This window comes from Poecilia reticulata, chromosome 13 (genome assembly GCF_904066995.2).
Source record: "Poecilia reticulata chromosome 13, P_reticulata-male-v2, whole genome shotgun sequence".
Taxonomy (NCBI): domain Eukaryota; kingdom Metazoa; phylum Chordata; class Actinopteri; order Cyprinodontiformes; family Poeciliidae; genus Poecilia; species Poecilia reticulata.
Genome location: NC_088842.1, coordinates 18,232,754 through 18,293,435, shown reverse-complemented (window position 1 = coordinate 18,293,435; position 60,682 = coordinate 18,232,754). Strand labels below are relative to the sequence as shown.

Here is a 60,682-nt window from a genome sequence, read left to right as displayed (position 1 = left end):
TTAGACGCAGAAAAATGCAGGCTCACCTCACTATTTTTTCTCTTTTTTTTTTTTATTGTAGCAGTGTGGCACTGTCTAAATTTACACAAAAAAAGCGCAATATGATAAAAACCAACTCAGGTGAAGTTAGCATTCTTGTGTTCACTCTGTGAATTCCAGTACAGGACGGACCAAACTGCGTCATCAACCCAGCATGCATTGCACAGGTAAAAAAAAATGGCGACCTCCATGGGTAAAACATTTATGAAGTAATTATGGATTTTTATGTATCACAAACAGCATTTCTTTTATTGATTAAAAAAATCGCAACATATTTCGGTCAACACGGTCAGCTAATTCTGAATACCTTAATGGACGCCCTGATTTTCGGGATGACTCTTAAGGTAACTTTCAGTGATATTCCTGCCATATGTAGCGTGTTCAGAGTCCTCTCAGAATGACGTTGGAACTACTCTGATCTAAAATCAGGGATATTAAACACTTTGGATTGTCTTGCATTGCAATGCATGTGGTGTTTTCTTGAGGACAGGAAAAAAAAGGAATGTGAGGTAACCACTCAGAAAACTTGGTGACATAAGGGGAATCCCAAACGAAGAACATCGGACTTTTGGCGCAACCAAAAGTCTGGTGGCAATCAGAGATGGAGGAGCGACACAGTGAGACTTAAATGACTCAGTACTGTGCTGAGTGAAAGGCACCACAACAAGATGACACACAGGAGGAGGAGATAGTGAATATGTGTCTACTACATACACAAAAAATGCAACATTTTAAACCAACTGGAGAGAAACTGAAATTGATGCATCAATCCGGAGGAAATATCGATCCAATACCAGTACCAATGACAGTATTGACATGATAAATATTTGGATCAATCCAGCCAGTCCTACTTTAGGGTGATAAATAAAGCAGTGTGAGCTCAGCATTAGCTATGTGCCATGTCAGGCTTTACTGATGTCCACTTCAATCCACTGGAGTGTTTCAATCAGGTCCCACAAGAGCATCTAATCTCAGACACTCAATGTCAACAAAAACACACAGAGAGGAAGAAAGAGAGAGAGAGTTTAAATGTATGCTTCTTTCTATTTTTTTTTTACTAACAGTAATGAACCAGAGATTGTCATTAATATATTTAAATCCTAATAACAGATGGCAATGACATTTGGACTTCCACATGAGTTTGTTATTGAATAGTACCTAAGTAGTCAAAATGGACATCCACTTAAATTTTAAATATCCTATCAGAACATTCCTTCCTGCAGTCTTTCATCTCCAACTAAACATATTTGTCCCAGAACATTTTCTTGATTAAATTAACAAATAGCCATATTACCAAACTAGATCCTGTTGTTGCAGCTAACCAGACATGCCCCATGACTTTCCTTTTTAAATTCTCAGCCAGTCAATGGTGCCTTCACCATTATTTTTTTAATTAACTTTTTTTTTTATTGTCTCTTTCCTCTGTTCTGATGACCAAATTGTTCCACTCATCTGTCCAAAGAATATTATTTGAGAAGTCCTGGTTTGTATTTATTTTAGTAAACTTTAGATTGGCCGTTTTTTGTTTTTTTTTCCTCAGAAAGCAAAGATTTCCTTCTTACAAACTATCCAATGAAAAAACTACAGTTATGTAGTCTCTTTATATTTATACACGTATGCACATTTATATCAACAGCAGTAAAAGGTTTTTTTAAAGCAGCTGTGATGATATTTCAAATGTTTTTGAGGACTTTTCTTTAACTTGAGGGCAGGCCTCAAGTTCAAATGATTAGAGATCAAATTGGAGACTCATTAGCTGGTTTGGCCTTTCTAGGCCTCAGATGCTTCTGGTTATAACATAATATTCAATATGACACCAAAAATGACAACCAAACGTTTGTGTTTCAAACTGTGCGAACCTTTGTGTCAAAAAATGTTACGGAAAACAAAAGCAGCCTTCTTTTAAAATGCATCAGTGCACATGAACAAAGTCGCAAAGCTTGTGGAGAGTCATAAATGTAGCGCCAACGTGAATATAATAAAGACGTCGACTGTCAACCTCTAAAGGTTGATAGTCAACAAATTGATAGATGAGCTGGGTGCAAACACCCTCAGCACTGCTGAGAGAATAAATAAATAACATTAAGTGGCCTACAGATCTCTGATGACCTCACCTGGTGGAAGAACACCGCTGGTGTTTTGATATATGCCCAGTAGAGACGGCCCACTGAACATGCTGGTTCACGGCCAACCAGCATGTTCACAACACTTTATGGAGTTGGAGTTTGTTGACCTACTGAACCTCAAGGCCATGCTCCATCTGTGGTGGTATGGCAGACAAAAGGCCCTGCAGAGGACAGTGAGGGGATCTGAGAAGATCATCAGGTTGCCCCTGCCTTTTGCCTCGGATATGACACCAGAGGCACAAGGCACAAGGCTCGGTCAGAAACTCCTCCCATCCTCTCTTTGGGCCTTTAGAAGTTCTAACTTGAAATCAAATGAAAGCATAACAACCCACCTGACTACTACGTATACAGGTTTCGTATACAGGTTTCTCACAAGCTGTTGGAATGCAGTTTTAAAAAAATCTATTATTTTTTTTCATCAAAAATTGCAGGTGAATGAGACGTTCAATCACAAAATAAAAACAACTGTCTACTTTGCAAAACATCTGTCAGCAAAATGGATCTTAGACTTTTTTCATTCTAGTGTAAGTAGTTTATAAATCAAAAGCTAAAGACAGTTTTGGAGGTAATTTTTGATTTAGGTTTAGGTTTTTGGATGCACAACAACAGCGGTGATCAGTACTCCCTGTTCTCGGTTTTGTTTCAGTAAAGGACACGGCTGAATGTGCAGCAAAATTATCCCTTTGCATTGCAGCCAGGCTTCCAGGATTAAAATAGTCAAAGAGTTAATAGTGTCAAGCAAGTACTCTAGCTGAAGGATTAAACCCAAATTTAACATATTTTAAGGTAATAAAGGCAATATAAAATGATTAGCTAAACTACACTTAAATGAAAGTTGATAAGTATCAAATGGCAAGTCTTGGGAGAAAGCCATGATCCTTATGTCTTTTGGGGATTTATGGTGATAATACAATAGCTTCCAGCTAGCTACACAATAAAGAGGAATAGGATTTGTTCTGCCCCAGATGGTGGGCACTTGTTGTAGATATAGTATTTTATTAAAGATTACAGCACTCCTCTTTTTTAATTGCCAAGCCACTGGTGTATCTCTAATTTAAATTCTAAACCTATTTTCTTTTTTTTTTTAGCCACCAAGCCTTTTCATTTTATCAGGGCTGATTGCGTCACCATTCTTCTCCTTAAACTGCTGTCATACTTTTTCTTATCTTGCCATTTGTGTTGGCATATCTAAAAACACTTTATTTGCAAGAGTCTGACGGAAAATAAATTAAAAACATTTAGCGAAATCTCAAGTCCTGCCAAGTGTTTTTCTGAGCTGCTGTTGGAGCCGCTTGAGCATTTCAGGTGATTAAACATCCATCGGTGCAGACAGGACGCCAGCATCATGGAGCATGACACTCAGTGATCTCGTAACACATAGATCTTTTTCACCACTGGTGCATATGTTCAGTGAATATGTTACGTGTCTCAGTCGAGGGCCTCATGAAGATCACTACAGTCCAGCAGTGGGAGAAAAATTGCGACCTGTTTTATTTGATCCACACAGGTTTCTGACCATGAAGTCCCTGTGTGTGGTGAACCACCACCAGACTTGGCTGTCAGTAAGATCATTTTCTGAAATACTGCACTTCTAAAGGCGCACCTTCTAAAAAGTTCCACTTTTTGTCTGTCCTCAAAATATTTTCTTAAAGGTTTTGTGGATCAACAATAGTTTTTTTTTTTTGAAGAAAAGTGAGCAGGACCACTTAAGTTATTTTTCTCAGGAGCTTTGATTTTCACCCTGCAAGTCCCGTCAATGCCAGTTTTGGCCAATACTCTTCTAATGTTGAACACTGTGTTTCTTTTTGAGATCCTATTCCATGTTGGCCCACAACATGTTGCCAGAAAGGCTGTGGTTTCTTTTGTAATTGTCATTCTATAGATTTGGTACTAATCAGGCTTGGATGGGGTTAGTGAACTGAACTCAGCTTTCCAAAACCATAGTTAAACACAGGAGACTGGGTTAGTTAACGTAGAGTTTTTCTGCCAGTAAGTAAAAACCTTCTTTTAAATATTTCATTTTTTATTTAAATGTGAAAGTGTGATAAGAGCCAAAATACATTTGTAAAGAACTGTAATTTTGTGTAGCAATGTGAAAAAACTATGATGGATTCCCCTACCACTGTCAAAAGCATCATCACAAGCTGCATCGGAGGGGGCTATAGCAATACATTTTACACTTTCCCCTTCCTCACATGTCTGTCCATCTCCTCCTCCTAGCTTCTTGCCACTGCTCAGTCATTCCTCAAATCAAATTACTCATGAAGCCTCTAAGATTTTTCATCCAAAGTAGTAAAGCAGGTTCAAACATCAGTCATTTAAAAATAGTCTTTGCCCTTTAGAGCACCTCTTTGTCTTCTCTCCTTTCCATCTGCCCCTTCACTCTTTAGTCAAGTGTCCATAATTTCACTTGTCTGCAGCATCTGCACTGTTTATCTCCCATCCTCTCTTCTCCATGCCTGTCCATCTTATCACCCACCCCACTTTTCCCTCTGGCTTCTTATCACACTCTGCCCCTCTCCTTTTCAGACAAGATGGAGGGAATGTACAAAAAAAAGAAACTGACCATGGTGGAAGAGGAGATAGTGGGAGGAAGAGTGACAGCAGCTTACGGCGAATTTATTGGAGGCTTTTCTTCTAACAACTTGCTGTCTCTATGTACTAATTTACATATTTGCACACATCATACCAACAGTGTCTGCACTCACTCGTATACCGAAGCAACTGCACAGTTGCGTTGCATCGTCACGACTTGATGCGCATTGATCTTGGGCTTAGGTCATTTTCTACTGTGTTCCAAACATTGCAGTACAGTTAAGAAATTTTCTCTCAAATCAAAAGGTAATCATTGTTTCCTAAACAGCCATCCTTGGACTTTGAGTTAAACTGAGAACTCAAAGTGTTTGTTTCATGGATAAATCTAAGATGTTGTGAGTCTTTTGTAAGGCAGCTCTAAGACAGCATGTTCTGCTGAATCACTGAGTAATTTATATTCAAAGGATCATGTGTATTTGTCCTTGTGTTATGTTAGTGAAGTTCTTACACCACAGAGAGTTAACTTATTGGCCCTGGCACTCCTTGGCTACGGTTTTCTGTCTTTCAGGGAATCTTTTTATTATTCATCACCTTTGCTAGAAGCAAAAAGAAAAAAAGAAAGAGAGAGAAACGTGCTACTTATACAGCCTTGCTGGTCACTTTTCCATTTGTTTTAAAACCTGAAAATAATTTTCTGCCTCTGAGATTGTAGCCATTCTATGAAGCCATTAAGTTTCACATTTACTCAAACAGGAAGTCTCCCTTCCACCCTTCCATCCTTCTATCCTTCCTTCTTTCCTTTCTTACTTACTCAATTACTTATTTAGCGGTCAATGGCTTGGATGCTGGTTACATATATTTATATCTATCCATCTATCAATTCAAATAATTCAAACCAAATGCCAGCAACAAGTAATCCACACAGACGACATAATCAAGCAACTAACTGATCCACAAATAGGTAAAAAAAAATTGGGATGACAGAGGAAATAAGCGTTGAACATACTGACAGATACGCACAAATTACTTCTGGAAAATGTTCCTTTGGGAGTGAAGATTTCAAGGTATGTCCTCCACTGAGAAACTTCATAACATTTGCTTAAACATAACTGCCTTAAAACCTGAAGGTTTTATGCACCCTTTCTATGCATGCCGTTCTTCAGTTCTTCCAGGGAATTTTTCAATTTATTACAAGTCAGCTGATTGACTGGACCATTCTAGCACCCTTCATTTCTTTGAAGGAATTTAAAAGTTTCTATCTGACTTTTGTGGAAATCCTGACTTGTTTCATCTTCAAATTCTTCTAGACAATTTCCCAGTACATCCTTCTGTTCATCTTTTGTTTTACTAGATGAAGTTTGCTGTTAACACATGCTGTGAGATTGCCAACACGACGATGTTCCCACATGGTCTTATTTTGACCAGACAATTTTCTCCTATGGGAAAAACTGCACCTGCCAATTCTACGTCTATCTTAAGCTCTCTGCATCGCTCAATACTTTGACTATTCCTTTCACTCCTTTGTTAGAAATCAGATGGTCACGACTGGTTTATAGTGAAACTATGTCTTTTCTCCTCTGGCTAGAACATTTAGAAATGTAGGAAAGCAACTGTGACCATTGTAATTAATATGTGTTGGAAAAGTAGAAAATTTTATATAAATATTAATTTTGCTTTTCCGTTACTTTAATAACAAACCTTTTTACAGGCCAGGCCAGTTTATAAAATATGTGATTATGCCAGTATATATCCATTTTACGCATGCTGTACCTTGTCGTACATATTTATTTTTATTACTCATAATTTATTTTATGGATTGACTTTTGTTGATTTGTTTTTACACATAGATTATGTGGGGTGTTATTGACATCTGGAGGGTATTTAATTTTATTAATTATATATTGAACTTTTAGATTTCTGCTTAATGAAAAAAAAACAAATGTTGCCATATTCGGTACAGTATTTTATCTGCTGTATGCATTGATGAATGTCTCCACTGTTTGCTAATATGAACATACCAAACCAGACATAAAACGCAATGATTTCACGTCCACGATTTAGCCTGCTGTTTGACAAATATGGCTGCATTATGACTGTTCTCCTAAACATGGATGCTGTCCAGGCAAACACCAAACACACACTGATGTAAGTAGCAACACAAAACATCAGCAAAACCTTTCTGCTGACTTTAATTGTCATCCTATTGATGTGACTGATTTCCAGGAAGATTATGGAATGGCTTTGGCGCCTCTAAAAGCAACACATGCTCCTCCTACGTTTACACTTCACAACAAAACAATTCTAAACATAACTACTTCAGCTTAATTATCATATATGTAAGTTTAGCTTCCTCTTGTACTGTATGCAAAAGGAGTGATATCATGAATTACCCGCCCACCATCAGGGTCATTCCTGTTAATACAGACATTAGGAACTCAAGCTTTCATTTGGATATTCCATATATGGGGGCTTAAAGTATGTGCTGAACGATTTCATGTATTTTTTATCACAGCATTTTAACATTTTGCATTTTTTCTTACTTTGGATATTTACAGTATGAATTCAAAGAACACAAGCAGCCTCCTCCTCAAAAATTATCTGATTATGTCAAACAATATATTATAGACATAATAAATCTTTAGGACTCATTTTAATAAGTCAACTATTGGACCTGCATGCATATCTTCACATGTTTGGGGTTCTTGTCTTCCAAAAAGGCAACCGAAATTACATCATCATGTAAGCCCAAAAACTGTGTTGCTGCAGGAACAATGAATCTCTGTATTGGGACATTTATGACCCCCAGAAATCTTCAGGCGTGTGTGGGTGCATGGAAGTGTGGGGAATTGCTGATCCCTCTAAAATCTCACTTGCCTTAATTAAGCTAACTCCTGTAATGCTGAGCTAATGCGAGCAATGCAAGTAATCCTTCCTCAATTAGGCAGAATGCTCCACAAATCGCTTCTTCTCCACTGAAGTAGTTTTCACAGAGCACAACATCCGATGCACATCATTACACGCGCACAGAATCACAGTCAAGGCCACACTCTTGCAAAAATATGAGCGTCATTATGTTGTCTAACCAGAAAAATATGTTTGGTTAACATAGGATGAGTTGGTGTGGAGATGGTATTGGTCTCTGTCCACAAGCTGAAACTTCGGCAAACACAAAGACCTGCATCTTTAAAGCCTAAACTGATACCAGCTGTAACCAGAAACTCTTGTTTTTACATTTAATGGAGCAAAAATGGCTGCATATTGCTTGTGAGTGCACAATAGTTTGCAGTGTTTCTTATACGTTTCTAATAGTTAGTAATGTTTGTTTCTATCAGCCCAATTTTTAAATCAAACAAGGGCACAAATTAACATTTTTTAACACATTTAAAACTTCTGTGTCTCTGTAATTAATAAAAGACTTAATACGTAAGAAAGAAAAAAATAACCTTGTTAAATTCTAAAGCATACACTCTTTGAAATGCTGCTTTACAAACAAGTAAAATGTTAAATCAAAGGAGCAGAAGCCCTTGATCGACCAACGACAATTAAATGAAATGGATATAATACCACCACAAAAAAGCCACACACTCTAATATTATGCAGTCACTATCCAATAGGAGACACGTACCTATTTGCTCAATTAAATTCAGGTGGTGTCTTTTTTATTGGCCAGGCAATGTGTTAAAAAAACAACATATAAGTTTTAACATGTTAGTGATGTTCTACTGTAATCAAATGCACCTAAGTTAAAGAAAATTGTCATTAAATAAGGAGAATGAATAAAACAAGTATGGTTGCTGTTTTGCTCTCTGAGACATTAATGTGAGTCCATGGGATTTAGTTTGATATCGTGGAAACATCACAAAATGTTTTTCCGCGTAAAAAAAACAGATGGTTCAGTCACGGGCCTTACAGAATGTCAAATCCCTATTAATAAAACCCTACTGTGTGACACAATATGACATTATCTTTCACTTGACCTCAAACAGTCAATTTTGCATAATGGTGACCCACATGAAAACATGAATAATTCATGCAAATTCACTAAAACTCACTCAGTGGTGCATTCTTGGAGCATTAGCCTTGCATGTTGCTTCCACATCCATGGAAACTTCAACAATCAAATTCTACAAACAACAAGACAATTTGACAAATTTTAAGGCCTAATTCTAGACTTTAGTTTTCATCTCTTCTTCTCTCTTACTACTTGTCATGTTGATCATCAGTTCTAGTGATACTAAGAACAGAGAGTGCTGGCAGTGTCCTCTGCATTACATTATTCCTGTCTTGTTTGATCGAAATAAATTTCACGCATGTTTGGTTGTTTTTGTGTTTGAACAGGAAGCAAGACTTTTGCTTTCACCAAATCTCTGACATTTTCAAAATTTGTAACAGCTGTGAAACCCCCTGATACTTTAAAACGAGAAAGATTATGGTGTCTGAACAAACAAGCACATCGGTCACAAAAGCGATCAGCACGAGGGCTTGGCCAACTAAGCCATTTGTATTTGAGAGGAGCAGCTGTATTTTTAAACAGGAAAAATAAAAAAAGACAGCAGTCTCTCTCGTCTGTCATTTAATTTCAAGTCCAAGCGGTGCTTGAAAAATTGATTTCCACACATTCACACATTTTTAGTTTGTTTTAATTAGAAATCCAACATAACAAAAAGAAACAAAAATGATGCTAAAGAATATATATGAAGCAAAACTGTTTTCTATGTTCCTTGACAGGAAAAAAATTAGCAGAAAGTGAACCCTAATTTGTACACAAATCGCATGGATTATATTTCCCTGACTTGTATGAATGATGTACTTGGATCTGAGTGGATATGTGTGTGGAAAAAACACGCATATAGTCCCTTCTATATGTGTAAAGCAGCATAATGTCAGCTAAAGCAGAGCAGAGACTGAAAGGTGCCACAGAAAAATGACCTTTGCGGTTCCTACACAGACGCAGGGAGGCCTGATGGTCACCACCATCTTGTTTGCCAATATATACAGGAAACAAATGGATAGCTACGCATGGTTTCATATAAAATTACAATTTTATTCAATAAGGTAAAATTGTTCTGTAAATCTAAAAGGCATTGTGTGAAAAAGTAATTGTGTCTTCTTATTAAACTATGAATTAAGTGTGATTGGAAAGCTGAATTCATTTTCATAACCTCACCTGATAACAGCCAGAATGATGATACTAGAAAACATAATATTGCCGTGTAATAACAGCCTCTCTGACAACATGAAAATGGCTAACGCATCTCAAATAGGGAAACAGACCACGCCCAAATTTAGACATCTATCAGTCTGGAAGGATTATGAAGCCATTTCTACTTTGCAAGCCCGCAAACATGATCCAGGAGCAAAGCACCGTCTCGCTCAAGAAGACACACAATACCTCATGTGCCTCAGTTAAGGTCAGGGTTCATGATTCAGTTTGTTGAGAAAGAGACCAGGTTAAAATGATAAAGCTAAAGCCAGACTCTACTGCTGACCAAAAATAGCAAAAAAGGCCCTTCTTGCATTTCCCGAAAACAATCTTAAAGATCCACAAGATGTTTGTGAAAATATTCGGAAGACTAGCATGATAAAAATTTAACACTTTTTGGATTAGAAATGAGACAGCATTTCAGAAAAGTAATAGCATACCAACAGCCAAGCATAGAGGTGATAAATGATGATCTCAGTCTGCTTTGCTGCTTGAGGATCTGGACAACTGGCTGTAATTGATGGAGTTATGATGAAACTGTTCATCATAACTATATGAGACTGTCTAACCATTAATTCATGAAGAAAAAAAGGTTTTTTAGTAGATTTGCCAAAGTCCATTCTGATTGAGATGCAGTAAGATGACCTTAAACAGGCTCTTCATCCACACAAACATGCAATATGGCTAAATTAAAACAGATGACAAAAAATATTTTTGCTGCCACGTTTGACCAGCCGTTAGGTTTAGAGAAAATTACATTTCTACATAGAAAGGCTTCGGGTAAATTTACAGAGCTTAATAAACTCAATTGTAATTTGAAACCTGCATTTTGTATTTAGTCAAGTCATTTGATGTTCGACATTAAAGTTTGTTAGTTGACTTGAAACAATTAGGTGTAACAAAATGCAGAAATAGAGGAATTTGATGAAGGTGTAAAAACTGTAAATGGGTGTGGAAAACCGCAAAATGTTTTAATGGGGTTTAACTCAAGTGAAAATTTTTGCATCACATGACATCTTAGGCCATTAAGATGAGTGAGTGTGCAAATGTCACTTCATTAGAAAGAGGAAGGATAGGAGAAGAGGTCTCCTGCAGTAGTTCATAGAATTTCATTACAAGCCATTTAAAAGCACAAAGTAGGCCCCACACTGCGGAACAAAGAGAGAAATGGACTGTTCCTAACACTAGCTAGGGACACCATGCTCCATATTCTTTTTTTATAAATTTATGCTTCCTGTTCTCTTCTCCCTCTCTCCCTGGAAAGAGTGATAAGGACATAGATTTCTTAATCTGTTTTATGCACATGAGCTGCGGCTGTAGTACACTGCTGAGCAGCACAAACGACTCCTACTTTTCCCAAACTTGCAGTATTTTTTTTTTCCAGACAGGGGAGAGAACCAGAATCTCAAGGGAGCCAAAACTCACAAGGCAAACAATACGGCTGCAGAGCTTTATTGCACACATGGTAGCAGAGGTAGCACGGGGCTGTGAGAATCACCCCGTTTCCCTCTTTTTCACTCTACTGCTTTCTGCGCCCATTTCTTTTCTCTCCTCCATCTCTCTCTCTCTCTCTTTTTCTCTTTCTCTCTCTTTCAGCATACTGGGTCAGTTCAGCTCCCGCACTGCAGTGTGAAAGATTTTTTTTCATAATTTCAGGACATAGGAAACTGCATGCATAGGGGTGGTCCCATGCCTTTAACTTCTCCTTCTGTGTAACACACAATAAAGCTTTCACATGGTAAAAAAAAATAAAATAAAAAGAAAGTATAATTTTGCCAAAATCTTCTATTTTTTCTTGCCAAAATATTCGCAGCCTCTGTGCAAAACAATGGTTGCATTGTTTTAACATGCTCTGTTCTTCATTAAATAAACTGAAATAACCCTTTTTGAACTTTGAACTTGAACTGAACCTTTTGACACTTTGTCACATTACTTCTAGAAAACACCTGTGTATATCGATGGAATTTATGTAATCATAAATGTAAAAAATTCAGCACAAGTAGCACATTACTGTGAAATGGAAAAATGTTACATATTTTTTATTATTATTTATGGTTTTTACAAATAAAAATCTGAAAAGTTTTAGTGGATGTTGTCTTCAGGCCTCTTTGCTACGATGCCCTGAAATACATTCCATCGTAACCACTTGTCTTTAGAAGTCACCTAATTAGTGAATCCAATTAATTTGTGTTTGATTTGCTTTAAGATAAAGCTTTTCTGTGAAGGTTCAGAGGTTTGTTAGAGAGTAAAAGAAACAGCGTCTTGAAGACAAAGGAAGACAGCAGGCAGGTCAAGAAGGAAGCTAGTAAGAAGTTTATAGGAGTTTCAGGTTGTGTTTTCCCATGCGCTGCACATCTCGACAGTTCAGTCATGAATCAAGTAGAAGTAAAGGACAGCTCTCATCCACTCAATCTAACAGTCCTGGTAACAAGAACATTATGAACAAAGGCAACACAGAGCCCTAAAGTAACTCAGAAGGAGTTGCAGAGACCCATAACTTTGGAAAACTACCATGCAAAAAAAAAAAAAAAAATCTGATCTTCATGCAAAAGGAAAACTATTGTTCAATGAAAGCCATAAAAAGCTCCATTTGTAGAGGGCACAGTAAATTTGTGGAAGCAGATGCGCTCATCAGGTTAGACCAGAATGTAACTTTAAAACATATGTAACACACAATGTGAGAGATAACTAACATTGCACATCATTCTGGAAACAATATGTCCTGTAAAAGATGGCAGTGGCCGCATCGTACAGTAATGATACTGTTTTCTCTACCGGGGATAGGATAACTGATCAGAGCTGATGGAGCTGACGGAGCTACATAACAAGCAACAGAACTACATAACCCATCAGCATCAGCATATTAGCTGCTAGATAAAAATATAAGCAAAGAAAGATTCTCTGGATCACCCAAATGCCACACAACTTTATATTTCTGTGTGTAGCATTTGCATCACACTGTAACTCAGCACAGTGGTCAGAGGCAGATTGGCTTTTTTTTAAGCATACTAAAGATAATGTTGCATTTTACTACAATAAAGTAGATGTATACCACACACAAAAATGGAGTACTGCTAAGTAGCTCTTTGTCTCCTCCTACTCTTTTGTCTTTTCATTGCACTCGGAGTTTTAGATGATTAAACATATGTTAATTTTCTGTATAAGGCACTGTTTTCAGAACCTCCTTCTGTTGATTCAATGTTCTGTCACACCTTCCTAAGCTGTTGGTCTTGGCTTGCCCCAGTTATCAATGCTGCTCTTCAAAAACAGAATTCCTCTTGTCTTTCCTCTCCATTTATAATGGGCTGCAATTCCACATCAAAGTCTAAGCCAATTTTCACTCAAATCACCACAAAACAAATCAGCAAACAATTCATGCAGCAGATGATAACGTCACACAATCAGTGACACGCACACACAAGTGCACATAAATGCATACAGATCCACACTGACAGCACGTTTCCTCCAATGTGCAGTGCAGACAAATACCACCCAAACAACCAGAGGCCAAAACATAACATAAGGTAAGTAAAAAAAGAAAAAAAAGGTAAGTAGAGAGAAGGAGAAAACATCACACCACACCAAGTTTGAAAAAAGATCCCAATTTTAGATTGCCCCATTATCAATTTTACTCCAAATGTTACCCAGCGCAGTTGCAGACAATTAACGGCTGTCCTGAATTCAGAGTTGCCACAGGAGCCTGCTGACGCTCTTCTAATAGGATTATGGTATCTCATATCTCCTGAAGAATTAACAGCAGCAGTATCATGGCAATGTCATGTCAGACGGCAGATATAGAAATAAACATCAAGACAGCTGTGGTAATAAGCGTGCGTTGATGACAAAAAAAATCCACTGGAAAATAATCAAATTTTAAAAAGTGACGGCAAGTAGAGAAAGCAGGCACGGTTAAAAAAACTGGCAAAACTGAATGCTATTTCAGCTTGAGTAGGCATTGTAGTTATAAAGCTAAGATATCCTCATATAATATCGAGAATGTAATATGTATTCCATAAATGCTTTCACTTGAGCAACATCCACATAGGAAATTGCATATATTCTTTTGTTTAAGAAACTGCTATTGAAAAATGTGGGGTCAAATAGAATCTCAAGAAATAAACCACATATTTATTAAGTGAAAGTAAAATAACTTGAATTGCACCACATCTGTACACTTTGGACTCATGGTCCAGTGGAAAACTACCAGTTTCACAATGAGCTTATTTTCAGGACACAGCGGGAAGTGGTTTTACTCATGGATTTATATCACAGCATATTCTTATTCTCGAAGAAATATGAGCAACCTTCACAGCCAAGTGGCCAACAGATGTTCAAGCAGAATAACAAGAACACGTGAAAAAGTCCTGGAGGAAAGCTCAATGCTCATCTGTGTAATCATTTATTGATTGAACAATGGGGAGGGTAAAAAGGTAATAAAATCATTGACGATTGCAATGTTTTATTTATCTGTTAATTTCAGGGTGGGTTGGAGGTGGTAAGGGTTTTGGTTAACAGAGTAATACATCATGCTTTTTAATCAAACTGAGTGCACACTAAAACTGTTTACGGCCTAATCTGACCTTGTATTCATGGAAACTAAGGCTTCGTGTGTTTTCTGTGTGCGAATGTGTGGAAGAGCAGAAAAAGAAGAAGATAAATTAGGTGGAGCAGATTATCGCATTTCAGCACCGTAACATCCTCTGAAAGCAATAAAAACAAAAGAGGCTTGACATTATTCGGCCACACTTTTGAAGAATTGATATGAATGTGTCATTTGCTGGTCTGATCAGCAACACTTGCCAAAAATAAATGAACAATGAAGGCGACGTGAGATAAAATGCTCAATTTAATGCAAGCTTGCAGACTGAATCACTGATAACCGATACCGGAGATGACTCATCAACAATACCTCAACATGTTTTTAGAAAATAAAATTTGGTTTGCTACATTTTAGTTTGTGTATGTTGACATATATTAGGCAATATAACACTATATTTCCAAATAAGCATCACTTACTTAATTCATTGAAATCAAAGCAAAGGGATTAAACAAAATCTGAATCCATCTCCCAATTTACACACAGTGAAGGTGTCTGTATACCTTAGTGTAAAATACCTATGATTTGTTTTTGGCATCCAAAACAACTGAGACCCAGATCAATCATTTGAGAGCATTTTAAAGCTTGCATATTGTAACCTATTTCACATGCAACTCAAATGAAAGTGTGGGCAGCTTCTCATATGCGAATCTGGCTGACCACCCCTTACAACCTCATCTTAAAAGGCATTATGTAGACTACACATCGGGTGTAGAAAATATCTAAAACATTGTCATTAACAAGAACTAGATTTTCCTCCAAAGGTGATAATATTACAATGAAAACTGGCCAGGGAGGCTGTCAAGAGGAGTGCAGGGATGTCTGACAAGTACTGATAGCGATCTATCTAGGCCTGGGTACAATGGTAAGATAGAAAAAAACATAAGCATTTTCATGTATGAAAAGCCTTCAAGCCTAATCATGAGAAAATGTGTTATGGTCTTATCAAACCAGTGTTGAGCTTTAGAACCATAATCCCAAAATGTTTTCTTGGGGCTAAAACAACATTACACATCACCAGAAGAACTTGATACATAAACTGAAGCACAGTGGTGTCAACATCATACTGTGGGACTGATGTTCTGAAGCCGGATATGGGGGACTTAATCAATGTGGAGGATACCATGAAGATTCCCAACTACCAATGTTTTCACATCTGAATTCAGTTTTCTGCTTTTGTAATTTAACTAAATTCAGCTTTTAGCACACCAACTCATGGTGCGTTACAAAATCCACAAAATAACGACTTATCTAGAATGGTCTACCAACAACTAAGACCTGATTTTAATTGGAAACCTGTGGGGTGGCTAATGGGCTGAAAAGAAGAGATGCCTTCACAGTCGAACAAGTCTAGAGTATTGCAAAGATGAGCGACCAAATATTTCCAAATAAAAGTCACATTAAGGGTGGAAAAAAATTCTCAAAGAATTTATATTGGTCTCAGTGGTTTCATCACCAAACACCGGCATTTTAACATGCATGTGTAAACGGTTTAGATTCACTGTACTTACAAGTTTTAGGATGACAGGACTACTTTACATCTCTCCCCAAAAAATGTTACTATAAGAAACAAAAAAGAGTCTATTGGTTGAAAATATTGACTTCTATAGCAAATCAAGCCATAGTTGACACAACCCTCAGCCTTTGTTTAAAATTCCCTTTTCATTGTTTGTAGAATGGATGAGGAAAGAAAGGAGCCTGTGGTATACAATTAAAAAGCACATAAAATTATGATTACTGAAAGTAAATTACATATTCAATTCATAGTGTAGATTTAATAAGTTAATAAGATAATATCTTCATGATGTAGTCACATGGGTACGTGTGTGTGTGTGTGATTGTGTGTATCTGTCAACTAAACCCAATCTAGCATATATGACAACATTTCTGCAATGGCAGAACACTTTTATCGCCCTCCAGTGGAGTGAAAGCATATAGCCAACTTGATGAGAGAGCCAAATAATGAAATGTATAAATTACAAAAGTATTTTCCAATCATGATATCGCTCACCCTTTTACTTGCACACATCAGTGATACATGTTGCGATAGCGACAGCTGTGGCATTCCTCACTGATTTGCCTTTTACTTTTTGAGATATCTTCTACAAGAGGCAGCAGGATTTACTCTACCTTTTCTGGGTTGTGTTTCACTTTGGTTTTAGATTAAATGTGGCTAAACCCTGCAATGTACTGGACAAAATAAAGTCAAACTGCGCATTAAAATATGAAAATGAGTCCCTCTGTTAAAAAAGAAGAAAAAAAAATCAGCACCCTGCATTTATGCTTTCTATGTAGTTAAGATACATTGGATGCAAATCCCATTATGTGAATACTAACACGTTTGTATTGTCATACCTTGCCCTGCTTCTTGGCCTCGCATGCTTTTTGAATCTAGTAACAGCTAATGGCTGACCACATCCTATACCAGATACACACCCTGTTATTCCACTCCACACATGTTCCACTGGAATTGGTATTGACACCTTCATCAATTAGATTAAAGAGTTTGTTTTTATTAAGAAGGCTATACCAGACGCATAATCACTATACATTGATTTAACATTATCTTTACAATAAAATTCTTCACTGAAATTACAGAATAAATATATGCACATTTTTTCTTCAAATCTTTGTGAAAGAGAAAACATTAAAAGTGCTCACTACAAAGCTGTTAGTGGATTGCAATGGGAAATCCAGAAGCAATGAGAAGGGAAGAGGGGGTGGGGCCATAACAAAGAGTGTGGAAATATTCAGAAAACCCTTCAGTATGGTCTCGTAATAATATTCACAAATGTTTTACCATCCCTGTATTGGCGCTTCCTTTTTCTTTACAAGAAGCACCCTGATATAGACATAAGTCTTCATTTATAGTAATAACCATATTAATAAGATATAAAAAATTAAATAGAACACTGAACCATAAATGTGTTGCGGTATCTCTGTTCATAGAGTGACGTGATAGTTCTGAGTAAATCCTCTCACTTCCTGCACTGAAGCGAGTGCATGCAGCAAACTGCAGTTCAGTTTGAATATAAGTTTGTTTTTTTTTAACTCTTTTGATAATGTCCTACAAAGAAAAAAATGTGCACAGATTCCAGGTGTTTGTACATCCTAGTTGAGTAATAAGAGAGAGGAAAAAAAAAAGAAAAACAAAAAAGTAAGGGAGACGTCCAGCTCCCGTTTGTCCTCATGGTAACTAGTAGCACATCATGTTAGCTCCATACAAATGGATTTTAGTGACAGATGTAACATGGTTCACGTGTTTTATTTCCCAGAGCCCCATTTTTTTCTCCTTTGCTTTCTTCAGGGCATATAGAGATATTTATATATTATAAAAATAACGGTTGACGTTGCTGGCTACTCTGAAAAAAAGGCACTTAATTGAAACATCTGAGAATGACCTCTCCTCGAAGGTGATTTTAAGTGGGAGTGGGGGCTTTGTGACTGTATAATTATACATATTCATTTTAATTCATGCTGTTTTATCAAATTTTGCTTTAAGATTGGTCTAAGTAATTTTGTCTGTAAGGTGGCATAGTGAAAATGACAAAATCATGTTGGGTTTTTTTTGTTGTTCTTTTCTACCGGGCTACAAAGTTATTAAAAACGGTAGGATTTTTCCAAGACTTCGAGGTAATCTGGCTTGGTTTGAAGTTTGGCCCTTAACTCGAGGTAATCACTTTGGGAGGGATCAGGGTAGCAGCCTTTCCCGGCTGTGAAAAGCAACGTCTCCTTCAGCCGTGCGTCCTGCTGTAAATCTGGGTACTGCATGCCTGGTGGATGCGCATGTGCAACATGCATGTCCTTTAATTTGGGCACTGTCCCATACAGACAGTCTACAAAGCCCACTGTTGGCGTGGGCCTCTGACTGTCAATCACTGTGGGGCAGAGCCCTCCATTCTCATGAAATCCTGAAATGTCCGCTGTGGTGTGGTTGACCATAACAATAGTGTTGAGCTGAGAGTTGGAGACCGCCAAGGTCCACTCTCTCTCTTTCTCCAACAAGGTTCTATAGTTACTGTTGCTACTGCTGCCATTGTCTTTTTTTTCTGCAAACTGTGCCATTTCCTCCTCAGCAATCTCTCCTTCTCTTGGCTTATAGATAGGGTTGTTACACATTTGAGTCACAGGGTGCGGGATGTAATCATAAACGTGGCCATGACCATGTGTGTGAGTAGTGTGCGAATGTGTGTGTAAACTGGGTGTTGGTTTCTCCGGCGTGCCAGGGTTGCCGGCACAGCTTTGCCTCGGTGGATCCTCAAAAATCCTGCACTGCATCTGGATCCCAGTCAGGTCCACCTCAGAACGTTTCCGGAAAGGTAGCTTCTTTCTGCGACGGAGGACAAAGGCAAAGAGCCCAGCAGTAACAAACACCGCTGAAATGAAGAGGATGAGCAGACTGAGGATGAGAACCGACAGTGGAACAGCCCCTCTCCTACTTGAGTCCCCCATTTCAGAGCTCCCTGTGGTGAGGTCATTCCCACCAGGCAGAACAGGAGAGGGACCTGAAGAGTACTTCAGCTCAGGACAGATGACCTCAACCTCAAGCGAACGCAGGTCCTTTCCAAAAGCATACTCTGGTGTGTTGCAGGTGACTTCCCCCACCACAATGACAGAGGATAGCTTTTCCAGCCATTGTTTGAGAGGGATGATATCACATGAGCAATCCCAGGGGTTCTGATGGAGATCGATCTGGACAATGGAAGTCAGATGCTCCAGGACACCATGAACTGGCAGGGAAACAAAGTGATTTCTGCGAAGATTAAGACGTGCAAGGTTGGTGCCAGCAAAGGCATCATTGGGTAATGACCTCAACAGGTTATTATTGAGGAAAACCAATTGCAGATTGGGCATTAGGGAGAAAGAATGAGACTGGATCTCACGGATGACATTGTATTCAAAGTAAAGATAGCTCAACATCTGAAGTCCACGAAACATACCAGGCGAGAGCCGCTCAATGTCATTACCATTCAAATATAAACTTTTTAAATTTGGCAAGTTGATAAACGCACCCTCCTGGACATAGGATATCTGGTTGTTCCCTAAATGTAGTAAATCCAAACTTGAGAAGTTCCAGAAATCTGAACGGTAGATCTTCTGTATCAGGTTCCCACTGAGATACAATTTCTTGGCATTAAGGGGTCGTGGCAGAAGCTCTGAAATGTTGTGAAAGCCTTTGTCTTTACAGTTTACTGTTAACCCAAGGTCATTGATGTGAAGGTTGCAAATACAATTAGCTGGACAGATTATTGGAATGGGTGGTCTTGTTTGGTAGCCGGCAATGGGGGGCTGGTTGAGGCCTGGGTAAATGCTACGAGGAGTTGGTGGATTCTTTGTGGGCCGTCTGGTAGGCTTTTTGGTAGGCTTCGCAGGTCTGTCCTTGTACTCCACAGAAGAGGCTGTGTTGTGAAAAGGGGAGAGCATGGAGGAAGGTTTAGTAGGCCAAGTGTTCTCATTGCTGAATGGCACCCGAGGAATTCCCAGCTTGGCCTCAATCTCTGCATCGGTGAGAAGAGGACAGAGCTCGCTGCGTTTAATTTCCCGCAGGTCTTTTCCGTGTAGGTGGAACGGGGTCTCACATGTGATCTCTCCCACCAAAGCTGTGTAAGGAATTCTCTCTAGCCATGTTTTTAACTGGACAATCTCACACACACAGTTCCAAGGGTTTTCCTCCAGCTGGATTTCCATCAAGCTCCGGCCAACATACTCCAGTGTGCCTTTATACTGCAATGTCTTTAGTCTGTTACCTCTCAAGTCCAGATGTGTAAGGGACACAGACCGAAAAAGGTAATTCGGCAGCATGGGTATGAGATTGTCATTTAATATAAGTACTCTTAATTTGTGAAGATGCCTGAATGCACCACTTTCAATCCTTTTAATGACATTGTAATCTGCTTGGAGATATTCTAGACTCTCCAGCCCCAGAAATGTGTCGTTTCGGAAAACTTCTAGTTTGTTTTCATGGAGAAACAGTCGTTTAAGTATTCCCAAGCCATTGAATGCCCCAGCATGTATATCTTGCAAGGCGTTGTTACCCAGATTGATGGATATAGCATTGTTAAGATGGAGGAAACTGTTGAAGTAGAGCTTCCTCATTAAGTTCCTCTGCAGGTTGAGCTTGAAGGGTCGGCTCCAAATTTGAGAGATCTGACTGACATTTGTAAATCCTTTACTGTCACAATGGACATGGAAGATGCCTTCCTTGACCTCGCAGTCGCACGGTTCAAAGCAGGGCTCGTCGATCTCCTCCGAGTCCTCCAGCAGTGGGATTGGTGTGGTCCATCCTAAGGCTATGGTGCTCAGCAAGGTAACCCACAGCATCCTCGCTGACACCACGGCGATGAAGTTTCAGCTCCAGGGACAGAGCCACTTCACAGCACTGCAACAGAGAATGCCAGGGTAGATGAGATCGCAAGAAAAGGGAAGGCTTATGGTTAATGCTCTCTCGCACACACACACACACACACACACGCACACACACGCACACACACACACACACACACACACACACACACACACACACACACACACACACACACACACACACACACACACACACACGCACACACACCCCTACACACACTCTTTACATGCACACAAACACACATGTACATATACACACAGAAACCAAGAGAAGTTTGAGATGACAGAGACAGAAAAGGAAAAGGAAGATACAGGAAAGAGTGCATTAGTTTCAGTAGAATGGACGGCAGCTTTGAAATGAATACCTATGAATAATAGAAAGACACTGGACACCACTTTAGATCCTGCAATATCGCTGCCTTTTTAAAACAAAATATAAAGCCCTATACTCTTAAATAGATAATATGATACCAGAGAGCACAAACGGCTCTCTGCAGCCAGACACTACACTTCACTATGTAACCTGAAATGCCATTTATTATACAGCAGATGTGCTGGTAAGGTCGCAATAAATCACAGCAGAGATGCTTATCGCTATGAATAAACGAAGGCAACAGCGGATAAGGAAGAGTACCGTCGAGGAGAGACTGTCCCTTGCTTTATTTAATGCATAACAAGAATCTCCAATCCATGAGCAATCAAAGTTTAAACCACGGAACAAGATAGTGCAACAGAATTGTCTTTTGTGCAGAGCCCAGTCTGAACATATCTCTATTACTAATTCAAATGTGATAAAGAGCTTGTTTTAGCCTTACATGTAAAAGTCACTGGTTTATGCAACAACAATTTTAATTCATTACTATTGAATGAGCAAGTATTGTATTTTGTATTGTAATTTTCAAAAGATTAGGGGGCCCTGTAGTTTACCTCTTGTGTTTTACCTCCAGTTATATGCAAGAGGACACATTTTACTACAAAATGTTTTACTTTTTTTTATTTTTGTCTGTGGTCCAAATTTGATAAAACCAGATAAATTCCGTTTTACTAGTAGAACCAACTCTTTTTAAGATAATAGGAACAATTCGAGACGTAAAAAGAGCAGTGGGCGATTCTAACGCTTAGAAAAGCGCAGCTGTGGGGCAGCTGTGAGGCGAAAAGAAAACTAATAGCAGTTGTGGTTGCGAGAATAGTGAAATGTTGTCAATTTCATCTAAAAAATTGTATTCCTCTGATGGGGACAAAAAAAAAAGATGTGTCTGCCAAACACTTGTGTTATTGCCCCTTTATCTGCCTTTATTTTTCTCTCTACCCACACACTCCTGCACACACGCAAAGCTTCTGAAAATCTATGCCATTATTGCAAACTCATGTATCCACTGCGCTGTTCGGCTCAAAAATAGAGAAGCGCATATGGCCCAGGCAAAAGCGCTGCCCGTGGTGCTGAATGCAAAATCCCGGCAATTGAAATAATAAAAAAAAAACAAAAACGCAGGAATCCCTAAAAAAAAATATGACAGATAAAAAAAATAATAAAAAAGAAAAAAAAGATCTTTACACGATGTTCATTTCATGTCGTCTCCCCGTGTAATGAGTAATCCAGCAGGATTTGATTCCGCCTCCGTGTTATAGAGATCAAAAAGCCAGACGCGATGTCAAAAAAAAAAAAAAAAAAAGTAACAAAACATTTCAGGACACGGAGCAAATTTGGCACCATAATAATCCCACTCGCGGTGCATCAGTTCTAGTGGTATATACGTACTTAGTTTAGCGGGATTCCAACTTCACATATCCTCCTCCTGCGGTGATGGGTCCTGTCGGTGCCCGGTGCGTCCCGCGTCTCACGGTCCGTTGCCGGGCTGCCAAGGAGGGGGAAGAGAACGAGAAAATGAAGGGGGTGACTGAGCCGCGAGAACGGGGAAAACACAAAGGAGGACATGGACAGAGACAGCGGGGCATTGAGGAGGGAGAGAGGAGGAGGAGGAGGAGATGCGCATAAGAATGAGCCCGGATGAATTTAAAAAAAAAAAAAAGAAGAAGAAGAAGTGCTGCTTGTCATGAATTGGCAAATTTCAACCACCTTCCATTAAAAGATATAAACCTTTCAACGGACATCATCGCGCTGAGTTAGTGTGGGAAAAAAAAAAATGATGCTGAACAAGTTCCGGTCTACAAGGAACGGTCTCTGATTTGGTGCCAACCCAAGGCACCCCCCCCACCCCCCCACCCCCCCTCACTCAAAAAAAAAAAAAAAAAAGAAGAAGAAAGAAGGGAAGACAGCAGAGCGCGTGTTGGAATACATGCCAAGCATAATGCAGGCTTTCGTCGTGACATTGGCCGTAAAATTGGGGACTAAAGCAAGAACAAAACGGGTATTGATTGGTAGGATGGATTCCTGCTCTCAGTTATCCTCGCTCGCTGTCGCCCTGTTTGAAGTCCGTGGCTATGCAGACATCAATAGAAGCACAGAAACACACACACACACACACACACACACACACACACCCACACACACACACACACACATACTCTCACTCACAAATATCGGGTAAATACTTTCCGTGATCCATACGAAATAGTCTATAACTGCTCACCTTAGTTTTGTTGAGCAATTGGAAAGCATCGGGAAAAAAAAGATCACTAGTTTGAATCTGGTAAATCTCTCGTTCTCCCCTTCTCCTCCTCTTCTTCTTCTTCTATCTCTCCTTTTCTCTCTCGTTCTCACTCTCTCTCTCTCTTTTCCTCTCCCCCTTTTCCTCACCCTCTCTTAGTGGCTGAACCGAAAGAGAGGAGAGAAAAGAAATGAAGACGTGATAAGAATGCGATCTCTCCCCCTATCTCTCTCTTGCTCTCCAGTGATACCGACTCTCTCTCTCTCTCTCTCTCTCCCTCTCCTCTCTTTTTTTTTCTAAGCAGTTTGTTTAAAATGCAAGTCCTCCACTTCTGCCCATCCTCTTCCTTTTCCACCCTTTCCACCACCACCACCTTCTCCTCCTCCTCCTCCTCCACCTCCTCCTCCTGTGCCGCCTCTCGGGCGAGCGTTCAACAACCGGGTGAGAGTGTTCTCCTAGCGGCTTCAGGAGCGCGTCTCCCGTCAGCACAGCGGCAGCCGTATGGGCATGTGGATCATATCGGCCTCGACTTGGTTTCTCCCCCTTGCCCCCCCACCCCTCGTCGTGCGTCAGAGAAAGTGGCGGACCGAGCTGGGGAGAGGACTGCGAAGAGATGGGAGAAGCAGAGAGGAGAGAGATCTCTGGCAGTGAGAGAAAGACGGAGGAAGAGAGGGAGGGAGGGAGGGAGGGAGGGAGCAACACGAGTGAAGGGGGACTGCTGCTCTACAGTTCTGGATGCTGTCGAGGGGAGGGAAGGAAGTGAAGTGAAGGGAGGAGAGCAGCGCGTGAGAGAAGCGCTCTATAGAGCTAGCTAGCTGCGACGGCGGGAGCGTGAGTCAGTGAGAAATAAATGAGACCTGTGGATCCCAGACTGGACGCAGGACGCCTGCTTCTGTCTTTGTGTCTCTCTGCGTAATCATTTTAAATACTTGTTTCACTGGGATGAAAATTATTTACTCCCGATTCCCCCCCTCTCTCTCTCCCTCTTTACTCTCTTCTCCTCAGGACGCAGCCACATTTAGGGAGAGGTAGTCGCAACCTGTCACCGTTGCTGAGAAGACAAAGACGGTGGCCGCAAATGTCTACAACCAGCAGGGCAGGGACCGCAAAATTACCGAGCATTTCTGTCTTTTATTTTGTCTGCGTGTCTTCCCCAGTCTCGCCTCTAGCGGGCAACACAAGCCCACTTTGTGAGCAGGAAGGTCCTTCTACTTTTTTTTTTTTTTTTTGCAGCTTAACACAGAGGAGGGTGATTGCAGCGGAGAATTGTAATCTTCTTACAGGATCTCTGGTTGATACCTTCAGCATGGCCTCTGTACCACATACACAACCGGAGTTTAGATTTGCATCTTTAAAACTAAGATTGCTGTAATTTGGCCTGTAAGCTACACTGAATATCAAACGTTATTAACTTCAAAAATTTAATTTAGAGTGACTCATCTAGTTTGTCCTTTTTGTTAAAAGGAAACAAACAAACAGAAAACTGGCTTGTTAATATCAAACACAATGTTCATTTGTACGTATTCTAACGAGGTGGAACATGAACTTTTTCCTGACAACCACATCTCACATTTTCTGGTTTGACTTTAGTATTAACCCTGTTTGACTTTAGTATTAACCCTGTTACTAACCCAGTTCAAACTGTTGCACATCAAGAATCCCCCGCACTTCACCTTTTCCACAATTTGTTACCTTCAGTGATTGTGAACCGTTGATTTAACTGGACTTGGAAAGTCAAACACAAGTCTATAAAAGGTCCTGTAGTTAATAGTACAAAACAAAACAAAAAAATATATATATATATTTTGGAATACATGCCAAGCGTAATGCAGGCTTTCGTCGTGAAAGCCTGCATTATGGCTTTCACGACGACGCCATATATATATATATATATATATATATATATATATATATATATATATATATATATATATATACTGCTTTGAAGATCCCAGTGAGCTCAGTGGCCTCTATGAGTCATAAATCGAATAAGTTTGGAATCACCAGGACTCTTACCTAGACCTGGCTGGGTGTCAAAACTGAGCAATCTGGAGGTGACCAAAAACGTGATGGTCACTCCATCAGAAATCCAGTGTTCCTCTGACAGATGACAATCTTCCAAAAGGACAACCATCGCTTCAGCAAACCACCAGTAAGGCCTGTAAAGCGTCCAGATGAAAGCCTGGCATGGCAGCCTCCCGGATGTTTGTCAAAAGGCACCTGCAGGACTCTCAGAGCACTGGAAGCAACATTCTCCAGTCTGATGACACAAAGAATGAACTCTTTAGTAAATGCCAGGTGTCATGTTGGGAGGAACCCAGGCATGGCTCATCAATAGGCCAATATTATCTCTAGAGTAAAGTGGAGTGGTGGTATCACAGACACTACAGAACCTTGCATACATTGGCTAACACAGGGCTGGAAATACCCCTCTTGCCTTTTAGAAATAATAATAAAAAAGACGCATTGTATTAAATCCCCCGTGCTATCCCAATTCTTTCAGAAAACACAGACAAATGTCTTTGTGTAAATATTGATTTAAATTCTACTCCACAAAATGCAACTTCTTACAATAATGGTTAATCTCTAACAACTTGCTTCATTTGTGTAGAACCTGTTGATTGAAGGCTTGTGCAAAGATTTGCTTCATAGTTAGACAGAAACAGTCAACGCTACACTTTTCTACTAGAGTTTTCCTATTAAATGTATTAAATATTTCTGAAATTAATCTGCTGAGATGTAAGGCAAGCGAGCAAATATCCCATTTGTAATCCCTGCTGAGATTTGTCACTTTACGCATCATGGTGGATTAAATGATTGAGCTCTGGAGACATTATCATGTGCAGGGTATATAGGACATAAATTAATGTTCTCTGTGGTTGCAACCTTAAACACCGCTTCATAGAGTCTAAGGGTCTAATATGTTTAAAGCTTGTACACTTGACTTTTCGTAACTCAGAGAATCTCACTAAGTACATACAATGACCAACATGACCCTCAAATTAAAATAACAGAAGTATCAGCGAATAAATAGTATGGGACCATGAATGATTTGTAAAAGGATTAAAACTCATTTTAATTTTGGTTTAGCGAAATCAGTTCCTTTCACTATACATTTTTGCTACTCCAGGAAAAAATGTATAGGCCTTAGTAAATGAACACTTGAAGACACACAACCACTGCCTGCATACACACTCACAGGCAATCCAGTGCAGAAAGGTCAGAGGAGTGTTTGGGAGCAGCTTGTGGTCTGTAAAGCTGCCATTCCTCCTCATGAAAAGCCATCATTCACTCCGTCAGTCTGTCAGCTGCTGTCTCACTGGGTGACATAAGGCCACGCCAAACCCTTCATTCAGTCATAGGACACAGGCTGCGAAGACTTTGTGCTTTAGTGCTGTTTGAAACTGACAAAGTACAAATCAGGACTAATGAGTTTGTCAGCCAGAATGTACAGTGGACATTGATGTCACCGTGTTTGACAAATATCACACAAACGGTCATTTCCCCTATGTAAAAAAGAAAAATAATAATAATAAAAAAAAAAATAATAATAATAATAAGTGGAGGAGGAAACTGAAAAGTTTTGACCAAAAAGGTTGAGTTATGAGAAATTGTGTGTAATGTAAGTGGAGGAAAATAAAATGTATTCACCATATCTGTCATTAAAGGAAAGAATAATTTGATCAGTTTTGGAACAGAACTAGAATATCGTGCAAAAATATTAATATCCTTTTAACTTATTCACATTAAATGTCACAACAGTTTTGGGGTTTTGCATGATGAATCACAGACTGGTAGTGTCATATCAACTGCAGCTTTTATTTTTGTTTACAAATATGGCGTTAATATGTATTCAGCGCCTTTTACTTTGATACCCCTAAGCAAAATCCTGTACAACCCGTTGCTCTCAGATGTCAACTACTTACAAAATTAGAGCCCATCTTGAGTTTAATTTTATCTCATTTTAGACGAGGTTGTTCTGTGAAGGCTTGTGGGAGAATATTGCCAAATAAACATCATCCTCACTGACAGAAAGAATCACAAACAGGCAATGATGATGCTTCAGAAAAGTTTGAGAGATGTTTGGTTTAGAAACTAATATTCCAAGCTTTAGGCGTAACTGGTCAATCCATCAGTTTGGCATGTAAAAAGTGTGGCACAACTGCAAACCCGCCAAGAAATCTCTATCCATCTACAATTAAACAGGCCAAACATTAATCAGATAAGTTCCAAAGAAACCCAGGGAACTTTGTAGGATTTGCAAAAATCCCATGGCAGAGGTGTGGTATCTGTTGATTGAGAAATAATTAACTTCTAATGCGCTGTACATAAAGGAACTTTATGAAGTGAAGGTCAAAAGTACAAAGTCATTGTTGAAAAAAAGCTAAACAAAGTGAGCAGGTTCGGTTGAGGTATGATTAATGATTAACAAATGCCAAGGCAGTTATTAGTAAAGTTAGTTATACTGAATCAAAGTTGGGGCACCATCTGATAATCAAGAATTAATAGGAAAATAGATTTTAGCCTCTGTCATTTACTGTTTTATGAATACTGATGAAGTGGGATTTTATAGCACAATGGATGAAGCTGCTGGGATAACCGAGTCACAAGATAGCATATTTATAAGGGCTGTGCAGACCTATTTTATGTGAAGAGGAAGCTAAAAATACCAATAAAATGGAACAAGCTCAGTGTTTAATCCTCTCATTGAAACAAAGTTTGGTGCAACTTTTAATCACAACCCACAACAAATTTTGGTAGCATCAGGTTCAGCGACCTAAATCACTGTGAACAATAAAGACCCACAAGGAAAATACAATGAAATAAACAATATTTGAATTATTTTATCCTAAAAAACAAAATCTTTGACACAACTTTCCACTGTGAACTGTTGTGATGAATAAGAAACTTTTGAGTTCTGTAGCTCCGATGAACAGAGAAGAAGTGGCGGTCACTAGCAGATGGAGACTGGTGGATGTGTCAAGTGTGCAGAGCTTTGGAAGAAAAAAAAAAGTGACTGTGCTGTGTGGATGCGGCAGGAAACATCAAAATCAACCCGGACATCGGTGGCCTTTTAAGGTCATCGCTGCACAATAAAGAGACATGAGTGGCAACACTGTCTTCACACACAGCAAACAGCTCCCAAACCATGACGGAGAAATGGCTGACAATGATGCCCAATGAAAACCTGAACTAGAAAACAAACAAAAATAACAACGTTGTCACTGCCGTTGATGTTGCAACCAGGAAGACTCAATAACATGTTAAGAGGAAATAGAAAAATAATTTACTTATTTAAACTTCTATGTACTTTTTAAAAGAGAAGAGCATGCATTCATATCAAAATTCTGAATTATATGAGTGCAAGAATGTATAAAACGGAAACAATCAGTATGGAAATAAGAGTCAATTACTGAATAAATCTTAAATGTTGCAGTATTAAATATGAGATAAATCCTCTTTATCGCCAGCTAATACTGAGGTAAATATGTTTTCTTTAATAACTTTGCTTCAAGTTGCATTTTAAATAACTCAAACTGAAATAATAAAATAAATTAATGCATTAATTAAAATAGAGGCTGCACAGTTGGTAGAGCTGTTGCCTTGCAGCAAGAAGTTTCTGGGTTTGAGCCCCGGTCTTTCTGCATGGAGTTTGCATGTTCTCCCTGTGCATGCGTGGGTTTTTTCCGGGTACTCCGGTTTCCTCCCACAGTCCAAAAACATGACTGTCAGATTAATTGACCTCTCCAAATTGTCCCTAGGTGTGAGTGTGTGTGTGCATGGTTGTGTGTCTCTGTGTTGCCCTGCGACAGACTGGCGACCTGTCCAGGGTGACCCCGCCTCTCGCCCGGAACGTTAGCTGGAGATAGGCACCAGCAGCCCTCCTGACCCCACTAAGGGACAAGGGTGTAAAGAAAATGGATGGATGGATTAATTAAAATAAAAAAATGAAATCTGAAACAGGAAAAAAAAAAAGTTTTGTATCCCATTAAAAACTTTCCACTCTTCAGCTGTCTCTTTTAAAGTATTCCGTTACTGCCTCTCTGCTTGTCATCAGGGGCTTTCAGTGACATACCACATGCCACCCGCTCCAGCCCTTAGTGGACCCCGAGGGACGACGAGGGGCACAGTCAAGCAATTCCCAGCCTGTTGGTCTGTCTGTCTGTCTCCATGTCTTACCTCCTGTCACTCTGCCTGACTACTTGAGTCAGTGTAACCAACGTGTCACCTCGCCTGCCGTTCTTGCTTTCCACTTACTTACATCCCCACCTGGTTGCCCACCAGCCAGACCACCTACCTCCTGCCAGTCTTTTCTGCCTGATGGCCTGCCCGTATGGCTCACTGCCTGCTTGCTTTCATGTCTCCCTGTCTCTATGCCAGTGTATCAGTCCACGAAGCTTTCAGTACACCAATCTGTCTCACAGCATTCCACTATGGTTAGCACATGGTTGAGTCATAATCTTGATTAGCTTGTTTCACTAATCAATTATAAAATGAAGGTTAAAAAAAATAAAAATGTCTTTTAACATGTAAAATACCGTTCCATAATCGCACGGCTTCAGGCTGTTTTATACTTGGAAAATTGAGCATGGTTGTTTGATTTTTGGTACATCAAACAGAAGAAAAATGAAAGGCAAAAATGTATTTGCTCTCCATGCTTGAGGGCCAAACTGTATGAACGTAAAAACGTATTTAATTATTCATATGATTTTAATGAAAGCAGCAACCTTGCAAAAAAAAACTGACCAACTGTTTTATTTGAGGTTCTCTCTTTTCATAATGCATTCATCGTTTCACTGAATACATTACAGGGGCCGTATAAAGTTGCTGACTGACAGGCTTTATGAAAAAGCTCTCGATAAGGTTATGCAGAAGACATAGTCAGAATATGGAATACACAGCTGCTCTCGCTTTAAAAGTTGCTCTCTGTAGGTCAGGGCCTTGTTTGAAATTTCAATCTGTTTTCAGGGTAAGAATCTACCTTGGCCTATGTGTTTAGAGGCAGTTTGCAACTATGGTGTTAAAAAGCAGCACAGACAGTAATTCAATCAGCAAACGCTCATTCATTCTAAACACAAATGTTTTTTTCTGTTTTACAGAATAGCTTTATTTTCCTCTTTTATTCCATGGTATCTCACAAGAAGTTTGAAGTGGGAATTTTAATTAACCCTGTGTGCTTTTAGATGTGTCTAAATAATAACTTTTACTGGAGAAGTTATTGCTTCTCAATAAAGTAAAAAAAAAAAACAAAGAAAAATCTTAGACAAAGGTTTGCTTTTAGTGAATGCTTATTGTATAAATTCCTTTTTTTTCCCAGGGTGAACAGGGTGTGAGTGTGAGTGTGTGTGTGTGTGTGTGTGCGTGTGCGTGTGCGTGCGTGTGTGTGTGTTTGTGTAGGTCGTCCATTTGTTGGCAGACATGTCTTAGTGTCGCTCACTAATCTGGTCACGTCTCAGTGATTGGGCAGACAGTGTAAATGCAGTCCAGGACAAAAGAGCTTCCAAATATAAAACAAGTGTTCAAGTGTTCTTTCTCCTTCGTTCTCTTTCAGACACGCCGTCTCTGACATTGTCCCTGTCTGCAATTATGACCTGAAAACCCTCATAGAGCTACTCATCATCGAACGAGGAGACAACCTTAGTCTTTGTTACAAAACTGCAGGAGCCATGTAGGAATTAATTTTTATGATGATATGCCAAATTTTATTTCAAATCGCTTGGCATGTCAAATAATTGAATACAGCAAATGATTATATTTCTATTTTAATGACACTTTATTTCATGATGTACAAGTAATAAAAGTGTAGTGTGACCAGCCTCGACACACAAGCAGGAAAGCAAAGAAATCTAAAAGCCTTCCATCTTGTCCTACGATCTCTCTCTCTGCCTGCTGTAGCCTCAAACTGTCGAAGCAAAAATACCCACAACATATCTACTGAGAGACCCAATTCTCACACCCAGCCCTCCCTGGAGAACAAGACAGCAAGAGACACAGAGGAAAATTAGATGCTGCTTCGACAATATTTTTAGGGGCTAAATTTCGATGACAAAATAAAAAAGTGAAGGTGAAGCGGGGTCTAGTAAGGGAATGATAAAATAATTTTACACACAAGCAGATAGTGAGAGCAGGAGATGATTTACATTTTACCCTTATAAGCATAAATACTAACTGCCTCACTGATGCAAATTTCCAACACAGCTTTGTTATCAAAAGCTGAGCTGGAAATCAAGATAAACCCTCCCGAAAAAGGGAAGATAGGACAAAACCTGGTTTTTGGCTGATGAAAGCAAAAACATAATTACATTTAAGGAATTCTTTTTGGATTTTACCTTTTGTTTTTCTGTCTCTCAGACTCATTTAAATGCTTGGTTGAGTTTTTATTTGTTGAAAATATTTTTGCAACTAAGATTTTCTGACAATAGGGTTGGCAGTGGCATCGTTGGTTTAAATTAGCTGCACAGTCTCTTGCATTCGGTGAACCTGAGTAGAAATAAGAGGCGCATGATGGATAGATGGCCAATGTATTGGTCTTACCACCATTACATGAAGACGGATGTGCCTTGAGCTATTACAACTGGCTGCTTTAAATAAGGCTAATGAGGTCAAAATTACTGTCTGTGGTATTCTGAACAAGCTATGTAACTCATGCTTCTCATTAAGATCTCAACAACTACTTCCAACTTGTTAAAAATAAAAACATTATAGTACTTATCCCAACTGCTTCATCCATTGTGCTAAAAAGTTCAATGGGTCACCCTTAAATTAATAGCAAATGTTAACATTGATGTATAAATGTTTGAGCTCTTTTTTGTCAGGAACTTTTAGGTGTGCGTTACCACAAAGCCAAGACGGAAAGGCATCAGGTCTGAGTTTAGGTGGGAAATTAACATCTGGTCAGTCAGTGAAAAAGAATCTGGCACTTGAGCTATTCATTTTTCTTTGCTCTATTCTGTTAATGCATAAAGCCTAGACATTTAATAAAAATCATACACATGCATGTCCCTGAGTATATTTCCTACCATGTGAAGCATTCCACATACTATGGGATCACTTTGAACAGCAATAATTGAGACACATCTTGCAGGCATTTATTTTACATTAAAAATTGACTGAGGTTGTCCTTAAATTGAGTTCCAGTAGAATCTTTTTCTAGCCCTTGGCGACATGACGAAGCGCAGTGGGGGTGAAGAGAAACAGCAGGGGTGCCTTCCATCTCTGCAGTTTCTTAGTGTTGATTTAGTGTACAGAGCCCTTAGAGGGGCAATTGTTGCTGTCTATCAATCACTGGAGAGGTATAATGACATTTCTAATCTTTCAAGAAGTTGGCAACTGAGCGAGATGATCATAAAGTCAGACTGTGGATTGCTCACAAGTTATTCAGTCTAGTTTGAAGGGTTGTCATAAAAAAAATAAACTTGTTTTTAAAAATACTAAGTATGGATTTAGCTTGAAGAGTTCAATGTTCATAAAGCAAAAAGCCAAAAACTTAGATGTCTGAGTCACACACAAACTGCACATTATGCCCAATCAAATATATCTACAGGAAAACATCATTCACTGTATGCTAAATGTAATTTTAACTCGCTTGTATAAAAAAAAACTAAACTTAGTAAAAAACAAGAACAAGATAAGCATCACCAAGAAAACGGCAAATGTAAAAAAGAAAAAGTAATGAAACGATAAACAGAAAACTTCTGAATTAGATGAAACAATACAACTAATGTGATCTGTACAAAATAAACTTCTGCAATCATCAAACATCCTAAGTAGCATAGTACTAAAATGTTATGATTCAATGTTCTGATAAAATGACATGTGAGATAATTACAAAGAAAGTCTTCTAAACTTATGAAATGAGGAGTTGTCCTTAAAGTCTATAGCACTGTTTGTGGATTTAACGTCTGTTTTAACATAAATAAACAGTAGGATGTCATGATCCAGGGCAAAATGGCATATTGAACTCCTAGGGATTTCCCTATTCGGATAGGCTGCCAGTTTAGACCAACATTGTTGCTTTGGGACGACACTCTGCCTCAAACTATGCCTCAGCCAATGTGTCTCTGCCTCTCCTCTGCTCCAGCTAGGCAGATCCTTCAGCACATGAAGGAGTGCTAAAGAGCCAGCTGGCTGACAATGAAGAGCATAGATCAGAAAACCTAGTTTCATGAAGCCTGGCCTACAAAAAGAAAAAGCATCTGTGGTTTTTATTAAAATCTCAAAGGCCACAAAGCAAAAAAAGCCATTACCCTTCTAGTGCCACATAAATTAAATTTCCCTGTTTGTCTCTTGCATCCAGCAGAGAGCGGAGCAGCGCTGTGGCTCTAGCTCGTCCAGCAGGGCTGGTCCAAAGTGGTATGGGGCTTTAAGCACAATACGATTTATGGGCTGTTCTTGCTGTTAGGAACATCACCACCACTGACAACATTTTAATTCACATTTGGTGGAATCTGGAAGAGAGGGCCAAGTTTAACTGGCCAAGCTTAAAAGCAATCACTTTAGCTTCCTCACACAGTCCAAAAACATGACTGTCAGGTTAATTGGTCTCTCTAAATTCTCATTGGGTTTGAGTGTGTGTTTGCATGGTTGTTTTTCCTGCTTATCTGTGTGTTGCCCTGCGATGGACTGGTTACCTGTCCAGGGTGAACCCCGCCTCTCGCCTGTTGATCACTGGTCATAGACTCTATCCTCTCTCGTGAATCAGCAAGATAATGGATGAATGGATGGATTTTGACAAAAATCACATAGACCGTGTTTTTTAATTTTTCAAATTATTTCAACAAATCACTGGAGAAAAACTTACAATAACAATATCTCACTTCAAGCTGCTTCTATTAGTAATGATGAATACTGATATCAGATCATTGTTCAAACTGTAGGAAATTACTGTAAAGCTTTACTCTAAAGAGACACTGAAATCAGAAGTACAGTACCCCTTCCAATGTCCTGTTCAAGAAAGCTCTCGCAATTATTGTCATCAGAATCAATTTGTGCTTATACACCTTACTTACTATAAGAAATTTGTGAGAAGGTGATTCTAGAACATTGTGTAAAGCTGTGAATGTCATGGTACTTTTGGAGTTTAGTCCTATGATTTCTTGAATTTCTGCTAATTCTTGTATTTTTGTTGTGTGACTATCTTAGTTTTTGGTGAATTTGTTTCCCTGAATCCAGTCATTCCAAGTCAATTAGTTATTTTCCCTCTTCTCTTCCCCCACATCAAAGTTTTCACTTTAATTTGGTTCGAATCACTAGTTCCTTGCTCCATTGATTACCCCTCTTTGCATCAAAGTTCTCTTTTCCTTCAGTATAATATCGTGCATCATGACACCCACTAAGTGGTTTTTGTATGTTGTTTAATTCCTGTTGTGTTTGTTGCACCTATCCATTGTAAGCTTGAATTTTATTAATTAAAACTTTTCATTATGATTCTGTCAGCCTCTTGCGCCTCCTTTGGGTCCTCAACCACAAAATATGGCAGTACATCTCCTTATGCCATTTACACACAAGGCAGAAATGCAATTGTGTGACGGGGGCATTGGTATTAAAAATTGAGCATGTCGAAACAGCTGGTCGTATTAGTCCACCAGATCAGTCCAGATTCATTATACAGCAGGTACAGGTCCACGTTCATCAAGCTTTAAGTGAAAATAGAGACGAAGCAAAGCTGATTTTTTTTTTCTAATTCATATTTTAAAAATTAATTTAAGCACCGGAACGAAGGGATGAAGGGAACTGCATTATGTGGGACACAGACTCACTGAAATACTGCCTGTACTGAGCTGCGTCTTTGTCAGATTCCCTTCATGGCAGCTCTATCAGTCAGGATATGATGGCAACAAAACATAGTTATCACCTTTGTACCTCCAAGTAGATTGTGCTCTCTTTGGAGTTTCAGTCCACCATTTTTCTCTCTGCTGTGTTTCTTTGTTCTTTTACTGCAAGTCACTTTGGATCACACAAATATTCTCTTGTCTCCTCAAAAAAGTAGCCTTCACCAATTTGATTGGTTGTTTTGCAGTTTTGAAATGATAAAGGCAGAAGACTGAGTCCCAACTAATCATTCAGATTGTTATGACCTTTACATGTGATATGGATATTGTTGGACTGAGCAGTGGTGGTTTCTGATATGGGCTACATGGGCATTTACCCAGGGCTGCACTGAAAGAAGGGGTATACAAAAGCACCATATTGAAAAAAAAGGCATTTATCTAGTTAACCCTGTGTTAAGTAGGAAACCCTATCGCTTCTAAGAACATAGCAATTCTTAGAAGCAATCGGAATATTAGGAATTCCAATAAGAGAAAGTTTCTTTTTCCAAACTAACTCTTGTATAGCCAGGAAAGGTACAGAGTAAAAGTTTTTACTTCAAAGATTGTCTGCTTAAAAATAAAATCACAAATATCCCTTTAAATCTCAGTTCTAAGTTTTTTTTTCATAAGCGTTTGTGTTTATAGTCAAGCAGGATATACAATATTTGAAATCAACTCTATAAAGTATTAGCTCTTCGTATAAAGGGGGATCTGTAATAATGTACATCCTTCATAACGGTTAATGAGTTCTAAAAAGGCTGAGTGCATTTTTAGATCGCTTTAAACTTCACCTAATTTAGCTGGTTAGCTTTTACATAATTTTGCCTGTTCAAAAATAAGCACAGGAGGAGCTTAGGAGGTGCAACCTGGTCATTTTGTTTTAGATATATGCAATCTGCCCATCAATATTTTCTGCAGCCTGCTTTGTGAATTTATTGAAAAACAAAATGGGTGCAAAAAAAGGATATTGCTTTGTAACCCCCTTTTTCTCAATGTGTTAATGTTTCCCAGAATACCAAATTAATACTTAAGCATCCATCTGTTCTCCAGCATGTAATTCAGTTTTTCAGCTAACGTTGTGTCTGAGCTTTAAGTTTTGCTATTTTTGTATGTGTGAACCAAAGTTTTTTTTGTTTTTAAGAGTGATTGGCACATCCCAGTATTTTGAAGATAAAATTCTGTTTCTCTTTTCATTTTTCAATTTGACTTAGAATTTTCCTGAAGGAGCTATTTTCTCCCCAGTCTAAGCTTTTAGACACCATATGTTCTGCTTGTGGTTTTGTTTAGGAATTTAAGGGCCTGCCGATCTGATATCTACTGCAAGGGCTCATCATGTGGTGATAAGCACAACACGTCATTATCTCTATTCTATTGTGCAGAGATCAAGAGAAGCCAAATCTTCTTGGGACCATTTAATTTACTTCAGGGAACCTTCTGCCCACATTTGCTTATCACACTACTTTGATCTGCAGATTGACTAGGCATTTACTCTTTTTGTTAGACCGCTTGCAATTCTTACCTTTACCCAGTAATTAACAACATCATTTGAATGGAACAAAACTGTAATTTATCACAGCATTTGCAAGTGATTTATTCACAACACACACCTCTGTGTAATTTTTCTAGAAGCTCATCTGAATCTTTTGCAGCTGTCCTCACAGATTTGGGAATCAGCAGTGTAGAGCAATCAGATGTTGCTTCTGATTGCTTCTGTTGTGCGATACACAGACTGAGTTATTATTTCACACACAACTGACATGTTCCAGGATTCACTTGAGCTCATTGTTTTAGTCTTTAGTTAAATATGAAACTAAATATGTGAGATTTGTGTTGCTTTTGACTGCTTTGCTTTTCAATGCTTCCCCTCAGTGGCAAACAATCAGCTCAACTCCCTCAAGAGAATCTGCCCCTGATTCTTCAACCTGAGATCATTCAGGTTATGTTTACCAGTGGATGATGTACTGCATACTAAAAACATACCCCAAAAGTCCATGAGATAATGGCTCAAGTGGCATTTAAGTGGCACAAACTAAGACTTCAGTCGACTTTGTATGGTTTTGTAAATGCTAGAGACTTGAAGCCATCTTAATTTCCCTTTAGGATCAATAAAGTATTTCTGAATTTGAATTGAATGTGAATTTAAATTACTCTCTCTTTGGAACTCAAGTCTAATGAACAAACTTTATCTTGTATTAGCACAACAATGATTTAAAAGGAACTCAGTACTTAAGCTGTCTACAGGTTTGTGGAACATAGAAACTGAACGCTTGTTCTCCATGTTTGGCTCTGGCTGCAGGGTCGACTTGAACCAGAACCCGAGTGGTCCTGGAGGTGGTTCAATGACAACAGCTGAACCATTCAGTGATTTATACCAAATGGTTTATACCGAAACCATAGTGTGAAACTAGTAGTTTTAATTATTTACAAATAACAAGGTTAAGTATCTTTCTGAAAAGTTACTTTTAGTCTTTTCTTATCTCATTTGCGCTAGAAACCAACAAAAAATATTTAAGAAGATTTTACGTCTTTACAGTGCAGTGCTGGCAGCTGTGCTACCACACAGCTCTATTGGAAAACCAATAATTTCTTAAGTGACTTGCCAATAGAGAACATTTTTACTTATCCCATGTTGACAACTTAAAAGTAGGTATGCTTTAACAAATCATTATTTGGAGCCCACAGAACTACTTTTGTGCCAGTGCTTAGAAAAAGTCCAATTATACTGTAAAGCAAAATGCATGACCAATACCATGTATGACAAAGACTGACTCATAGCAAAAAGAGACCCATAAAGGTTGCAGTGTCAAGTCACTAAGGGGAAAACCTTCCTGCATCTGAGATTCATTGAGGTAGTTATCGCTCTGTCCATCTAGATTTATACTTTTCTAAAGCCATGAGAGACGATAAATTATTTTCTATTCCAAGCACTTTTCTTTCTAAGTGCCCAACTTTAACGACTGTGGGGTAAATGGCAATTTAGGTCTCAGCACTTGTCCATCTTTATGTATTTAGACTTACTTTAATGTTGAAAGTACCAAGCATGCACTGACTGAAGAATGTGCCTTGATTAGTGAATTCAAACCTGCCAGGTACTTGGTTTTAGAAGATCATAGTTGCCAACTTATTCAAATGTCAAACACAAAGGAATTGCACTTTAAAAGATACATAAAAATGATTAATCTCACTATAAATGTGACATTACACAAATAAATACTGTGTGTGAACATTAACATGAATTTGTGTGAGCCTTTAGTGGATGTTTGCTTATATCTAAAGCAATCACAAGTGGTAGGTCCATACATTTACAAGTTGCAGACCACAGATTTACAAATCGGACCCCAGTCTTTGCTAAAATTCTTTTGAGAACACCCCAAACAAGACCAGAGAAATGGAGCAACCACAGCGCCATTTTATAGCACAATAGAGTAACTACGTTACCTTCAGGTGTTGTAAAAATGCTGCGTCTATCAAACATGGCTCAAAATTATTTTGACTTTGCAATTTAACCCCTTGAAATTGGGCCTCTGTCTCTTTAAGAAGCTCCTGCTCTCTCTGACTCTCAGCACACTTCAGCACGCCATCACAGCAATGTTTCTCCGTTAAGTTGTTTCCAACGTTGTTAGGAGCTTTGCACTGGTCGGTAGTTTGTATGATGAGTTAGGCAGATGCGCAGTTCTACCAGGTGTTAGTTGTTGCTGCCACTTATCTGAAGCAGTTGAGTGGGTAGGGTGCAGGGCAGGGATGCTGTGCGGCGGAAGCTCGGCTTGGAGACTGCCGCTCCGGCGCTTGGTGAGAAAAAGTGGTTCTGCATCCCAAATGGCTGAAAATGGAAGTTAACGGATTTCTAAAGAATCAAAGCAACACTTTGATTTTGGTTTCTGAGGAGGAAATAATATTATAACATGATGTAAAGCTAAAAAAAAGTTGATTATACATAATATTCCACCTTAATGAAAAAAGAGATATCAGCCAAAAAGTTATATCTTAACAAATTTTACTATAAAGAACTTTTTTTTTTTTCTGGCTATCATCCTGTTGAAGAGAAGGTGATTGATTAAATCATAATTGAACTTTTTTAAACAAACGTTTTAATCAAGGTCAAATTGAAATATAAACTACTATTTTAGGCTTAATGTGAATTTGGCACCTGGGCCTTCAGAGGGACTTTACAGATTTAATCCACCACTATAATGTTACATGTATACAAGCCAACAATACCATTGTAAACAAAAAACGCAGTGACCCAGATAACACATAGATACTGAAATCTGATTGGACAGAACTCCGATAATCCACACCGACATGTATGGGAAGCAGCGCAGCCAAGAGAAACGTTATAAAAAAGGGAATAGATTATTGGGAGTAGGTTAATAAAATCTGAACAAAAATTATAATTTGGGTTGTAGATATATTTTAGGGATTTTGATAGTGTTTAGGCCTGCAGAGAAGGTCTTGCAGGCCTTATGGGCCCGACACTGATTTTTACATAAATTACTCACCAGTCATGAATGTCACTGGTTCATATTAGACTACCTTTAGCCAAACAAGTTTTTATTACAATATATTGTTTCCTAAAACAGATGGAAAGTAAGGTAATGCTTGACTAAAAATAAATGAAAGCTAAATTAAATGACAATAAAACTGAACAAGATTGCTTTATCAAAACAACAAAAGTACTAAACTTTGCTAAAAGGACATGGGAAAGTTAAAAATATATTCTTCATTTCTAGTGCTGGGCAAATTTTTATATCAACTGATGACATCTACCCACACACTGCATAATGTATGCAGGCACTGAGGTGGTTTTTAAAGGAGAATGCCAATTACGTTGTCACTGTGAATGACACCAGAGTGGTTATACATTCAAAAGACAGTCAGTTCAAGGTTGGTCCATGTAATTAAAACTCTATGTTATCACTGGTTAAACGTTTAAGTTACAAAAAAGCATCTTTGTGAAAGTGAAATGATATCAGGTGTAAAGCTAAGTGAAAACAGAAAAGGGAAAAACTGGATGTACATATATCAATATTTTCTCTTTGTCTTTTATCTATCAGATATCTATATATTCATATTTGATATCTGTACAATGAAAGCAGATTTGACCAACTTTTGTTTGTGCACACAAACTTGGACAATAAAGCCGACTCTGATTTATCCTCATATTATATTAGATTTTCTGAGTTAAAGTCACTAGAAGTGCTTTGAATTTGAAGGACGCCATGTGTCTTTGCAATAATTCCCGCTACGCCATCTGGAGACATTTTGAAAATGATTTGATGTTTTGTTCAGTAGAACATAATATAAAGCAGAATGCCAATGATGTCATTAGACAGCACAGAGACATTGATTTCAACTGAAGCAGTTTATTAAAGCATTTTCAAAAATTATGACTTGAGGAAAAAACTAAATTAGGGTTGAAGAAATTATGACTCATAAATCTGCAGGAGGGACTTTCATTGTGCTCCAGCAACAATGCACAAGTCCTCTGGTGATGGGTCAAGTCTGGTGGTGGTTGGTGCATGAGAGACCAACCACAAAGCACAATGAGGGTTTTTTTCTGTAAATGAGTTAATTTCATATAAAGGCTGAACACATGCGTTAATTGGATGAATGAGAACAACTGGGAACATTTTGTCCCTGTGTGACACAGACAAATTAGTCCATGCACTTGTTACATTATTACAGGATAGAGTTTTACAATGTTTTTTTTAAACCAAAATGTTCCCTGGAAAGAGCTCTAAAAAATAAACATTCTGCTTAACCAAGATGCTGCAGCATTTGTTGTGATGAGAATTTCAGATCGCACATATTTTCAACAAAATGAAATATTTTTGAACGCAAAATTTTTGTAAATCAATTCAGTAAGCAAACCACTTCATGTGGACTGACGCTTCTGATACTTAAAACTTAAACTTACAGCTGGTGAAAACATTATTTAAGTTTAGGATATCTAAACGTGTTTTTTATGAGATCTACATTGTTGGAAAAGTTAAGGAGCACATCTATGAGTCATCTGCTGAATCTAATGCCATTTTTTAAAGAAACATACTTATCGAGCAGAATAATATCTGATTTTATTACATAATGCTTGGAGTCTAATTAAGTTTATATAAGCAGGTAAATTTATCAGGCTGTTATAATTAGTGGTCCTAGTGTTTTGTTAGAAACAGAAACTTTGTATGTACAACCATGTTTGACAAACATCTCACTGAATCAATGGGACACACAATGCTGCATATTGAGAGAGAATATGAGTGAGATATGAATGGACTGGACCTACTGCACTTCCTGAGGAAACTTAGATGGGCTGTGAAGCATTTCCACATGTTGGTGTCGGTGCTGCTGCCAATCGATTACAATTTTTTATCTGATTAATCACACTGTGGCGCTGTGATCAATCACGATTAATCGCTGTGCCTAGTGTTGTAAGCTTGACACATAAATACGCATGCAGTTGTCTGCTATAGCACTCCAATCAATTCAAAGGCAAGAAATTATATAATTTTTTTTATATAGAAACCAGGTAATGTAGCCTCAACAGCAACAAAGGAAAACTTACTCCATTACGCCTGCAAACAAGTAGTAGCGAACTTTTTCAGGGGGCAACAACAGATGAGATATATTTTATTTTCTTAGGTGCACCACCACTTTCTAATGCCACCCTGGGCAACTGCCCACATAGCCCAAATCTAAAACTGCCACCGTCTGCCACTGTCTGCACGTTTTCAATAAATGTTTTATTGTCTCAAACCAAACATGTCTGAAGATTCTCAGTTTTCCAGTTTGTTTGTTTTTGTTGTTATTTTTATTGAGGAGTATTTTAAGTTAGTAGTTTTGTTTCAAATGTTAATTTAGGAATGTGCCACTCCATTAATTTCTGATGAAGTTACAGTCGCTTGTCCTAAATAGCCAAGTAACTGATGTTATTCGCGCATGTGAAATTTTGAGCTTGTACACAAACATGTGCACACATGGGCAAACGTCACAACGCAACACTTCTGTCAATCTCTACTGTCACGCAAACCTTCCGTCTTTTGTCACTCCCCATGTGTCGAGTCTATAACGCACTGCTGTGAACTATTTAACCCTGCACAGGACAGAGCCTTTTAGGTCAAAATAGTAAATTGATTAATCTGTAATGAAATATGAACTCATTAATATTTTCAGATATTCACATGCGTTAACCTGATGACATGAAGTAGTAGAGGCAGGTCGATTTTGACCCTTTGGAAAACTTGGATGCAGTCTGGAGCCAGGACTCCATAGTGCCCTGCAGGAGACAGAATTATAGACACTTAACGAAGGAGATGTGGATGCAAAGACCTGTAAATGAACTGGAGCTCAAAAGACTCATTCAAGAGGCAGTACTTTGAAGTTTAGTGGAGAAGCTACAGCTTCGGAAACCTGAAGCTTGACCAGAGCTTTGGAGACTCACAGAAGAACGCTAACACACGAGAGTGTGACAAAGATGCTCAATACTCAGCTTGTCCTAAATAAAATCTTTAGCAGAAAGCCCGATGTCTGTTTAGCTATTGACAGTTTGACTCCTCAAAAGTCAGGCTGCCATCACCATGAGGATGACTTGGTGATGGCATCGTCAGAAAAGCCAGCCAGTGAAGCCTCCAAGTGGGCCAGACACGGAGTGAGAAGAGAGGGAGAAAAGTCACTGCTGAATGTAGCTGTGATACACAACATTATTACATCTTTAAAAGAACACAGGAAATCCTTTAAAAAGCAGAATTAATCGGATCATTCACACTGTATCTGGAAAAACATGAGTCTGTAGTTTATGTGCTGCATGTAGCTCAAGTGGGAGAGAACAGCTTGGAAACTCAGAAACAGTGTTGTCTCTGTTTGTCTCTGTGTTGCTCTGTAATGAATTGGAGATCTGTCCACTGCCTCTCTCCCTTTGCCCATAGGAGAGAGAAAATGGAGAGATGGATGGTATCCAGGGGCGGGCAGGGGTTGAAATTCAGCCTGGGAGCTTGGTTTGGAGTGGCCTTTTATCTAATCACACACAAGACGAAAGTGGAATCACAATTTTAAAATGACAGAACTTCCTGTGTCGTATGAGAAACTACTGTGCGTGTGTGTACGAATTTAATGACAAACAGTCGACAAAAGTTTATTAACCCCTTAACTGTTTCCCTGAAAACGCTTGCATGTTATCCAATGGGTTCAGGAGGACATTGTGTCCCCATGACAGTTATACACACAGCCTATAAAGCCAATATTGGGGAACAAAAACCAACTTTCAAAGCTATACAGACCCATACATCAAGAACGGAAATTAATAATTTTATAGAATGCTTTTAGATGTGAAAAAGCTGAGGTTTTGATTTTAAGAGGTCAACATAATCCTAAGGAAAGAAACATAAGTAAAGTAATTCTGCACATGGCACCTGAACCGGGCCTTTTATTTTCATGGTTCCTGCTCCACTTTCCTGTTTCTCCTCCTTCTGCTCATTTCTGCTCTGACTGGAAATACCCTGTCCCTCTTTTACAGATTGTAGTCCACAGCTGACACCGTCCTCATTTACAACTTGTCAACTTAACAGCAATAATGATAAACTGTATATGGTTTTTGCAAAGAATTCATAGTGTTAGAGTACAAAACCGATTTGAAAATCAACTTAAGAAAAGCACTAAACAGACAGGAAGTAAATGATTCACTTTATATGTACATTTCTTGAGTTAGTAAGAAAAAGGCTACATATTAATAAAAAAAAACAGAACAGGACAACTAGATGTATAGTCTGAATATACAGATACATCTTCTAAATTTGAAATTTGAACACAGGCTTTCTCCTAAAATGTATTTTTTATATAAAGAAATGTGTCTTTTGGTCATCTAGTGCAGATTTATTTTAACTGATGGAAAAGATTAATTATTCATGCATGCATGGAGTAACACTACTGAAAGGCTGTTTTTAATATTCTGTGTCATAAACACATTGAAAAACAAAAAAAACACTAAATGCCAAGTCTGGGAACAGATTGTAGAGCCATGCATACAGTGCTTGATTACCCGGTGAAAGAAATTATCTATTAATTTGGCCTCATGCTTGGTTTTTTTGTTTTTTTTCTGCGTACGTTTTGCAGCCACTTCCATGTCTTTCACCTGTCTTTTTCACATATTGGCTACCTTAACCCACTCCTCCTTACTCCTTTCCTTTTCAAATTGGCATGCAAACTATCAGGGAGACCCAGTCTGACCTTTCACTGTATATGAAGCACCAAAGTGCTTGTGAGGGCGGCAGTGTGGCAACACGTTATTTATGGGGTAGGAGAATAAAAACACATTCCAACCACTGGTTGGTTTTGCCTTTAACACACCAGCTGCTTGGGTAACCTCCCAGACCTTCCAATGGCAAACCAGCGATTGGACAACGATGTTTGGGTCCTGACAAACCAACCACAAAAGGAAGTGGAAATTCTAATTTTGTATGTGGTCCAACAGTAAATATTGCTGAATGGGAGCCATAACAGCAGCTGCCCAGAGTTTCAACAGACAACAACACCACTGGGAAAATATCTAGTCAATATTTTTAGCCTCCACTCCACACTCGAAATCACAGAGTTGTTCTTGTGCTCTTTAATTTTCTACCACATTTTCATTTAGATTACATACATATTGCACGTACCAAAAATCTAAAAATAAATATTGGTAAGGTTACTCTAAAGTAACGCAGACGCAAACATTCTAAAAGTCACACATCTGTACATACCCAACAATGCATAAACAGAATCTCACTGCAATGCCACAAGTGGAGGCTTTAGAATAAATTTGCAACTTGCTTTCTGAAGGAAAATGAAGAACAATGGATAATTGTGAAACAACTTCACAGAAGATCAACTTCATATGTATAATTATTTTTAGCTTTTCTCTCTGACCGCCTATTGCTTCCTTTTTCTTTTTTGTTTGATGTATGTTTGCCGCATGTAAATGTTTCACAACACCAAAGTATTTTAAATATCAGACAATACTAAAAGTAAAGATACAATTCAAGGTGTTTACTGTTATGGTGGAAGACATTCCCCCAAACCTCTGGTAATATAGATTAACTGTGGTGTGCCACATTTTTGAAAAGGTGAGTTCAATATTTTCATCTGAACTCAGGTTCCAGATCCAAGGACCTAAAGTGACTAATGAGCCTGTTTTCATCTTCAAGAAGAAAATCCTTTCTGTCTCTAAATCTGCACTCGCTGAGGAGGAGAAATCATGAGTAAGCAGGATGACGTGAATTCACTGCTGTTTTTTTTTTTTTTTTTTTGCATTTATTCCTTTTTCTGAGGACATGGATGGTAAAGCAACTACATTATTTATCTGTCTTGACCTCTTGTCTTGAAAGCTAGCCTGTTCTGGAGCATCTGAGCAAACAATTCAAATCCTAAACAATTGTTCTCAATCCACACAGGCAAATGCACAATGCTTGCTTGTCTGTATCAGTACAAGTTAGCTTGATAAGCCACTGATCCCTCCTGATAGTTCCGGCCCCTGGAGTGATTCTGTAGATTGTTTTGTTTTCTTTTAGTGAAGCAGCTTTATCTTGGGTGAGCCAACTCCTCAGGTCACGCCAGCACGTCATTTCCCAATCGGCTCTACTTCTCTCCACCAGTTTCCAGATTTTCTATGAGAGTTACAAAATTTTAACTAAACTCCAGTTGCTTTCTGCAAAAACTGCATTTCATTTTGGTTACTTTCAAACCACTAAATTTGCCCGAATCACAAACTGCCATGAGAAGAGATTCCAAACCCGCTTTCCTGAAATATTCACCTGCATCTACTGCCCTGCTCTCCTCATGTTTCTAACAATTGTATCACATTCCTAAATAAAGTATACAATTTATTTTAGAAGGGTGACAAGTGCTTCTCAAAAGCTACACTAAACCACACAGAAATAAACACCTAATTTATATGATGGCCTGGCTCAATTACACTAAGAATTGAAACAGCTTATTGAAACCTCTCAACCAAGAGGTTGAATAAGAAACATTATTTGCACAAGATTGAAGGACAGTTATTAAAGCCAAGACACACTTACAAAGCAAGATAAAAGACAATATTGTCAAAAGTTTTCTATCAAAAGGTAAAATTGATTAAAATAACTTTGTATTTTCTTTTCAGCTTGAATGAAAGATGAATGAAGCATATTAATGCAAAGTTAGCCTAGTTGCTGCTTCGTTTTATTTAAATCCGGGATAGAAAAATAACAAACAGTGGTTTCTAAATCCTTACTGCTTATTCAAAATTTTTATCACATATTGGGGAAAAAAAATCCGTTGAAGTAAAGAGTCAAGGGTGCCTCAAACAGATAACTTTTTTGCATCGCAATGGAGACAAACATAAGGACTACCTCAAAAAAATAATTTCTCTCCAGCTTTAATTGTCATAGATCTTAAACAGTCAATAGTTCATTGTTCTATGACACAGAACTTTCTTGGCAATTCAGAGTGAATCTTTCTTTCATATACTTAACACCAACAAAGTCTAATATTTACGTTTTCCAAAATCATGTCAACACAAATCAACTGAAAAAACAAATATAAATCATTTTGGATAATTTCACTCATTGGGTCCAAAACTGCATAACACAAATGTAAACTCAGTCAAAAGGTACTTAAAGGTGGCTTCTGCAACCAATAACAGAACTGATATCCCTCCGCTGTCTGAGAATATTCAGTCTGAACTGTCAACCTTCGAGAATGTCATTGTTGATGTACAGTGCAGAGAAAAATGCATTCACCCTCTTGGATGTTTTTATAAGGAGTTTTAATCTATATATTAAAACTGATTAGTAGACAATCAGTTACATTTTTTTTCAATGGACAATATCACCTAAAATAATAACAATAATAGAAGGCAGCACATTCTTCAGAATCTAACATTGAGGACACTGAGTCAGTTTTCATGTTAGACTTTAGTCCAGATGACCAGAGTTGTGCCTGTTTGCTTCAAGATTGAATAGTAGAAACTGACATGAAGCTGTTACTATGCATTGATACAATATCTGAAAGCCCAAAGGACGATGTAATAGTTTTGTAAGCTTTTGATGGCTTAATAATAAAAGTTCTCATGTGATGTCACACTTCAGTGAACTTTGTACTTGATAGCCTTCTAGGCAGACAGATGCTATGGAGTTGCTATAGCAATAACAAACAAACCACAAGGTTAGAACTAGGTCTTGCAAATGTAGCTTTTAAACAAGAGAAAGAGGCTACTGGACCTTTTTCTGTTGCTATTTCCCCATTTTCACATTGGTATTTAATAATAAGGTGTAAAAAGGTCAAGCAAGAACTGGTGACTTCTAGTGTGTTCATAACAAATTTTAAAAAAGCAGTAAAGAGCACATAGCATAAACTTGTTTTAATGATAACCGACTTAAACTATTCCTAATCAGCATAGGAAGCAAGTTATTCAAATAGTGAAAAAATATATATTTTGCACACACACACAATGTAGAGGGCCTTTTTTCAAACTATGTTTTTCAGTGTACCCTTAAGTAAAACAGGCTATAGGGCCCCAAGAATCGACCTATATCCTTCAGTCAGTGTTCTGATAATATTTAACATATTTAAGAAAAGCACCCACCTGTTACACATTAAACATGTGAACTAAACAGAGAGCAGGAGATCAGTTAATGGGTTAAACTGATAACTAACAAAATAAGAAGGAACATCCAATTGTATTGAACAATCCCACTTGAACTGCAACGCGTCAGGAGATCTGTGAAAGACAAAGAGCAAAGAGATTGTGTGTGGGATTAAATAATCGTTCACATGGAATGGTTTCAGTTACAAGCTTTAATTTCCTCTTTGAGCTGAATTTTTTCAGTTTAAAACTTAGAGCAAATCAAAATGGCTAATCTCAAAATGGAAAACATTTCTTTTCGAGATATTAACAAAAACTGTCCAACTAGAGATTGCTTTATATGAAACCTAACGTGTACATTTGTGTCAGACTGTGTAGAGGGACTTGTTAGTGTGTGTCTCACCTGACATGTTCTGTAATTTAGGAAACAAATTGTTCCACAAACGACACTCTTTAGCTTTAAAGTTCTTCTGTACTCCTCTGCTATCATCATTCAAAGTTACGTAGACTGGAGTGTTAGCTTTAAACAATGGCCAATCACCTCCTTTAAACTTTGGATTTCTGAAAAGGTAAAACAAAAGAGTTTTTAAGGTTTCTAACAATCCCTGCATGGCTGTCTGAGAATCAGTTTAACCTACCCAGTCCGTGCAAAGTCACCATAGTGCTGCATAGTCTTGTTGGCCAAAGCAACTTCATCCTGTTGGTACTTCAAGACAGGATTCAGAGGCATGCCAAAGACAAACTCTATCTCGTAGCCATGCATAACACCAGCCCATTTTGGCCAGGGATTTTTGGATGACACATGGTCAAAAAAATAAAAAAAGGTCTTACTACCACGTTCTGCATACCTAAAAAAAAAAAAAAAGAAAAGACAATAAATGCATCACATTTGCATTTCCTTAGAATTGTTGCCACAGTTCAGGTGACATATTTATTTCAGTGCAGATGAAGCCCCAAACAGAACTCTGACATTTGAAACCCTTTTGTCTAAAATAGGACCGCATCTCACTATTACAGCCACAAGTAAGTCATGATACTAAAATTATTGAGCCACCTCTAATTTTATTTTAGCTTTTTTTGTATCATGAACTCTATTGTAGCTGTGTAAATATATATTATGATTTTGTTAAAAGCAGCATCTAAAGAATCCAATATTTATTTTTGGTCTTGAAACACATTGACAACATCAAATAATTAAAGGTTTGACAACTAGAGTTGTTCTGCACTGTAACTAACCAGAACAGTTTTTTTTTTGTATTCTAGATATTTTTGTAAAGATAAGAAAACATGAATTTCCCATAATGTATTGTTACCTCCTTCAACTTTTTTTCTTTATAATTGTCCCATTAAAAAACACAACCTTATATGCAAAAGAGTCAGTGTTACTGAAATGTGTTAAAAATTCATCAACTGAAACATTAGAGTAACTACTGATGTTTTAATCCCTTATTTCTGGTAATTGTGATGATTTTTGCTGACAGACCATGAAATGACATAACATAGGATTAGAATGTTACATCAGACCAATTAAACAAAACACTCAATCCAAAAATGTGGCGTAAAGAAAGGTATGTTAATAACTGCTTAAAAGTTATTTTCAAAAGGCTTTTCAAATCTGAAAAACAAGCCTCAATGAATTGTACATTTAGATTTATTGAATATGACCGTATGCCATTTTATGTGATGGACTTATACAATAAGTACATAATTATGAAGTGTAGGGAAAATAATGTATTTTTTTATTTTAGAAAGTTAAACTGTGTTTGATCAAACATATGTACACAAGTTAGAACAGAGGATGTTTTTTCTATATAACAGCATTTATCACTTATCCTTAGATATGGAACTTACCTAGTAGCAAAGTTCACCACAGGACAATTAAACATCACATCTCCAACCACCCTAGCCATTTCATCACGGTTGGTCTTCATATTGAATTCATCTCGAAAATCAGTGTAGTGAGAAATAATGGCTTCTTTAACAATCTCACTTGAGTTTATCACTAGTGGTAAACCATCCATAAAGTTATTCCTGGTGATGAAACTTTCACCCTCGCGAGTGAAACCAGGCATTCCATAAAAAAGAAAGAAGGTTCCTTCATCTTTATTCAAGCCGATCAACAGTTCTTTTTTGGGAAGAGTAGAGCTGTTTAGCAACGTCTGCAGATAAAAAAAAGACATGATTAAAATAATTATGTTGGGCCCATCCTCTATTAAAGATGTTCTTATTGTTAGGTATTCAATACCTAACAGAGTCAAACTTTTTAGTTACACATAGGCCTCTAAGATCGTTTTAGAAATTATGTTGAAATGCATTGTTTATTGACAATGAATGTCACTTTCCTAGTGAGTAGAACCGGGGTCCCCAAACTTTTTCCTGTGAGGGCCACATAACTTTTCCTTTCTCTGGTGGGGGGCCGGAGTCAGTTTGTAACAGAAAAAGTGTGACGATTGCAGGAGTGCCTAAATGCAAAAATTTATTGTTTTCCAGAAAGCACAATCAAATAACCCTCTCTGGCTTCTTCACAGAAAAAAACCAGGAAATAACACTATTTATGAAATAAATACCATATTTTCCAGACTATAAGCCGCAGATATCTCTGCCGCTCGGTTTTCCACAGCGATGCAGCAGTACGCAGCAGAGGAGGGCGGACACCCAAAATTTGAGTCATAACACGTCAATTGAATATCACATTTATTACGGTTGAAAAAGAAAAGTTGCCAAGTTTAGATTTAACTGAACTGATTACGGTAGTTTCCGAACGGTAACTGTAACAGTAAAAGTGCTGATCCTTCGTGTCTGCTACTAGCATGTGCTACATGAAAATGGGCGCTTTCTTCTTCTTCTTCTACTTTTTCTTCTTCTGGTTCTTCTTTAGATTTTAACAGCAGCTTGCATCCATTATTGTTGCACTACTGCCATCTACTGGATCCTTATATCTATACCTCAAATTCTCATAATAATCCCAGTATTATTTAAAAAAACGAAAAATCTTTTTTTTCCCTCAATGCTATTTAACTGATCAACAACATCAAATTTCAATTCCCTATTAAAACCTAATTCCGTTTTAATGGCCGCTTTCTTTCCAATTTTGACTTCAATTGATTCACTTCCTGCTAAAGAGCCCCCTGGTGTTTGAAGAAAAATCCACATATAAGCCGCACCGGGCTATAAGCCACATGGTTCAAAGCTTAGGAAAAAAGTAGCGGCTTATAGTCCGGAAAATACAGTACATGAAAAAAACATCTAAATGCTCTCTGGTATTGCTCAGGGGGCCGGACCAAATGTGGAGGCGGGCCCGCAGGCAGTACTTTGGGGACCAATGGAGTAGAACATTAACAGGCAATAACCACATAACTACTAGTTTAACATGAGCAAAATGTTGTCTGTCCATATCCAAACTAAGACATTTCTGGGACCACAAGTTTACGGTGCCATTCGGTGGAAAACCTAAAAGAATTTACCACAAAATCAAAATTAATATTAAAAAATAAATAAATAAGTTTGTACTGGAGTTAAAAGATTTTCATTTCCCTTTGGATGTTTGGAATTCCATCAGAGAGGAGAAAATTAGAGGTCTGTGGTAAATGAAATAAGGTTAGCAAGAATTTTTTTTCAAATGGTAATTTAACATAGCATTCAATATAATTCAAATATTGTAAGTAATATGTAAAACATTTAAAGAAATCACTTATGCAAACATGTAGAGACTTACTTCTATGTCAGATGGTAGGAAGTCTCCATCAATATGTGGGACAAATGGAAAGGGCAAAACTGAAGGCGGTATAAGATTTTCATGTTGCTTGAGAAACATCTTTTTAGGATCAGCATTCAGCAAACAATTCTCCAGACGAGAAGGATGATCCACAGGGCAACCTAGTAATTTTGCTAGTTTTAAGGATCTGTTTGTTGGGAAAGAAGTTCAATAAAGCAATTAGTTAGCACCAAGGAGGAATAACAGTACTATGTAAAGTAAATAATACTGAACATTTATTAAAAATACTACTAAAAAAATTGGGACAAAGACTAACATGAAAAATAGAAGTCCTGGGTGTCCTGATCTTTGGTTGTCTTAGTGTTTTTTCTGTATTTATAGTTTTGATAATTCGTTATCTGTGTTTAGTATTTGTTACTGTTTATTTTGACTGAACTTTAGATCAGTCTGTCCTTGGTTAATTTAGTTAGATCATGATTAATATTCATTTCTTGCATTTAGTTTAGAATATGTTTACATTCTCACTTATTAAGATGAGGTTCTTTTTTATTTTTTTTAAATGTATATTTGTCCATGCCGTGTGTCATGCAGCACATGGCATGGATTTGAGGATTAATGGAAATGGCCTGCACTGTAATCAACCATCCTCCACTGCATAGAGTGAAGTGCTAATCTGAACAAAGTGGCTGTTAATACTAATTCAATATTTGAATTAATTCAATATATGGGCACAGGGAAGCGCAAAAAATAATATTTACGTCCAATTGAGGTATCCCATAATTTTTTTAAAGTGGGTCAAGCTATTTTAGACAATAAAGTGGTTCAATTTCATCATTTAGCTTTAAACTTAAATGATACTAAAAGAAGCAATTATTTTACTTGATAATATTAATGCAAGTCAGCCAGAATTAGAGCTACAGAATATCCAAGCTGAACTAGCTGAATACTAAGCACACATACCTGTCATATATCTCAGTTTTAGTTGCTATGGCCCATGCTGCATTAGGGGTGCCGCTCTGCATCACAGCCCTTTGAAAGAGGCCCTGGCTGCCTGGAGAGACCAGGTGGAACCCCACAGATGCTGCCCCAGCACTCTCCCCAAAAATTGTTATCTGGGAACAAAGGTAAATGCCAGTGCATTTACATTAATTCATTCATGGTCTGTACAATATTACTCTCTGATTTTAGGAAAAATAAGGATAATATTATTTTACCTTAGTAGGATCACCTCCAAATGCAGCAATGTTATCGACCACCCATTGAAGTGCCAAACGCTGATCCAGTAGACCTTGATTTCCCCGAATGTTATTGTTGTTAGGAATAGCCAGAAATCCAAGTGGCCCCAGTCTAAAAATCATGACCACAAGAAAGAAAAAAAATACTAAAAGCATTCCACATATGTCAGTGCTGTACTTAACATATTTTGCTGTCACTTCCACCTTGTGTTCAAACTGACCATTGTTATCATTGTTGAAGATAAAGCTATGTAAAGGGAACTTTATGGAAAGTATAGCAGTAACAAGAAAAATTATGACAAAATATGTAAAACTTTTCAATTCAAATTGTACAATGTGATTTGATGAATATAGTACTATTATGATATATTAAACTGATACTCTCTTTTTAATAAGCAGACTTTGGCAGTATAGTCAGATATGTAAACAGTAACTACCGTAATTTCCGGACTATAGAGCGCACCTTACTATAAGCCGCACCTACAAAAAAATAAAACAAAAACAAACAAACAAAAAAAAAAGTATATAAGCCTCACCGGGCTATGAGCCGCTGGTATCTCCGCTGCTCTCAGTTTTCCACAAGGACACAGCAGAGGGTGTGTCCTTAATAAATTTGCTATTAAGGACGCAGCACTCCATCTCCAACGCCGAACCATGGATTCGTTCCCACTGAGCTTACGTGCAGTGGCCCTATTTCCCTCCTTTACTGCCAGATTGATACTCCTCAACTTAAAAGCGGCATCATTTGAACTTCTTCGCGTGGTTTCCATGATGAGCGGGTGTGAGTTTGAAGACATTTGTCCGTCGTGCCTGCTGCTAGCATGTGCTTGTTCTAAATGAAAATTAGCACTTTCTTCTTTCATTTACAATTTTGATTTCCAATGATTCATTTCCTGCTAAAGAGCCCCCTGGTGGTTGAAGAAAAATCCACAACGCGGCTTATAGTCCGAAAAATACGGTAGTTCATCTTGTGATTTTTTTGTGATTTGCCTTCTTCTAGCTGTAGGCAATGAGTATGAACATGTTTATATTAATGTTTCCAAGATGAATATTGAACTGGCTCTCAGTATTTGAGATAACCTGTTCAGTCAAACAGATGTATGAGATGCCTATTGTAGACTTTGTAACAGCGTTTCTCCAATCCTGGTCTTTTGTTCTCACTTTTAGCTTCCATGTTCCAGATGACTCTCATGTCTGAACAAATGAGTCAGAAAAGAGTTGTGGAAAACTTGATTCTGTTGACATAATCTTTTTCTTTGAAAACAATGAAAACTTGATTAAATGTTTTTGAGCAGAAACAGCCAAACATACAGAAAGCCGTGTGGCAAGAACTAGAATTGGGTACACTAGTGGTTTCAATTGAAATGTTTTCTCACCTGTAATTTATAGATACCACAACAACGTTCTGAGCTTTACACAAGAAATGGCCTTGGTAGATATCCAGGGTGGACGTTCCTGACATAAAGGCACCTCCATATATCCAAACTAATACAGGAACACGATCTTCCGGTCTGGGTGTGGGTGTCTTGAACAGAGGGGCCCAAATATTCAAGTACAGGCAGTCTTCACTCACAGGGGTGTTTGGATTCCACATCTCCGAACCTTCAAACCCTGCAACAATATGACATTGTTATTAATAATAAAGAGTGGTTACAGCCAGAGCAGCTGCAAGATTATAAAACCTCTTAGTGTATCCTTAGCCTTCATCACAAGCATTTCATAGATTAGATATGCTGAACTAGTTCTTAATTATTTTAATCTTAAAGTTAAATACCATTTATGACAAATACTATGCAAAGTTATGAGTCACTCCATAATTTCTTGATTATTGACAAGCCAGGGACAAGGCATGAGGTGGAAGAGACCTTTTTACAAGTTTTCAGAGTTGCACATAATTCCTGTAGATTATCTGAACGTCTTTAAAAGCTCTTCATTGGACATCAGCTGCTTTTTCACTTATTTAAGCACCAACATTTTTAGTTTAGTGTCGGGCTGATCATGCCTAAGTAGAACGCTGATAAGTATTATGATAGCTTTATAAAGTTCAATGGGATACTAATGAAGCTTCTACGCAAATTCAATCTGGAAGGCTCTTTAGCCTCACCTGCCTCATCAATCAGCACCTCCCTCTCTTCACCCTGGACCTATCAGCGTTGGATCAAGCCTCGCTTTGGCCAATCATCGTTCGAGCTTTACCTCCAGGCCACAGCCTCCTCCGCTTACCATCTGCGATCAACCCACATCCGCCCCATCTCCACCTTCTGCTCCTGGCTTTCAGGCCACATCCTTCTTCGACCGCCGCCACCAGTACAGGCCCCGGGGGGATTACATTCCGATGCAGCATCAGGAATGTTTATTGAGCTTATCAAAGTTCCAGCTCGACATCCCCGCCGGGGCCTGAACGCCAAAAGACTTTATTGTTCATTTGTCATTAAACTTTCTTTAATCGGTTTCTTTCTCTGTCTGAGTCTCTCCAGATTGAAATTTTAGTCAGCACATTTCATGAATAAGCAGCATGATTGGTAAATGTTGTATCCGTATCTTACTAATTTATTAAATAAAGGTTCAACAACATTCATTCAGATTCATATAAGCATACATTAGTGGAAAACCTCCCCACCAACAATAGACAAACAAAAAACAAGGATAGAGACATGACAATCTAAACTCCTACATAATATGATCATCAGTCGAAAAATTATTGTTGCTATGCCAAAAAAGTACTTAAAAACTCATAGACCTCAAATTATAAATAGATTTTAATCAGGTATCAAACTGTTGTGATTAATGAAATGATTTGTGCCTAATTTAAATATTATTTTGTACCAAAATAAACATAATACATATTATTATGCTGAAAAAACAATAATTTAATTTCTGTTTGGGATGAATAAAGTATTTCTGAATAAAAAGTCATTTGCAGTGCTTTTCTTTTTAAATTAATTTTCCTACACTAGCTATACACAATCAACCTGTGCCATTACAAGTGTTGAAAGCTTTACCTCTCTTTTTGTTTTATGTTAATTCTTGCGGTAATTAGTTTTGTGCTCAAAGTTTTCATGACAAAAACGTCCCCATAAATAATGACTGAAAGAATAAAAAGTTAGACATTCAGTAATATGGCCAATGCTGCCTAACATAAAAACATGTTGAGAGCAGGAACATTTCTATCTTTAGCTCACGCACAAGTGACAACATTGTTGGCAGCCCTCGGTCCATGGCAGAGTACCCCTCAACAGTCATTTCAATAACTTGAAAATTACAATAACAATTAAAAAGATAATGAAAAATAAACATCAATTGAAAATTAACCAACAAAGATCAGACATTGCTTTTCAAATAAAGTTCAACTAAATCATTTTAAATAATAAACTAATAAACAGTCCAGGACAAAAATGGTGGAACCTTTAGAAAAGAATGAAGACAGTTTGACCAGATAGGAATACGTTCAATAAAAGTGTGTCTTCTAATTAGTATTAAAGGGATCCTTAAGCTTATACACAGTAAAATGCGAGTGTGTATATGTGTGACACTTATACACACTTTGTCCATTGGACAGATATACACACTGGGTGTTAATTCAACACTCGCATTTTACTGTGTAAGTCAGTCAGTGATGCTGCTGTGACTACAGCTGAACATAATTTATTTGGAAGTTTAAGGTACACAGGACTTTAGTAAACCTCTCTGTCTGTGGCCGCAGGTGGAAACTGATGACAAACTGAAGGGAAGGATAATATGAATGGTAACCAAAGAGTCCATATGATATGCTCGATTTGTTGAAATAATAAAAAAACTAAAATAAAAGTATTGCTTATGCAAAATATTTTCTATTTGGACAGTCACTGTGTTAAGACAAATACAAGAAACCACTTCAGATTAGGCCACTCCACTAAATCCCCCTGATGACAATTTCTTGTTTGGATAATATTTTAATGCAAACTTCTATAGGACAGACTACCTAGTCCAGTGTTTACAAAGAGATCAAGAAGTTCCTATAGAGGGATTATTTGTTTGTAAACACAGCGGATGCTTGACTGGAGCAAAGGTTGGCCAGCCTTTAAACGCTCACTGATTGCCATGGTTACCCGCATTTATCTTGCTAATAACATTAGCCAGCAATTTTTCAGTGTCCTACAACTCTTTATCACACTGTGATAAAATTAATTATTCAACAAAATTGACATTAGTGAATGTGATGTGTCCTAATGACCCATAAGTGTTAAATTTAGGTGAATCGATAAACGATGAGAGAAAATGGCCCAAATGACGGACATTACTCAACATACCAATATTAAATCAATTTGTTCAGCATAAGATCATCAGCAACAAATAACATAAACATAGGTAGTGAGCAATATTGAACCAGAATAGGGATTTCCTAAAATGTACGTTTTAATTTGAAAAAATAAATAATATTTAGCATGCAGAGGACAAATAAAATACAATGATTTCTTCCTAGTTTTGTTACATTGAGAGGGGAAATGAGAATGTAGCAGCAACCATCAAGGCAGGTGATTAATTAAGTCATCAGAAATGAAAAATGCAGTGGGTTGAACTGCTGCATTCTTATCTGGCCATTTCAGTTTTGCTACCTCAGTTTTACAAATATCCCCCACATCCACCTTGCAACAATAGCAGATCATCTTTTTGTTGATTTTTACTTTTGTTTTATTCTCCTAAATTTAGTCAATGCAAAGGACAGAGCTTTCATCATAATATGACAAGTTTTTTAATGATGAACAATATGTAGGTGAAATAAACTTATTTTAAATATCTTGATTTGTGTAGCACTGAATCATACCTGGAAACATGTCATCTCGCAACTGGTAGCAGGAATTTGGTAAAGTTTGGGTATTTCTCACATCGTTCCATTTATCCATTGGCTCTGGAGGGCTGAATCTTCGATATTCAGAAGGCGTCTTTGCATACGGAATTCCACGAAATGCTTGAATTTGACCATCTAGCACATTTAAAACATTCCCTCGAACTTTTCCATATTTGGTGGTGATTATAGGTTCATTTTCATTGGCAAATGATGCAGTTAGGATGAGAAGCAGCAGAAGCAAAGGCTGAAAGTCTGCCATGGGATTTCTGAGAAGGACAAAGCAAAGGAACAGATAGCCATTATTATTCATTCAAGAACTAACAGTTTTAATAAGTGGTGATGTTACTTGATTTTATCCTCCTTGCTATTCAACTATATCCACTTCTTTCATTGTCTGATTTAATGGGTGTGTTGTTTAAATATCCATATCTCTCTATATCTAGTTGTTTTTATTTATTTATATTTTATATTTTTCTTCTTGGCACATTAAGTCTCTGTTTGTCATGTGAAATTTGTCAAAAATAAAAAAATAAAACATCACTTGACTCACAACATACGCTATTCACTTTAAATAGAAACTAATAGAGTTAGAATATATTATGCTTGTTGTGGAAAAAATAACATTACCAAGCACTGTCAGGTGAAATCACTCAATCAGGTTCATTCATATATTGTGCACAACAACACAGAGAGCTTGTAGGACAATCTATAATGAAGGAGTTCTGGGTGAAAAGCTCTCCCAGGCAGAGACAACACATGAGTTTTATACCAAGGTAAGGAATCCAAAACATGGGCGAGATGCAGCTGCAGCAAAACAATTTCCAACCTTGTGCGTGTTGGCCAAACAGGTTCTTTTTGGTGAGAGTTCACAAGTACTTCATATAACATGATCAGCAGATGTTAACTTGTAATAATTTCCCACCACACGCTGATTCTGGAACACACCGCACACATTATTTTTGAGCAAAGCTAACATAATCGCATAGTTTCAAATCAAGTATCACTTTCACAGTCTGCGAGCCACGTGCAAGGTGGTCAGGCGCTGAATGCGGTGAGTGGCATGAGCGCTGCTTGTGACAGGCGAGCAGCCGACAAAGAACTGATCAAGCCGCAAGTGTGTTGCGATTTCTGCATCGTCTATAATCTTCAAATATCGGTGAACTTTGAGTGCGTGACAGTTCAGGTTACTGGATGTGCACAAGCTCTTTGGGAAGGGAGGGGAGAATGCAAGAGAGTGGGACTCTGCGCACAGATGTTCAGACGCATGCATTGATTATAAAGGCAGGCAACTTAGAAAAGAAGAAAAAAGAAAAAAACACATATAATTTTTGGTGCGTGACCAAAAATTACTTGTGTAATTTTTGGTCACACACCAAGTTTTAGTCATGTCTTACCTTGTCAATCAGTCAAATGTATTTGTGTGGACTGAGTCGGGACACAGCCTTAATGGGATGAGGAAGACGTTTACACCCTTAGCCTAGTGCCTACCCCGCTGTCCCACCCATAATATGACTTCAACAGCTGCAGCCAACACGCAAAGAGCAACTATTAATAGAAGCATTTTTGGTCGTAACTTTAAATAATTATTATTTTTTTTTAAAAAGTAAATGATAAAAATTTTATCATTTCAGTTTACTTTACAGTGCTAATTTAACTAATGTCGTCTACTTTATGTGACAAACACACTCAATTCATCCTCACATATACCCAAATTAATCAGATTAAACAGAAGCAAATTATAGCACAAATTACAACCAGACCTGGTTAAAATAAAAATCATTCTAACTGAGTTTAAAGGTGTGTGCAAAATATACATTTTGCACGTTCCACTTCCATTCTTCCATTCTCAACTGCTTCTAAAAACAACCCAAGCGCTTGAAAAAAAACACCCCCAGGTTTAAGTTTTCAAAAATCTCCAGATAGTTGCAATTAAGGAAAACTACGCCATTACCTGGCAACCCCAGCCAAGTCCATTTTATGTAGCAACCCAAGCAGAACTCCAGCACCTTTAATCCTAGTCCACACGGCAGGATTTTTGGTCCAGATTTTTCCTTTCCGACAACATTTTGGATTGTGTGGCGTCCCCCTACAGCAAACGAGAATGCAGCTTTTTGACAAGTAAGCCAATCAGAAAGCACGGTGACGTAAGCACGGAAGGGAATAACAGAGGTGTTGCAAATATGGCCTACTACTAACTACTTTGGAATGCTGACTCTTACGAATGTTTGAATAATGTAAGTAACCATAAGTTACTTACTTACTTGAAGCTATTTACAAGCCGCATTTGTTTTTGTTTTATTGACAAACATTAAGCTTTAAGGTAATTGGATAATTTAATATCAACTATTTGACAAGTTCAACTCCAGATTAATCCAGATCATTCATATCCAAAGGTCGAGGTTAGGGTTATTATCTAAAGAGACAAAATAAATAAATCTAGCCAGCAGCTGTCATTACCGTCCTCTGCAAATCATATCTCACTTCACAGCACAGGGCTTTCTCCCATTAACTTGGATTTCACCAGTATAATTTCTACTGGACCGTTCAGCAAACAGAGGGAGAAATTGTGAACAATGACATATTTTTTCTGCACTGTTTAAGAATTTTAGTCTGTCTGTAGTCTTAGGGGGCGTTTACATGACAACGATCCAACAAAAACGGCACTTTTGTTCCGTTTTTGTTGTATCGTTTACACAATAACGTTCTGATTACGATCTGTGTTTACACAGTAACGGTACACATCGAAAACGTGTAATGCTCTCGCTGCGCCTAGTTGGTGCTACGTTCTTTGAAACTTTGAAAGTGCTCATGTGTTTAAAAAAAAGTTGTACTTGAAGGCATGTGGATTTCCGTGAGAGAACACGCATTGTGTGCGTCTGATTAGGGCGCATGCAGTTGGAAAAAGTGGGATAACTTTGCTGAAACACCTTGTTTGAGCTTTCACGGTGTCTGTACCGGCCCCGGACTGGAAGCTGTTTATTGTTTTTACCTTGGAATGGTCAACAGTCTGTTATTCCTATATCAATTTGA

General features: G+C 38.0%; 2 protein-coding genes across 5 annotated transcripts; both read right to left on the bottom strand.

The window, feature by feature from the left end:
* Positions 1 to 14,731: 14,731 nt before the first annotated feature.
* Positions 14,732 to 24,680, bottom strand: slitrk3a (SLIT and NTRK-like family, member 3a). Of its 3 annotated transcripts, none has more exons than XM_008425342.3 (3): positions 23,455 to 24,679; positions 22,623 to 22,719; positions 14,732 to 20,879 (listed from the first exon to the last, which is right to left on the bottom strand). In XM_008425342.3, exon 3 carries the CDS (start codon positions 20,819 to 20,821, stop codon positions 18,101 to 18,103), a length of 2,721 nt encoding a protein of 906 aa, XP_008423564.2. In that variant the 5' UTR covers positions 20,822 to 20,879; positions 22,623 to 22,719; positions 23,455 to 24,679; the 3' UTR covers positions 14,732 to 18,100. The 3 variants fall into 3 exon arrangements, with proteins under 3 accessions (XP_008423564.2, XP_008423566.2, XP_017163776.2); XM_008425344.3 differs by lacking the exon at positions 23,455 to 24,679 and adding an exon at positions 22,962 to 23,066; XM_017308287.2 differs by lacking the exon at positions 22,623 to 22,719 and having other exon boundaries at positions 23,455 to 24,680.
* A 21,969-nt stretch (positions 24,681 to 46,649) lies between these two features.
* On the bottom strand, positions 46,650 to 59,757 carry LOC103474418 (cholinesterase). Of its 2 annotated transcripts, none has more exons than XM_081614605.1 (10): positions 59,604 to 59,757; positions 57,629 to 57,918; positions 54,201 to 54,435; positions 52,804 to 52,936; positions 52,550 to 52,701; positions 51,590 to 51,776; positions 49,726 to 50,033; positions 48,513 to 48,722; positions 48,278 to 48,435; positions 46,650 to 48,009 (listed from the first exon to the last, which is right to left on the bottom strand). In XM_081614605.1, exons 1-10 carry the CDS (start codon positions 59,624 to 59,626, stop codon positions 47,921 to 47,923), a joined length of 1,785 nt encoding a protein of 594 aa, XP_081470731.1. In that variant the 5' UTR covers positions 59,627 to 59,757; the 3' UTR covers positions 46,650 to 47,920. The 2 variants fall into 2 exon arrangements, with proteins under 2 accessions (XP_081470731.1, XP_008423572.1); XM_008425350.3 differs by lacking the exon at positions 59,604 to 59,757 and adding an exon at positions 59,047 to 59,167.
* Between the last annotated feature and the right edge of the window lie 925 nt (positions 59,758 to 60,682).

Bases quoted from the DNA above. Each gene is read 5' to 3' on its own strand.
- slitrk3a (XM_017308287.2), bottom strand. From the start codon at position 20,821: ATGCTGTGGGTTACCTTGCTGAGCACCATAGCCTTAGGATGGACCACA.
- LOC103474418 (XM_081614605.1), bottom strand. From the start codon at position 59,626: ATGGACTTGGCTGGGGTTGCCAG. The intron at 52,702-52,803 runs GTAAAATAATAT...CTTTGTTCCCAG, and splicing joins TTGGAGGTGATCCTACTAAG to ATAACAATTTTTGGGGAGAG. The intron at 48,723-49,725 runs GTAAGTTCCATA...TTTTTTTTTTAG, and splicing joins GTGGTGAACTTTGCTACTAG to GTATGCAGAACGTGGTAGTA.